This window comes from Melozone crissalis, unplaced genomic scaffold (genome assembly GCF_028551555.1).
Source record: "Melozone crissalis strain CALT ecotype California unplaced genomic scaffold, PUWL_Pcris_2 ptg000046l_1, whole genome shotgun sequence".
Taxonomy (NCBI): Eukaryota; Metazoa; Chordata; class Aves; order Passeriformes; family Passerellidae; genus Melozone; species Melozone crissalis.
In genome coordinates, this window is record NW_026535824.1 from 5418243 (window position 1) to 5488897 (window position 70655).

The 70655-nt window shown below is 50.2% G+C and overlaps 2 protein-coding genes across 2 annotated transcripts; one reads left to right on the plus strand and one right to left on the minus strand.

Annotated features, from left to right (window-relative positions):
• Positions 1-5920: 5920 nt before the first annotated feature.
• On the minus strand, positions 5921-6235 carry LOC128943543 (olfactory receptor 14I1-like; the record flags this gene model as incomplete). The annotated part of the gene is made up of 1 exon (XM_054286456.1): positions 5921-6235. A coding segment is annotated over one exon (315 nt), but the record flags the coding sequence as incomplete, so codon positions are not given.
• Positions 6236-10217: 3982 nt separating this feature from the next.
• Positions 10218-47025, plus strand: LOC128943469 (serine/threonine-protein kinase pim-1-like; the record flags this gene model as incomplete). Its single annotated transcript, XM_054286405.1, has 6 exons — positions 10218-10235; positions 44833-44913; positions 45037-45087; positions 45419-45429; positions 45980-46332; positions 46943-47025. Coding segments are annotated over exons 1-6 (597 nt in total), but the record flags the coding sequence as incomplete, so codon positions are not given.
• Between the last annotated feature and the right edge of the window lie 23630 nt (positions 47026-70655).

The following is a 70655-nucleotide window of genomic DNA, read 5'->3' on the forward strand; positions in this document are numbered from 1 at the left end:
TAAGATGTTGACTAATGTGTTATTTACTTCAACTTCAGAAAACTGGGCAACTAGCTGAAGCTCAAAGCATGAAAATAGTCAGTTGAGAGGCACTTGAATGACCAGAGAGCATCTACAGGAGGAAATATGGAATGAATGGGAAGTACATAGATCCAGATGGTCTAGTGAAGACATGTCCTTAGACATGCCATTTAAACAGGAGGGCTGGAAACACCTGTGGAAAAGGGAGATTAAATAATAGACTGAATATTGGTGACACAAGAAGATGGGAAGATAAGTATTTGTTCTCCTTCTGCCATCAGTACACCTCCAGGAAATTCCTGTTCCTGGTGGGAAAACGTTGACATTTCTTAAAAGTACTCAAATTACCTAGCTGAAAAAGATTTGCTTGTATATTATGAAACAAACAGGTATTAACACTGGTGCCCCATTACAGGCAGACATCAGTTGTGTGCCCATGAACAGCCAGTGCCATGTGTGCCCTGAGATGCCCAGCTGGGATTGGATCTCTCCGAGAGCACCTGAGGGAGAGCAGAGCACCTTGCAAGCTGCAGGTCCCTGACAGCCCTGCAGGACTCCTGTCCCATCAACATCTGCTCTGCTCCAGTCTGAAACAGGGCCCAGCATGGTACCGGGATCATCAGAGAGCTGAGGTGAATGCTGGAATTCAATGCCCTCCCCATCCTGCAGCAGCCCTGCATTTCCCTGCTGCAGCCTTGGTCTCCAGCACAGTCATGGAGGCTCTTTGGGCTCTGTACTGTTGCTGCAGCCCAGAGAGCTGGCCATGACTAGGAACAGGCCCTGAGCCCCGCAGGAGGATAGAGCTGGGCCACAGCCAAACTCAGCCCAGGCCAAAGCTGGGCTCAGCAGCCAGGGCTGCCAAGGGCTGGGCACAGAGGCTGGTGCTGACAAATGTCCAGGGCCCCCTCCCTGCTCTGTCTATGCCACCAAGAGCACAGAGCAGCCTCCTCTCTGGGTCACTTGCCTGTTTGCAATGCCTTGCACAGGCGCTGGCCCTGCCCCACAAGGCCTGGCCTGAGTCCTGCCCCTGCACACTCAGCCAGGCTGAGAAGGACACTGATGGTTTCTCGGCCAGGCTCTCTGAGCCCAGCCCAGCTCCCTGCAAGCTCTGCCAGCTGCCCTGAGCTCTGGGCAGCACCAAGGGCCTCTCCCCAGCCCAGCCCAGCCGGCTCTGGCCCCACAGCTCTGCTCAGGCCAGGCTGCTCTGGGCACTGCCCCACGGCCTCAGCCCCTGGCAAGGGCACAGCAGCAGCTGCAGCTGCCACAGGATTCAGCCCCAGCCATGGGGGAAGGTGCTTGGCCAAGGCCAAAGGAGGCTCCCTGGCTGCCGTGCTCCCCTCGGCCTGAGGTGCTGAGAGCTCTGCAGCCCCTGCTGCCATCCCATCTACCCAGGGCAGCCCAAGAGCCGTGGCCTTGGGGCCCTCAAGAGCTGCTCCTGCTCCAGGCCCAGGGCCCATGCCAAAGTGGGGGCAGCCACAAAGCTGTGCCCACTTCTGTTCATTGTTGCTCTGATGGGGATGGATCCTCAGCCACTTGGAGGTTGCTGATGAATTTTATTACTCCAGAGGCCTCTTCTTTCTTGAGCTCTTCAGTTCAGGAATTTAGTGACAGGCTCATAAATATTTATGCAAAATCCTTGAAAAAGAAAAGCTCCTGGGAATAATTTGAGTTTTCAATTCTTCTGTGGTTAATTAGATAGATTTCAGAAGTGTATTCAAGGTGAATATACTATGTTGAAAAAAGTCAAGAGAGAGCTGTTTTTTTCCTGTTTAGTGTTCATTTTCTGAATATAAATTGGTATCAGCTATGTCCAGTTGGTATTGATCTCTAGCACCTTCTAATGCAGTCTGAATAGATATGAAAATCAAGATTCTTCATGGCTGACAATCAATAACACTTTGCCCTCACCCTCTCCCCACCATTTCCCTTTTCCAACCCCTGGCACTACTATGGATCAGGAACGGTGTGGCCAGGAGGACCAGGACAGTGATCTTCCCTCTGTTCTTGGCATTGGTTAGGCAGCGCAATGTTAGGTCACAGGCTGCCCAGGGAGATGGGTGAGTCACCAACCCTGGAAGTGTTTAAGGAAAGACTGGATGTGGCATTCAGTGCCATGGTCTGCGTGACAAGGTGGTGTTGCATCCCACATTGGACTTGATGCTCTCCAAGGTCTTTTCCAGCCTGGTTGATTCTCTGATGGTTGTGACATTGCAGGGCCATGGGGAAGCAAGGGGCCATTGTGACACTGCGGGGTCTGGCGGCACTAAGAGGACCATGGTGACACTGTATATGACATGGCAGCACAGAGCCAAGGGGCCATTGTGACACTGTAGGGCTGAATGGAAGTGAGGGGTCCATTGTGACACTGTGGGGCTGAATTGAAGCAAGGAGTCCATGGTGACAGTCTGCGTCCTGGTAGAACCACAGAGGCCACTGTGACCCTGCAGGGCCTTGTGGAACCAAGGGGCCTTTGTGCCACTGCAGAACCAAGGAGACCCTTGGGAGAGCCTGGGGGCAATGGAATCAAGGGGCCATTGCTCCATTTCATGGACTCTGGGAAATGAAGGAAAAATTGTGACCCTGTGGTGCCCCATGGAACCAAGAGACCCTGATGATACTGCAGGATCTTGTGTCAACAAGGTTCCATTGTGGCACTGCAGCACCAAGGAATTAACTGTGGCACTCTGAGGCCTCATGGAACCAAGAGGCCACTGTGATCCTGCAGGGCCTTGTGGAACCATGCAGAGCATTGTGACAGAGCAGGACCTGGTGTCATGATCGGTCGATGGTGACACTGCAGGGCCCCATGGAACAAAGGGGCCAGGGCTGCTCCTCAGGGACTCCTGGAATGAAGGAAACATGCTTGACACCGTGGTGGCCCTTGGGACCGAGACGCCATTGTGACACTGTGGAACCAAGGACAGCATTGCTGCACTGCCAGACCTCATGGAACCAAGGATCCATTGTGGAACTGCAGGGCCTTGGGGGATGATGACGCCATTATGACACTGCAGGGCCCAAGGATCCAAGGGACTTTTTGACATCAGGAGGTTCCATGGAACCAAAGAGATATTGTGACACTGGGAGGCCTCATGGAATCATGGAGACCATTGAGACACTGTGGGGCCCAGTGGAACCGTGATGACACCAAGATGTCTGGGAACGTTGATCTGCTGGAGAGTAGGAGGGCTCTGCACAGGGCCCTGGACAGGCTGGATCCAGGGCCCAAATCCAGCAAGGTCAGGTTTAACAAGTCCAAGTGCCAGGTCCTGCACTTTGGCCACAATAACCCCTGCAGCACTACAGGATGGGGACAGAGGGGCTGGAGAGCAGCCAGGCAGAAAGGGACCTGGGGGCACTGATGGACAGCAGGCTGGACATGAGCCAGCTGTGTGCCCAGGTGACAAAGAAAGCCAATGGCTCCTGGCCTGGATCAGGAATGGTGTGGCCAGCAGGAGCAGGGCAGGGATTCTTCCCCTGTGCTCAGCACTGCTGGGGCAGCACCTCGAGGGGTGTTTGCAATTCTGAGCCCCAAATTTAGGAAGGACATGGAGGGGCTGGAGCATGTCCAGAGAAGGGCAACAAAGCTGGGGGGGGGTCTGGAGCACAAGTCCTGTGAGGAGTTGCTGAGGGAGCTGAGGTTGTTTATCCTGCAGAAGAGGATGCCCAGGGCAGACAAGGCGGTGTCAGGGCACAGGTTGGACTTGATGATCTCCAAAAACTTTTCCACCCTTGCTGATTCTGTTATTCTCTGGAACCAGCCTTGGAGCAGTTGCAGGATGAGCCCTGGGCCTCCTCTTCAGAAGCTCCAGCAGCAGCCCAGGTCCCTCAGCTTCTCCTGCCAGGCCCAAAGCCCATCCTGTCAGTCCTGCAGAGCCTCTGCAGCTCCTCCTCACTGCCCAGAACAGGGAGCCCCAGAGCCAGACACAGCAGCCCAAATGTGTCCCCCTAGCCTGGGATGCCCCTGGCAAGGGAGCAGCACCAGGCACTGCAGGAGCCTGCAGACAATTCCTGCAGCACTTGTAGGATGATCCTGCTCACCCAAGGGACGTTCCCATGGGGCCAAGTCAGGAACTGCAATGGGGAGTGGGGCCAGAGAGAAAAGGGCAAACAGGGATGGGCTGTTTGCAGGGGAGGGAACAGGGGTGGGGAACAGGAAGAAATCTAAACCACGAAGAGTAAAGAAAGCAAAGGTGAAGCAAAGGAAATGCTCAGGGCAATTTGGGGGTGGCTGCCAGGCAGCCCTGGCTCTGAGCAACAGCGTCTGCAGTGGGACAGGAAACTCCCAGCTGATGGGAACAAACTTTCTGGCTGACTGCAGAGGCCAGGACAAAGCTGAGTGGTTTCCCTGGTGTCCCCCAGCCCTTGCTGGCCCCAGGGGCTGATGGCATTTGTGCTCCCTCAGGTTCATGTCCCCACACCAACAGCATGGGGGTGCTCCCCTGCTCTGTGCAATGCAAACAGGGGCTGCTGAGCCAGTGCTGCCGTGTCTGTGCCTGCAAGGATGGGGCACCTGTGTGAGCTGGGAGAGAGGCCAGAGCTGCAGAGTGGGGATTGCAGCTCCATGAGGACACTCTGGGACGCTGCCCTGGGCTGTGCAGCGCACTGGGGATGGATCAGCCCCTGCTCTGCTGCTCCTTCCCATCTGCCCCAGGGCCCTTGCAGAGCCCCAGCCATGCTGTTTGCCCCCAGCCTGCCCACGGCCAGCCTGGGGCTGCTCACGGGGCTTTTCTGTGCTGGGCATTGGCCTGGGCGTGTTCTTGAGAGAGCCTGGGCAAGGAGCCTGGAGCCCCCAGGGCCTGGCCTGAGGCGTCAGCGCTGCCCCAGCAGTGCCCATGGCCTGTCCCTGCTGCAGCCCCGTCACTGCCACCCCCAGGGCTGTGCCCAGCCCTGAGAGCACTCAGGCCCTACAGCAACACCAGGGCCACCAGGGCAGCAGGGCAGGGCCACGGCAGCAGCACTGGCAACACCAAGTGCTGCTGCTGCTGGGCACAGCTGCTGGGCCAGCACTGATGTGCCGCCAGCTCTGCACACAGACATTGCTGCTGCAGCTCCAGAGAAGGCAACAAAAGGGCAGAAAAGTTCTGCAGTTTTCTGCTGAAAACTTTGTTAGGAGAGATCATCATTTAATTTAAAGGCACCAACAGCACAGCCCCTCATTGCCACAGTCTGTGGCCACAGGGATGGTGGAGAGAAACAAAATGACCAATGGAACAAACAATGACATTTTTTTTTGGACAATGGGAAAAAAGTAAAACAAAGTAAAGGAACTCTAAAATGGAGCCAAGAAGAAGTATCAAAGATTACTTTTATTACAAGTGATTTGCAAACACTGGCCTGTAGTTTAATGTTCCTGAAACCATCGAGTCATCAGTCTCCATACTGCAGCCTTGAGCTCCTGGTTCCTCAGGCTGTAGATGAGGGGGTTCAGGGCTGGAGGCACCACCGAGTACAGAACTGACAGGGCCAGATCCAGCAATGGGGAAGAGATGGAGGGCGGCTTCAGGTAGGCAAATGTGCAAGTGCTGATAAATAGGGAGACGACAGCCAGGTGAGGGAGGCAGGTGGAAAAGGCTTTGTGCCGTCCCTGCTCAGAGGGGATCCTCAGCACAGCCCTGAAGACCTGCACATAGGAGAAAACAATGAACACAAAACAGCCAAGTGCTAAACAGGCACTGACAGCAATGAGTCCAACTTCCCTGAGGAGGGATTTGGAGGAGGAGAGCATGAGGATCTGTGGGATTTCACAGAAGAACTGGCCCAGGGCATTGCCATGGCACAGGGGCAGGGAAAATGTATTGGCTGTGTGCATGAGAGCACTGAGAAAGGCACTGGCCCAGGCAGCTGCTGCCATGTGGGCACAAGCTCTGCTGCCCAGGAGAGTCCCGTAGTGCAGAGGTTTGCAGATGGACACGTAGCGGTCGTAGCACATGATGGTCAGGAGGGAAAATTCTGCTCCAATGAAGAAGAGAAAGAAGAAAACCTGTGCAGCACATCCTGAGTAGGAGATGTCCCTGGTGTCCCAGAGGGAATTGTGCATGGCTTTGGGGACAGTGGTGCAGATGCAGCCCAGGTCGCTGAGGGCCAGGTTGAGCAGGAAGAAGAACACGGGCGTGTGCAGGTGGTGGCCGCAGGCTACGGCGCTGATGATGAGGCCGTTGCCCAGGAGGGCAGCCAGGGAGATGCCCAGCAAGAGGCAGAAGTGCAGGAGCTGCAGCTGCCGCGTGTCTGCCAATGCCAGCAGGAGGAAGTGCCTGATGGAGCTGCTGTTGGACATTTGCTGTTCCTTGACATTGGGATCTGTTCATGGAGAAAGGGACAGTGACGAGTCAGAGGAGATATCTGTAACCAAAATCAAAGCCATTTCCCATACAGCCTCCACTGTAACATACACAGACACTGTTTTGTGTTTAAGAGTTGTGAGGTTTTCTTTTTGAGCTCCCCCCACGTCTGTCCTGTTCTTCTTCAATATCAGATACACTCAGCATTTCTTCCGCCCTCTGGTAGAACAAAGTGAGTTCCCTGCAGCCAGATGGTGAGTGCAGACTGGGGGCAGATGATCTGTCACTTCATTCTGTTTTGAGTTTCTCTGGGCTTTTAATTTCTTAAATGGAGAATGCTCACACTCCCAAGTTTCTCTTACCAAACCCCAGGTACTGCTGAGAGCAGATGGATCCACCACAGCCCAGCTCCACATTTGTAGCCAAGGACTCACATTGCTCATTCCACCAACCCAGCAGCACTTTCAGTGTCAGAACACCTCTGCCTTTCCCCATCAATCCTATAACTCAACGTTGTTCTAGGACAGGTTTGCATCCTGGATTGAAGCTCCCAGCTTGGACTGAAATCTCAGGGACACTTCCAAGTGTCCTTATGATGGCACTGGATTGAGGAAGATGCAGCTCCTTCCCTGGCTGCACTGACAGCATTGCTCAGAGCCGGGCACTGGGGACAGCATCACCCTGAGCCAGCGGTGCCCCCTGCCAGAGCCCCCAGGGCCGGGCAGATGCTCCCAGCCCTGTGCTCTGCAGAGGGAACTGAGCCCGGGGCTGCAGAGCTGCCCCACGGCTCTGCTGCAGTTCTGCCTGCACAGGTGGGGCTGCACGCCTTGGAGCCCCAGCCCTGAGGGCAGAGGCTGGGCTGGGGCACAGGAGGGAGGGGGCTTGTTCAGAGGGAGGGGCTGCACTGGAGGGGATCCTGTGGACATCTCTAAACTCTCCCTGCCACAGCATTGCTGGGGTTTGTTTTCTCTCATTGCCTGATCATCTCTCTGCTTCCTGGAGATTTCCCTGCTGCAGGTGTTTCCCTGTGCCTGATCTCTCCCTGCCAGCACTCACAGACCCCAAATCTCTGTGCACTCTCCCTGGCCTGACAGAACCCTGCCTGTTGGCAGGGCACTGGCTTGGGGCAGGTTCTGTTTGCAGCTGGGAGAAAGGACAGCTCAGACTGAGCATGAAAGTTAAGAGCAAAAAGGTGATGCTGGTGCTGTCCTTGGGCACAGCTGAAAGCATATTAGGGATTTCCTGTTAACGTATTGAAAGCACATTAGGAAATTCCTGTGAACCTATTGATCACAAAAAGTAACAATTCAGATGTCTCAGGCACTTGTCAAAATTCATATTAAATACGTCACAATCAACCTGTAATATTCATCCCCACTACCTTTCATTCTGCAATAGTAGGAAACTGACTACATAGTCTTAGAAATTTTCCTCATTTTTATCAAAATCCTTGACTTGGAAATATTTTATGACTAATCAGAAGCCCTCAGCATGTCAGATTTTCATGAGCATTTCACCTCCCCAGCACCAGAAATATCCAGAGTTGCACTCACCGAGTCTGTATGTAATGGGATGCTCCAGCTTTAAGATATGGCTCCAGGAGCTGCAGCTGTATTGTCCTGCAGCCAGAGGTTCCTGTGCCAAGTGCTGCCAGTGATTCTGCGCCAGGCACTTCTCAGCACCTTCCCAGCCGTGACTGATTGAAGCTCTCTGTGCCTCTGTGCTGTGCCTGGGCTGGCTGCAGGCAGTGCCCCAGCCCTGCTGGGCTGGCAGAAGAGCTGCTCATCAGGAGAAATGTGCTTTTGAAGCTCTTCTTGGTTACCAGGAGCTGCCTGTGTGCCAGGAGCCCAGCCCAGCTCAGCAGCACAGACACAGCACAAGGACTGTAATGAGCCTCTGGGGCTTTGTGCTCAGGCCCTGAACATCAGTCCCTGAGAGGGAGCAGAAGAAACCTCTCCAGAACTCCAAGTCAGAATCCAACTCCAAAGTTTCTGTAACTTTTAATGGGTCCCACTGAGGCATACAACTGAAGAAGTGTCCCCAGGCCCCAGGCAGAGCAGAGAACTGGAGGCAGTGATGACAGGTGGGGACCAAGAGAAGCCAAGTCTTGGTGCCTGGGGCACAGCAGGGTCTGTGCCACCCAGGGCTGTGAGGAGACACCTTGTCCTGAGGCCCTGGGGCCTCCTGGCACAGCCTCAGCCAGGCTGGGCACTGTCAGCCCCTTGTCCTGCCCTCAGCATCCCCCCCTAGCCCACATCCCAGTGGCCTCAAGGATCTGCTGGAAAGAGTCCCTGGGGAGCCTTGCTCAGCAATGGCCCTGGGGGGGTCTTTAATGCTCGCAGAGTTTTTCAAAGGACTTTGGGTTTGGCTTTTGCCTTGGAGTCTCTGAGAGCTTTGTGCAATCATAGCCTCCAATTATCTGCTGTAATGAGTCCCTGGAGAGGCTTTGTCAGTAACACTAAGTGGGCTCACTAATGCTTCAAGTTACTTCAGTTATTTTAAGGTACTTGGTGTTTCCCTTTTGATGCAGACTCTGTGAGAAGTTTGTGCAATCATGGCCCCAATTATCTGCTTTAACGAGTCCCTGGAGAGGTTTGTACTGACACTCAGTGGTGCCTATTAATACTTTGAAGTACTCAAGGTTTTTAAAGTACTTTGGATTTTCCTTTCCACACTGAATCTCTTAGAAGTTTTTGTGCCATCCTGGCCTCCAGTTCTGTCCTCCAAGGAGTCCATGAGGAGCCTGTGTAGGGGATGGACCTCAGTGGGACCCATCCATGCTTTGAGACACTTTGGGGTTTTCTTCTAACTTTGACTCCTGGAAAGGTTTGTGTAATCTCCTCTCAGGCCCTGAGATTCCAGGGCTCGCTCCAAATGCACCGTGTGGCTGATTAGGATCAAACAAGTCCTGGCAAACCATGGCTCTGCCTTGATTTCCCTCTGCTCTAATGCAGTTCATCAGAAATATTTCTGTAGTGGTTTTCATTCACCAATTTGAGATTTCTTGGAGAATGCAGCAATTATTGTAGTGGGTTCAGTATTGGGTAATTACCAGTGCAGTCAGTAGAATACACTTACTCATTTCCTCTTGTGTGATAAGGTTAGGAGAACAGCAAAGCTGGCTCAAAACTTTAAGAGGGCATGAGGAAAAGTTCATTAATAGCAACTAAAAGAAAAAGTAATAAGAACAAAACTTTCAGAACACTTCTCCTCTCCCTGCAACCTTTTCTTTCTTACTGACAATATAAAGAGACAAACCTAGAATTTTCAGTCAGTTTACCCCAACTAGAATAGTCTTTCTTGAGTTCACTTAGGGAGAGGAGTCTCTCTGTCATGCTATGGAGACTTCTCCAGAAGAAGCACTTCTCTTGTGACTCTCAATTTCCATGAATAGCAACTGCCCAAAAAAATCTGCAATTGTGACATCCCTCCCAGTTTTTCAAAGCTCTTTTACCGATGTGTTTATGGGCCATGTCAACTTATGGGGTACTAGTTTAAAGATGAGCTGTTTAAGAGCAAAGGTTTTCCTCATCTATTTCTGAAATCATCTTCATCTCTGAGAACAGAGATCTTTTTCTTCTCCCTGTGAAGGCACAGGATCTCATCACTCTTCCCTTTTTCAATGTTCTAACTTCTCATGGGATCACAGCTACTTCAATATTTGCTTACTTTAGCATGGAGGCCTTTGCTGAACAAGTCATGTCCCCATAATTTTCAATGCGATACAGGGAAAAAGAGAGTCTGATGTATCAGTTACATCCTTCTCCATAGCTTTACAAGAGGATTTCAGCCCCAAGATCAGAACATCTCCTCATCCCTCCCATCTGGGACTCGACTTCTTCTTCATGACCTTGGTGTCTTCCTGTTGCTCCTGTATGTGCCTGCACTTTGTTCTTTTCTCTCACTCGAGGGAGAATGGAAGCACTGAAAGAGGTAATATCTCACCCGGGCCCTGCAGATGGTTCCGTGACCCCGGCCGGGCTCGGTGCTTGCAGCCAGACCTGCTCCCTGTTCCCTCGGTACCATGGGGCCCTGCAGTGTCCCAATGGTCCCTTGCTTCCATGAGGACCTGAGGTGTCATAATGCCCCTTTGGTGACACAAGGCCCTGAAGGGTCGCAATGGTCTCCATGGTTCCATCAGGCCCCACAGAGTCATGATGGTCTCTGTGCTCCATGAAGCCCCGCTGGGTTACCATGGCCCCTTGGTTCCATGGGCTCCAGTGGTGCCACAATGATCCCATTGGTTCCATGAGGTCCCCACAGTGTCCCAGGGATCTTCATGGGAAGGAAAGAACCCAGCCCCGGTGTTGCAGGGGCAATCACCAGAGGCCAAGGCCAGCCAGATTTGATGGTACTGACAGATTTTACCTGGGAGCAACCCTTGGATATACATAATTTTTTAGGTGGAATCCCAATTTCAGACATGGACACCTGGAGGAGAAGGACAGTTCTTTTACATAGGAAGGAAAACACGGAACACCGGTATTTGAGGGGCAGATGAAAGCTGGCCATCAGAGGCCTAAGTCAGCCAGACCTCTCTGTTCTAGTTTCTTTTGTATGAAAGTAACCTTTGGATACAGGGAATTTGGGAGGTGGAATCCCAATTTTGACCATTTCTTTGTAGATAAGAATGACAGTTCTTTTTCATAGGAAGGAAAGCACGGAGCCCAAGTGTTTCAAAGGCAGATGAGGAGACAGGTGGCTTCTGTCCTGGCTCCCAAGCCAGCCAGACCTGATTGTCATGGCAGCTTTTGTCATGGAGGAGTCCTTGGATATATGAAATTTCAGAGGAGAAATCTCAATTTTGACCTTGAACTCCTTGACAAGAAGGATGGTTCTTTTCCATAGGAAGGAAAGCATCAAGCCACAGTGTTTCAAGGCAGGTGAGGGACAGCTTCCAAGCGGCAAGGGCATCTAGACCTGTCTGGCTTTCATTTGGGAGCAATCCTTGGATGTACGGAGTTTTGGAGGCAGAATTCCAGGTTTGGCTATGGGCACCGGGTCAGGATGGATGGTTTTTACCAGTAGGAAAGAAAAATGCCAAGTCTAATTGTTTTGGAAGAAGATGAGAGGTGGCCACCCTTAGGTCAACACAGCCAGACCTCTCTGTCCTGCCACCTTTTATCTAGGGACTCTCCTTGGACATAGGGCATTTTGAAGGTGGAATCTCATATTTGGCTGTGGGTACCTGAACAGGAAGACAAGTCCTTTTCGTTAGGAAGGAAATCACAGAGCCCCAGTGTTTCAGAGGCAGATGAGGGCCAGCCCTCAGGAAGCCAAGGTCCGCCAGACTTGTCAGTCCTGGCAGCTTTGTCTGGGAGCTATCCTTGGATATAGGGAATTCTGGAGGCAGATGCCCAATTTTGGCCATAAGCGACTGGTCAAGATGGATGTTTTTTCCCATAAGAAAGAAAAGCACATGGTCCCAGTGTTTCAAAGGCAGATGAGAGGTGGCCCCTGGGTGGCCAAGGCAGCCAGATCTGTCTGTCCTGGCAGATTTCATCTGGGAACAATCTGTGCATATAAGGAAAATTGGAGAAGGAATCCCAGTTTTGGCCATGGGCCCCTGGAGGAAAAGGACAGTTCTCTCCCATAAGATGGAAAGCCCAGAGCCCCAGTGCTTCAGGGGCAGATGAAAAGCAGCCCTCAACATGCCAAGGTGAGCTGGACCTGTCAGGTGGTCCCCAGGAGGCCCAGCTAGCCAGACCTGTTCCATGTTCCCTTGGTTTAATGGGACCCCACAGTGTCAAAATGGTCTCCTTGGGTCCATGAGGCCCCGGAGTGTCACAATGTTCCCCTTGCTTCTGCAGTGCCACAATGGCTCCGTGCTTCCATGAGGCCTTGCAATGTCAAAATGGCTTCATGGTTCCACAAAGCCCTGATGTGTCACCATGGCCCCTTGGCTCCATGCGCCCTCACTGTGTCACAGTGGCTTCTCTGTGACACTCCCGGCTGCACAAGGTCACCATGGACCCTTGGTTCCTTGGGACCCCCGAGTTTCACAATGGTCTCCTTGATTCCATGAGGCAGCACAGTGTCACAATGGCCCCTTGGTTCCAGTGGGTCCCAAAGTGTCATAATGGTCTCCATGGTTCCATGAGGCCCCACAATGTCACAATGGACTTTTGGTTCCATGAGCTTTTGTACTGCCAACAACAGTCTCCTTGGTTCCACAGTGTCACAATGGACCTTTGGTTCCATGAGGCTCAGTAGCGTAACATGGATGCCTTGATTCTATAAGGTTGTGCAGTGTCACAGTGATCTCCTTGATTCTGCAGCCCTGCTGTGGCTGCTGTGTAACAATGGACCTGTGGTACCGTGAGGGTCCATAGTTTCACCATGGTCCCTTTGGTTCCACAAGGCCTTGCTGTGCCACAATGGACCCTAGGTTCCCCGCACTGTCTGGGCAGCCACAGACCCTCACAGACCCTTATGTCTCCTAAGTGTCCCTCACAGCCCCTCATGGCCCCCATGGCCCCTCACAGCCTCAGGCCTGGGGCTCCTCCCAAAGGAGAAGGGGGCGGGCCCTGCTTGTTCTCCTTTTATTTCTGTCCCTTCCCAGCAATGAGTAAAGACGGCCTGAAATGGAGCCTTTCCCCAGCGTTTCCTTCGGGGTTCATTGTGAGCTGAAGCTCTATGCTGGCGCTGGCACGAGCAGCCAGCCAGGCCTTTGCTGTCCCCCCGTGTCCATTCCCTGTCCCTGAGTCCCGTCTGGCTCTGGCAGCAGCAGCAGCCGCAGCGCAGGGGGCGCCGGCCCGGCCCAGCCGGGGCTCCCGGCCAGGGGCAGCAGCAGCGCCGGCCCCTTCCCGCCTGCTCCTGCCTCGGCTCCCAAGGGCTTTTTCCAGCTCAATTCTGGAGCAGAGCAGCCAGCACCCACACACAGCCCTGACTTCTCAGGGCCCGCCTGTGCTGCCCTGAGCTGGCCCTCAGAGGAAGAAAGGATTGGGTTCCAGAGCTGTTTACAGCACTGTTTTACTCACCCTGAGCTGATAGTAGGAGGCTGCTGGTGCCTCTGCCTTGGGAATTGCAGATCATGGCTGCTCTTGGCCCTCTTCTGCTTGCCACCTGAATTTTATCTATAAAAATGCAAGTGCCTCTTTCAGTTGGTTATACCCACGGTGCTTTCATGACAGTGAAGTCAGTATTTTTGTCTTGGACATAAAGATCAGCAGATACTGGAATGCCCTCCAGCCTCTGAGCACTAAGGCGAGGGGAATTAAAGCCACACAGACCATGTTTGCAGTGCTCAAACACAGCCCTGTTGCTGAAGCTCTTGGAATAGAATATACTGACAGAGGCCACCACAGAAATTGCCTCCATAGTGGGGAATTAAATTAAAAAATCCGCCAGGAGAAACAGAAACCAGAACTTCTCAACTCGCTTCATTGCCCCTTCCCAGCAGCAGGAAACGCAGATGCCCAGAGGTGTTTTGCACTGCTGCTGCCCCCAGTTTGAGCCCAGGCTCTGCCCAGGCCCAGCGGGAACCTGAGCCCAGCCCAGGCAGCTCAGCACACGCGGGGCCAGGCCCAGAGCCCCGGGCACGGCCGCCCATTGCGGGGCAGCGGCGCAGACGAAATGTCCTGTGGCCCAAACCTCCTGCTCCTGCCACACAGCGCCAGCCTTCTCCCCCTCCTCCTCCTCTCCCAGCATGGCACAAATTCCAGCTTGGAGGAGGCTTCCCCAGAGAGGGCTCCAGCTCCTGTTCCAGCCTGAGTGTCCCTGCAGAGGAACAGGGCGTCTTTCAGGCACTTTCACAAGCTCACGCTTCTCCCTTCATGGCAAATCTGGGATGCAAATGGCCTTGCTAAGAAAGTCAAAAGCCAAAATGGATTAGTAGTTATTAGAAAAAAATCACCCATCTTCCAGGCAAGGTTCACCAAGTATTCTCTGCATTTCTCCTTTTCAGATTCTTTTAGTCAGTTACTCTGGGAGGTCCAGCTTGGTCTGGTGCTTATCATGAATTGATTTTGCTCTTGATTTATGCACCAAGGCACCAGATGTGGAATCGTCCCCACTGAACTCAGAAACAAACTCCCTCTGTCAGACCATTTTCACATTCCAGATCATTATCAAGATGTCCACTGACAGGTTGGAATGATTATCACACAACTCTCCACTTGTGGCTGCAGGTTCTGGAAATTCTTTCTCTGCATTCAGCCAGGCTTGTATTACCTAATAATTCCTGGTACCACCTCCTGTTTCCTTAGCCTGGAACAGTAACAATATAAAACCTTACCCACGGCACAACTGCCCGATCTACCAGGAAAAGAAAGGACAAGTTTTCAAGTCCTCAAAACTTTTGTCCTGCTTTGCTGCAAGAGTCCTGCTGCATGCACAGTGTGGAAAGCCAAGAGAAGCTGCAGGTGGTGGCACATCTTGTGACAGGAGTTCGACCTCATTCTCCAGGAAATGTTTTTGAAAAGAGCAGACAGGATTACAGAGAAGATTCCTGGAAAACTGAACCAGCTTTCCAGAACTGAAATGAAAATGGTAAGGAATCATCTGAAATATTTTCCTCAATTTATTTTTATGCTCCCCTTTTCCATCTTACACTATTTCTCCATGCTATTAATTCACAATGCATCCCACTTCTAAGATCGATGACTTAGCGAGTTTTAGGCACTCCAAAATACCATGAGCTGCACACAGTTTTCCTTCCCCTGTTTTTGCTGGAAAGCAGCAGTGGAGCCATCAGTGCAGTGCTTGGGTCAGGCACGAATCCTGCAGGCAGGGAATGTGCCCCGGCAGTGTGTGACCCTCAGCAGGGACAATGCTCAGCAATGCTGAAGGCAGGGAATGTGCCCCGGCAGTGTGTGACCCTCAGCAGGGACAATGCTCAGCAATGCTGCAGGCAGGGAATGTGCCCCGGCAGTGTGTGACCCTCAGCAGGGACAATGCTCAGCAATGCTGCAGGCAGGGAATGTGCCCCGGCAGTGTGTGACCCTCAGCAGGGACAATGCTCAGCAATGCTGCAGGCAGGGAATGTGCCCTGGCAGTGTGTGACCCTCAGCAGGGACAATGCTCAGCAATGCTGGAGGCAGGGAATGTGCCCCGGCAGTGTGTGACCCTCAGCAGGGACAATGCTCAGCAATGCTGCAGGCAGGGAATGTGCCCCGGCAGTGTGTGACCCTCAGCAGGGACAATGCTCAGCCGCGTTGCTGTGCTCGGTCTCCATGGAACCATGCCAGGAGCAGCTGCTGAGCTCAGAAGCCACCGCAGCCCCCGCCCTGCCCAGAGCCCCTTGGCAGGGTGGGCTCCTGCCCTGGCTCTGTGTGCCAGGAGCCGGCAGCGCTGGGTGCAGGGAGCCCAGGGAGGGCACAGAAACGCTGGGTGAGAAATGCTGGGGCACAGCGAGATGGGCGAGTGCAGCCGGCCAGGGCAGAGGAGCAGCACACACAGGGGGCACAGCCTGCAGGACAGATGGCCAGGGGGAGAAAACAACAAACTGCTCAGGAGGGTGGAGAACAAACTTTTAGTTGCAAACTTCAGAGAATGAGGTACTTGGGAAATCTGAAGCAACATGGAATTACAGTAAATCACTTCATAAAGCACTGACTTAGCAAACTCTAACCTGTCCAATTGCAAGTTAACCAGATTTTGAGAAGAGTAAGTCAGGAGAAGAGAGAGAGGGAGACAGAGATCCACAGTCAGTCTTGGATCTCACCTGCTGTGAGCTCCAGGGTCGTGGGACGTGTCAGTGTCACACCCGTGTCACAGCCTGACCTGCTCTGGTCCCTCTCTCAGGTGGGGTTTTTGGGGTGCCAGGGGCTTGGCAGCTACTTTGGGGCTGCACCAGAGGCTGCAGTGGCTGGGGTGGGACAGTGACCACCCCACCCATGCAGAACTCTCCCTGCCCCAAGCACACACTGGAGATGTCTGGGGCCGTTCATCATTTCTCTGCTCTCCAGCACCGAGGCAACGGACTCTGGCTACAGCTCTGAGCTCGTGCCCAAGGCAACCACCTCTGGCAATGGGGCTCCATGGAGCTGCTCTCAGGAAACCCCCAGGAGCTGGGGAGTGCCCAAAAAACACCTCAGAAATGTGAGATCCCTCAAAATCTCTTCAGGAATGTGGATTATTAAAAAAACTCATTCAGTAATGGGCTCCCCCTCCCTTCATCATCCCCAAACTTTGGCTGTCTCATTCCAGACCCCAGCCCACCTCCCCAATCACAACCTCAACACATCCCACCACTCCTGGACATCAACGCCCCCTTCCCAAGCCATATTTCCCCCATTTTCCACCTCCCAAACCACATCCCACCCATCCTGCCCCACCTAATGCCCATGTCAAGCCTCCTGATTTGAAGCCCACTTTGCTCAATCCCCTTCCAACCCCATTCCACACCAAAGAGCTGTGGAATCCAGGAATTTTGGAGTGGGATTGAGTAGTTTTCAGTGGCATTGAGGTGACAGATTGAACCCTCTGGTCTCTTTCAGTGCCAAGAAAGGGAAACAAGTACACCAAATACCCCCAAAACCCCCAAATTCTCCCAGTTATCTCCCTGAATACCAGATTCCCCTGGAACACAAGTAAAAAGTGAAGCTTTAGATTTCTTTGATTAATTTATTGATTTTTACCCCAATTTTCTCTGTTTTAAAGGGATGAAGATGAATAAAAAAAAAAAATTAGGTCCAAAATAAAAGAATAACCAGCCCAGTGTCTTCCCAACATGGATCACAGGGAAAGTGGATGGCCAGGGCTCTGACCAACATGGGTCCTCCCATGGGGGATGAAGCTGGAGCAATGCATGAAGCTTCTTCTGCAGTTGGGGCACTCACAGGACTGCCCTTACCGGTGACTCTTTTGGTGTCAGGTAAAGAACGAGCACTGTGAGAAGCTCTTCCCACACTGGGGACACTCGCAGGACCTCTCCCCGGTGTGGATGTGCCGGTGCCTGATGAGGGTAAAGTTGTTCTTGAAGTCCTTCCCGCAGTCAGGACAGCAGAAGGGCCTCTCCTCTGTGTGAATGCGCTGGTGCAGGAGGAAATCGGAGCTGGTGTGAAACCTCTTCTGACACTGTGGACACTCATAGGGCCTCTCCCCAGTGTGGATGCGTTGGTGGGTGACGAGGGCGGAGCTGCAGCTGAAGCCCTTCCCACATTCCCCACACTTGTAGGGCCATTCCCCGGCGTGGATCATCTGGTGGCTGATCAGGTCGGAGCTCCGTCTGAAGCTCTTCCCAGGCTCCAAGCTGTTGCAGAATGGCTCTCAAGTTCAAACTTCCTTTAGGTCCCTGTTCGGGCAGCCATTTGTTGCAGAATGAGACCTTTGTCGGGGATGAGCCTTTTGTCGGTGAGGGGAGACTCGGGCACTCAATATGAGTGATAAGCAAGTTCCGTTTATTGAAGAGAGCATTAGACACTTATACAGCAAGTAATAAGCTTATGAATATTCTGTAAGCCAAGCGATCTATTGGTTAAACTATACCATCAACTCTTCCTCATACCTTTGGGCCTACATTCCCTATTTCCCACGTCTCTCTGTCCACTTGTTATCATACCCAGCTAGGCCCAAGGACACGCTATCTTGCAGTGGCAAAACTCAAACTAGCTGTGTTTGGTACTTTCCCAGCCCCTGGTCGGCTAACAAGCGAATGTCTGCCTGGCCTCTGTCATGTAGCCATTTCTCCACACTTACCAGTGAGCATTTTCAGTTCTGCCACCCATGTTTAGAGCAAGTTTTCTGTGACTCACTGCACCAGGTCGGTCCAAAGAAGAGCATTAGGAAGCATCCAGCTGTATCATTTCTCTTCTTCCTTCTGTGTACATGCTGCTTTTTTGAGCACTCTGGCTTTCTGAGCTCCCTCACATGTCTTGATCCTTTTCTGGATAACCAGAGGGATATCAGGATTAAATCCTGTCTCAGCTCTGAGGTCTGGCTTTTGAAGAGCCCCAGTCATCCTCTCCTACTCATCTCATCCTGGTCTTGGTGGAAATATTATGCCTTCATGGGATTGGGGCATTCTGGCACTGCTGTTCAGTGGAAGATTTTGAGACTTTGAAAGGTTTCCTGATGTGGCAATGACAATCCTCAATCCTAATGCTTGATGGGGGTTGCAGTTGCCTCAGCTGTGAAACCTCCTGAAAAACATTGTTTGCTCTTTTCTCCTTGACTTTTCCTTGACTGTTTTCATCAACAGATTCGGAGGTTTGGGGATATCTTTTCAAAGGGAACTTCAATTAATCTCCTGTCTGGCATTTCAAAGGGGAACAGTGGTTTGGTTTTTTTTAACCAGCATCTGCTTACCATCCAATTAGCTAACTGCCTTTAATTAACCATAATACATTCCAGGAGAGCAAAATAACAAGGGAACAAAATCAAATGGTGACAACTCTGTGACTGAACCTGGACTTCCCCTTTCCCAGGTGCAGGATTCTGGGTAACCCTTTGCTGGCCACTTTGAGCTCTGCCATGCAGTGCCTTGGGTTTCTGGGGAGGGAAAAGCATCCAGTCCCTCACCTCCAGGTTCACATCTGCAAATCCTGAGGCCAGTGGATATTTCTGTCCATGGGATTTGCACACTGGATGCTCCATAGGATTCTGGTTGTAAGCTTTCCTCAAAAACATGGTGAGATGAGGTGTGCAGGACTCATTTTCTCAGAAGGGCAGGAGAAACCTCTGAAGGCCTCTCCTAAAGGGCCTCCTTACCCAGCAGTCTGACACAGATTTGCTTCTGAAGAGCTTTGTAATTTGTCCTTATTATGTTCTATGTGTGATTTAATGAAAGCCTTTTTCTCTACTGTAATTGAGCTCTTAATCTCATCTGAAAAGCAAAGCACAATCCCTTCAGAGATGGTGTTTGAGTAACAGCCTGTTTGTGTTTCCTCTGCTGTGGTGCTGCTCATGGAGCTGCTCACTCCTGATTTAAGAACAGAAAATAAACAGATTTCTCTGAGTCAAAAATACATCAGTGATGGCACATAGAGTAGGTTTGAATAAAAACCTCTTTTTTCTATTGGGCAAGAGATCTTCCAAGCAAGATCTTTCCTGGTTCTGCAAAGAATATGAAGGAGTGAGTTTTCCTTAGTGAGCCCCTGAGGCTTCATGCAGGTGATGCTCAGAAAATGGCACATGGGCATGGCAGCTGTCAGCAAAACAATTGGCTCTGGGCAGGTAAAAGTTGGCAGGAGGGAAGAGTGGAAAGTCAAAACAACAGGATGCTGAAAAACTTGTAAGAGGAATAACGACTTCAGTGAAAATCCCTCATCTTAAAGTTTCAAAACACATTTTTACAAAAATCCACAAAGGTGTTCTGATTTTGATCAGTCTGATCTTCCTAAATAGCATTTTACAATCAGAATTAGGAGTTGAGAGACACTAAAGGAGGCTCAGCAGAGGATTTTTCATTGTGACCTTCGTATATCTTTTTTACTGTGCTGTAGTTTGGAAGGAGGCCCCAAGCTCCAGCTGCAGCCTGGGGAGATCCTGTTGACCTAAACACTCCCCAAAGCTGCTGTGGGGCTGACCCAGTACCAGAATCTGTATGGAACTGGGTAAAATACTTCCCACTAGAAAACACTTGCAGCTTGATGGTGATCCACCATTCCCAGTTCAGACCACAGGCAGTGCCAGTAGTGACCAGTTTGCTGCCTGCTCTGTGCAGAGCTGGTGGCTGTGAGTGGCAGAGCTGTGGGGTGAACAGGCTGGTGGCTTTTTGGGGCACACAGAGCCTTCCATATCTACTGCTTTGTCCCCACTAAAGGGTGGATTTTCTTAGAGAAATACCTGGAAAGTGGGAAGGATGAAGAGCAAATCATTCCCTGCCAGTGGATGCTGTGCTTGTTGCGAACACGAGTTACATCTGGTAGGAGTCCTTGCTGTCAACCCTCAGGGATTCCAGGCTGAGATCAGCTCAGTTCTGTCATTTGCCAGGGGAATGAGGATCAGACTCTGCACCACACCTCCAGAGCTGGGGACGAGTGGGTTGAATCACATCCAGAGCCAGGATGAGGAATGGGCTGTGTTTTGTCTTGCCATGCACAGCAGATATCCTAATTTAAAGCTGTGCTGTCTTCCCAGATTCTGCTTCTTCCTCTGAGAAGACCCATCCATTTTGATCCTGTTCCTTTCCACCCATCCCTCTAAAGATCTCCATTACTGGAGTAATTGGCACTATTGGATCAACCTTTGATGTGATGAGCAGTGGATTTTTGTAGTCAACATGCCAATTTAAAGTGCCACCAATAAAAGATCGATTACTTCTTTCCTGGAGAAGAAATTAAGGTAAAATCTTTCAGTGTAATGGGCTGAGTGTACAAAGCTAAAGAGGTAGAAGATTTAAATGAGACTGTCTCCTGAGAGGATGTGTTTTTAATGTAAAATAACAAAACCAACCCAAAGAGTGAGAGAGCATCACTTGAGCTGCACCTCTGTCAGTAAGGGATGGATCCCTCCTGCTCTTTCTCCTGCCTGGGGCACCTGTGTGGGGCTGGTTGTCCCTGTCATTTACCTTTTGATTGCACAACCATTTCTTAGAAAACAGTTGGCTCTTCAGACTCTCCTGGGCATTCAAGTGAGTCCAGGAGATGTGGGGGTGAGCTGGTAAGTGGGTTTGGATGGTCCTGGCTGTTAGGTGTTGCTATGTTTCCTGATGCTGGTCTCCAAAGCAATCCCTGGCACACTGCTTTTGTGGAAGGCAGAACAGCTCTGTGCTTGAAATTACCTGTTCTGGGGAAATGCAATGAATTTTCTGCTAGGAACTGCATGTAAGCAGGGATGGAGCCTGAATTAGGGATCTGCCCTTGTGGGGATCCCTTACACTGACACAAAGCTCTCTGTGCCTCTCCAGAGGGCTGTCACCCTACAGAAACATGTCACTTCAGGGCAGGGAGGGGGATTTGACATCACAAAACATCGAGGGAAAAACATCGAGGCAAATTCTACTTTTCTGGTCAGGAAAACCAGGGTGTGTGCCTGCTGTGTTCCACGAGCAGCAAATCAATTGCTGAGGGATTTCTGCTGGGAGATTTGTGCTTTATGAAATTCCTGCCAGTGGCAGAGGGCTGGGGAGCTGGAAACGATAGCGCTGTCTTCCTCCCCTCTGCTGCTTTAATTGTCTGTAATGATTTAATAAGCAGCACTATTCTTCCCTGCAGCAAACACAGGTGGCATTTTATTACCTTTATTAGGGCCCCTGTTTGGAATATCTTTGCTGTATTTCCTTCTTTGCAGGCTTGGTCCAAAACTTGGAGAGGTCAGTGTAAGAACTGGACTTTGTGCTGTCAATATTCTGAGTGTTGAGCCAGCACCAAATCCATGCAATTTTATGGGAAAGAAATAATAAGGACAAATGACATGATTTAAACAAGGAAATGCTCTTGGCTTTGGCTTTTTATGTGCACACCAGGAGAGAAAGAGCAAAGCAGGTACATGCTCCCAGTACTTGCAGAAGAATAAATGGAAACAACTTCCCATTTAGGCTGAGAATCAGGAGAAAATTTATACTCATCAGAAGAGGAGCAGCTGCCTAGTGACAGCAGACAGGTGGAGAAGGGAAACCCCAAATTAAAGGCTTTTAATGTGGAGTTTTTTGGATGTTGGGGTCTTTAGAAGCAGATTTTGTGAGTCCCATGGGCAATGGAGGTGACTTCCCAGGGGAGCATCCCTGTCCCATGCCTGGGATCTGCTGCCCTGGTCCCACAGAGTGATTTGGGTTGTACCTGATGGCTCAGCAGAGCTTAGGGAAATGCCTCAATGTTGGTTGGATTTGAATGGCATTTGGGTCAAATCGAGTTTGTCCTCTGAGGGATGGAGTCTTGACCTCTCACAGGTTTCGCTTGAGTATTTCTTTAATCTGTCCCCCAAAACCCCCCAGCAGATCCCCTTCTCCTGCCACTCTGTGTCTCCCACAGCTGTGATCCTTGCATTGAACCACTCAAAGCAATAATTTCTTCCCAAAGAGTAGATGTAATTCCATTTTTTGGGTGAAAAAAAATAAGTAGTAGTGGACCAAAGGAGCTTCAAGCTGATCTTTATTTGCTGCCAATGACTGAATTAAATGCACAGGGTTCCTATCAGCTCTGCCAGACAAAACATTGTATTTGGGGTATTGGGGGTTTTGTCAGAAATCTCTGTAGCATGAATAGTTCATGGACTTATCTCTGCTGGCTTCAGCCATTCCTGCTGTCCATCATATCTTGCTATTATAAGGCAGCTCTTTTCATTATGTTGTCTTTTAATTCAGATATCTGAGCCTTTTTCTACTTCTAGTCCCACTTTTCAGTAGGACAAACATTTTCACATTATCGGTGAGTGTATTCAGTGGTGGCCACACAAGTGAAGGCAAGGAGCTGGCAGGTGATAATTTATGAAACTTTATATAATGGGAAAAAACTCAGCATTCAATTTCCATCTCCTTAGAAATCTCTATTTCTTTTCTTATCTATTGTGCTCTTTGTGGCTGGTCTGAGTTTAGTGCTTGGAAATGCAATTATATGGATTCCATTTCTTTTGAGAGAGAATAATCTTGTACACAAAGCCAAATAAATTTAACTTTTCAATATTAGAGCAGTTTGACATCCAGGTTGGGGACCTGGCAGTGGTTAGTCTCAGAACACAGAGTTTGTCTGATTTAGGTGAAATTTCATTCATTGGAGACAAAGTAAAATTGCCTCTTATTTGCTCAGCACTAAAAATCCATCTGAAGCTGATTGCCAAGTGATGGGAATAACTCCTGCAATGGCACCATGAAATGAGAGACGGAGAGAGGAATATTAAAAAATGGCATTTCCAACCATGTGCAGGCCCTGATGTCCTGCTGTTGGCTTGGTGCTGTCAAAGGGGCTGATTTTCATGGTTTTAGAGGCACTAACCTGGGCAGTGAAATGCACCTCAGGCAGCAATTGCTTCTCTGGTGTCTGCAAGTGCCTTTATCTCCCTTCATGCTCCTCAGAACTGAAATCCTGCACAGACCGAGTGAATCTGAGGCTTTGGGAAGGCCCAGTGGTAACAGATTTTGGTGAGATTTGAGTCAGGAGATGGAAGCAGCAGCTGAAGGGGCTGTAATCTTCATCCTTGGGCTCTCCTGCAGGCTGATGCGGTGTGAAGGAGGCAGGGATTCCATAAAGCAGCTTCTGTAGCTCCTGGGGGAAAAAAACCCAAGTTTTTTAATTTGTTAGAGTTTCAGGCTGTGCTGCACCTCAGGGCCAGACTCTGCCCCTCTCTGCTCCAGGTGGTGCTTCCCAGCTGTCCTCTGTGGTTTTTATTTGCAAACCACCTCCCTGCTTTCACTTTGCTTTAAAAAATTCAGCACCACGTTTGTGGCTGAACAGGTCCCAGAGCCGGGGAGAATGGTTTGAGATGCAATTTGCATCACAGAGTTGTTACAGCAGGGAAATTGTCCCATCCCTCCTGTGCCTGGAGCTGCTAATCTTGTTCTGAACATTGAAAACCTCTTCAGCTTCTCTCATTATACTTAAATTTGATTACTGCTTTGATTTCACACCTCTTTCATGCAGGCTTTTCCTCTCTCCTTGGCTGGAATTCTCTGAAAAGATAAATTTTATCAAGCCTTGGGAAAGTTCCTGTCATCTATCTCTGCTCCTAATGCTGCTTTTAATTATCTTGGGAACCTGAGCATGAGGGAAACTGGGAGGAGTTTAGTGAGAAGAAAAGGAAGGCACAGAGGCCAAAGTGTAAATGCAGAGTCTGGGTCACCAGAGTCTGCAGTATTGAGGGGGTCTGGGCCGTGCAAACTGATGTTTTTCTCTGTGAATGCCTGATTCCTTCTATATCTCCTCCTGAAATTCCTGTGCACCAGGGCTGGTGCTGGAACTGCAGCCACATGAACTCCCCATGGAGCTGTGTGGGACACAGAGGGAATCATTTATTTGCTGTTTTTGATGAAAAGTTGTGACATGAACCTCAGTGTCAGGGAGGTGACATGTTAATGCTGCTGCTGTCAGACAGTGCCCACACACTGTGTCTGGAGACAGCTGAGGAGAAGATGAAGAAAAACCAGGATTAAATCCCATGTGCCACTGAACTCTATCAGAGATAAACTGCTTGGAGTGAAGTCTGTGAAGTGACTGGGGAGAGCTGGATGAAAGGGACAGCTCTGAGAAGTGTGTGGTACGTCAGTGATGTCCTAACACTCATCTTTGCACAGAGATGAAAAAGTATCAGTTTGCATGGCCTAAATGTCTGGGTGTGGAAACTGTGTGTTGCACCAGCTGTGCTGAGCTCATCTGGCTCTGAAATATCATCTCTTCACCTTAGCCAGGAACAGCAGCAGAGTTCTGAACAGATTAATAAAAATCAGTCATAACCCAGAGGCAAACCTTGGCAATACACATCTGTGGCAGGTGAGGAGACCAAAAGCTTTCATTATTGTTCAATAAAAAAATCCTCTCTCTTGGCATTAAAATGCTTTAGTTTCAGCTCTGCCCCAGACTATCAATGTCAAGTGTTTCTCTGGCTGTTGGGGGTAGGTTCTCCCCCATAGCTCTCTGCAGGTTGGTGCTAATTAAAGATGTTCTGTCAGGTTCAGATGTTTTGGTGCCTGACCAGGGAGTGCAGAACAGGGATTACAAGTGCTGACATTTACTGTACTAGAAAGTCCAAGGGATAAATTTGTGCCAATTAACACCTTTAACTAGGAGGATCAATTCCTGTTGTGCTTGTACCAGAGTGTGGGCACAGATGGGGTTTCCAAGGGAAATCTTGGTCCATGTAGGGCTGGGGCTCCCTCCAGGCTGGTTCAGCCCCTCAGGGTGCTCAGGAACAGGGGTTCCCCACAGCCCAGGGCACCCTCCTTAGCCCTGGGGCTCTCAAGGGCAGAGCCATGGCTGAGGCTCTGCAGGAGCAGGCAGGCTCAGCCCTGCTCCAACATGGGATCCCATGGGACAGGGCACGCTGGGATTTGCCCCTGCAGCTACCAGTGTGTCCAGAGAAACTGCAGGGAGGGGGTGACCTCTGTCAGTGGGACCCCTCTGTGCACAGGTGCCCCCACTCCTGGGGTGGCTGTGCCAGCTCCCCCGGGGACCTCCAGCCCTGAGAACCTGGAGCAAGTGGAAACCACAACTTTGCAAATGCTGCCTGTGCCCAATGCAAATGGTAAGAGAACGGAGTTGTGAAAAAAAAAAAATTGTTTATTACAGAAGAACATCAACAACAATACAGAACACTTTAACAATGTAAGAATATTTGTAACAACAACAATCCGTAGAACGTATATACATAAGAACCTATCTAGCTAAAATATATGAAATGCATTTGTAGAAGATAAAAAAATTCTAAAAGTCTTAAGTCCCAAATCCTATTCCTAAAGACAAAAACCTGTAGAACATATGTACAAAAGGGTGGCATCTCTGTCCGGAAGGTTCATCAGTGCTGGAAGAAAAGCAGGTGCCATGGTCACTGCAGTCAGGCACAGACGGCTCTTCCATGTGTCCCCAGGTAGGCACATGTGGGCAAAGCAGGACTCTGCTACCAGAGCTGAGCCTGGCTGGCTGTGGGATGGAGCTTGAGTGGCCCAAAGTGAGCGCAGGACAGGCAGTGTGTGGCCACCAGACTCCAGTTCGCGAGGTGCCATGTCTCTGCACAGGGACCAGCCTAGCTCCAGTCTGGCAGCAGGGGACCCACTCTGCCTGTGGGGATCACGTGCCTGTCCTGCTGCTGGCATTGGTCTTCATCCCAAAATCATATCCTCTTCCTCATCTTTTATATCAATGTCCATGTCCTCAATGCATTCTTCCATTTCCACTTCCATGTCCTCCTCTTCCTCATAAACATCCACCTCCATCTCTTAATCCACATCCACCTCCATCTCTTCATCCATATCTGTATCCACCTCCATCTCTTCTCCAGTCTCTTCCTCCATTTCCACATCCTCTACTGTAGGACTCGGGACATCCACCTCCATCTCCTCCACTCTGTCCATGACAGCCTGTAGAGGTGGCAAAACCTCAGAGTGGGGTCCCTGTCCCACACCATCCCCACAGAGCTGCAGCCCACTCGGGCAGCTGGAGGTGTCCACCTCCATGGAATGGCACCATACCTCCCTCAGCTGACAAATTAGACAAAGGATAAACGTGAGCATCTTGAAGTGAGGGGTGACAAAATCCAGGCCCTAGGGAGCTCTCAGGACTGATGGGAGTAGCAGAGGGCAGGTGGCAAGAAGGGCGGCAAGAACAATCACGAGGGTGAGCAGGCGCAGACCGAACGGTGGGCTGACACAAGGGCCAGTGGTTGATTTGTCCTCTGTGCTGGGTGGTGGCAGTTCCAGTTGGAACGTGGGAAGTGAGATCACACAGATTCCAAGATTCCAGGGTCAACAGAAGTGGTCACTGGGGATCCCTGAATGGCTGGGCTTGAAACGGACCCTGAAGATCATCTTGTTCCAAGCTGAGCAATCTTCCCCCAGACCTTGGGGGAGCCCTGTTCCCAAGGATGGGGCATGCACAGCCTCTGTGCCCAACCTGGGCAGTGCCTCAGCACCCTCAGTGTAAAACAGCAGCTTCCTTAGATCCGCCTTCAATCAGCCTCCTGCAGTTGAAAGCCATCCCCCTTGCCCTGTCACCACAGGCCCTGTTGAACTCTCTGTCCCCTTCTTTCCTGTGGGACCCTCCCAGTCCTGCACAGCCACAGTGGGGCCTCCCAGTGTCTCCTCTTTTCAGGCTGAGCATCCCCAGTCCCACTTGGACAGCAGTCAGTCAGATCAGGGGATGTCAAGGCTGAAGGGTAGCAAATAGCATCAGGAACTGAGAGATGGAAGTTTTAGACCCAGATTTGCCTCTAAATGTACAAAATTAATAACAGCGGAGGGAAAGATGGTGGGATACTTGTTCTAACTGGTGAATTTTATTTTTTTCTTTTCTGTCATGCTGACGATTTTTCTGTTTGAAAGGAAGCTTGGCACAATGTCCACTGTCTTCTCCATTTGTGAAACACCAAGCAGAGTCTGGGCAGGCTGATGATGCAGAGCAAAACCTGCAAATATACTGGTGATCCTGAGTCTAGGGATGCAGCTAAACCCAGCCAAAAGTAATTTCTTTTGGCTCCAGAAAGTCAAGCCTGGTTTACATTTTCTTGAGTTTGGCTATGCCAACTTAACCAGTCATTTATAAAAAAGCAAATAAAAAGCTCAAACCAAAACAGACAAAAACCCAAATAAACAAACCCACACAAACCAATCAAAAAAATAAAAAACCCCAAATAAAACCAAAGGGAATGAGGAGTTAGTGTTAGTTTTGAGGATATCACAGCAGGCAAATGGCTGCTTCCCACAGGATCACCATAAAAAGCCACATAAAACAGCTGCTCCAAAATATACCCAACAGGAGAAAAATAAAAAGTGATGCATGGCAACTTTGGGGGCAGCTCCACATTAAGGTGAAGGATGAGCAGTGGTTCAGACCCAGCATTCCCCACCCTCCAGGCTGCTGTTTGCTCCTGATAAAAGACCCTTTCAGGACTGTGGCCCCTCTCAGTGCAGTGTAAATCATCCCCACAGCTCTCAGCTGAGCCACTGGCATTTCCAGAGTGACATCCAGGCTCCATCCTGAGCATCTGTGGAAGGTCCTGAGCATCTTCATGCCTAGAACCACAAAACAGCTCAGGCTCTCCCTGGACTGGGTTTTCAGGGGAGGTTTCCATATGCCTGTGGGATCGGTTCATCCCTCAACATATCTGACTTTATGTACAATGATGCATTTTAGTTCCTTCCTTGCTCCTGTGTGCCAGTGAGGAAGCATCCATGTGAATGGAGGATGTTTTGCACAGGAACATTTATTCCTGGATTGCCATTTTGCTTCACTGTCACTCAGCTGAACATGGTCCTTTTCTAAGAGGGACTTAGAAGAAATGTGTAGGAATTTTGGCTCTGAGAGGAGCAGAAAGCACATTTTCTACACCCCATTCTCAGCAGATGCAGTTTCCTTGGCAGAACAGTGATTGCCATTCATCTTCCTGGGAAGATTGTTGGAGACATTCAGAGATCACAGGTTCAGCTGGCCTTTGGCTTTGTGTCCCTTATTTCACATGGCCAGTTTCAAGGGCCATTGAAAGAGGCTCATGTTTGCCTTGCTACCCAGAAGTGCTGTAGTTATTTCCAGGAGAAAACAAAAAATTGATTGTCCTCTGGTGTGGTAGAAATCCCACCACAATTGTGACTCTGTGAGCAAAGACAGCCTGTGCTTTTTGGGGCTGTAACAGCTGAGAGTGTGGCACAGCAGTTTTTATATTATTTTTAGAGTGCTGAAAACATTGTTCCCGAAACAATCTTTCTCTCCTGTCTTCTATCATAAACTGTGGAACAGAGAAAATGGAAAGGAGCAGAGGTTTGTTTAAATTGGCTGGGGTTTTTAAAATCTTAAAATAGTGTCAGCTTGATGCATGATCCTTTAGATATTGGATTAGTAGCACCTATTTCATCCCACCAGAGCGGTGGGATTGAAGACTTCCAACAACAGAAACACTAGATGTGCAAGAGCTCAGTTTTCCACCCCTCACACAAGTGTCTTGCTGTACTATTTTAAGCAGCTCAGCCAGATATATTAAAATATTGCTCCAAACAACAACAGAATGAAAATGTTCCACCAAATGGGGAAAAATAAGAAAAGTGGGCGGCAGCCCTTTCTGAAGAGCTTGTGTTGATTTTGCAAAGTTGGATGCAAACAAGGTTTGCTGTATTTCTTTCCTAGAAAAATGTAGATATTTAATAGAAATCTGTGTCTGAGGCTGCTGAGTTGGGTATGATTTTACATCTGGGAGGAGCAGAACAGGTTCCAGAGAAGCTGTGCTTGTGTCCCCCTTGGAAGTGTTCAAGGCCAGGTTGGATGGGGCTTGGAGCAACCTGGTCTAGGGGAAGTGTCCTGAGTATGGTGAGTCCATGGAAAGAAACTTTTGGTTTTCCTCAGGTGATGCGCTTGCAAGGGGAGCTCACAAATACCCCATAGTTTGAAATGCTCTGAGCAGAACCCAGCTGTGCTTTCTCACAGGTGATGAGGGATTCTCACTTGTATTTTATGGGGGATTTTCAGAGGGCAGTGCAAGACTATCTGAGTGTGTTTGACAGGCAGAGAGGGCCAGTGTGGCAGCAGCTTAGTGCAATGGAGCTTTTCCTTCTGTGATCCTGTATAACCTGAGGCACTCTGGGGCTCTTGGACCCGGCAGCTGGACAAGTTAATCATTGTAACAAGTGATAAATTAACCTGCTCCACTCTCCTTAGCATGGCTGTGATGAGCACTAAGTAAACCAGTGAGCCCTTGCCAAGGTGGGAGCTTGTTCTTAGCCAGGGAGGAGGGAGAAAATATTGCTCGGAGTAAATAAAGCAACTTTGCTTCCCCAGGAAGAGGAAAAGAAGTAATTAAATATGTGAATGCTGCATGGAATAATTTGCACAAGGATACATCTTGTCTGCTATGCAGGAATGTTCCCAATCAACTATGCTTCTCCTGACCTTTATTTTTCTGTATTTCTAAAAAATCATATAAGAGACTCTTGATTTAAAAAAACCAAAGCACCTTGTGTGGAAACATTTTTTCCTTTCTTCAGAGTGCCTCTTTCTTTTGGTCCCTCCAGAGCTCTCACTTCATTTCTGCTGTTCCTTGGAGCACAGGCTTACCTCTTTCCTGATCCCCTGGGCTTGTTTTGCCTCTGGGTGTCATGAACACTATTAATTGTGGGGTTTTTCTCTCCATCTTAAATCTGTCTCTTCAAGTGGTTTACCTTTGTTTACCTGTTCGAGTGATGGATTTTTCTCACCTTTTATTACTTAGTGCTTTTTCTTCATTCTCTAAACCCAACTTCTCCCTTGCCCTGTGGCTGTTAGATGCCATTACAGGAGCATTCATTCTTTCTCTGCTGCTTGTCTGAGCTTTCACAGGGAGCTGAGAGCTCTTTGGGGTTAAACTTGACTCACTTCAGTGCCTTCCTTGATGCTGCCTGTGTACTTGGACACTTTAAGGGAATAAAGTCTCAGTGTGGAGATTACAGCTGTGAAATAATGGCTCTTTTGAAGAAGACAAGAATGCTGTTGTCAATCTTTTCAAGGATAAACTGAGCACCTTCTTTTTGGGGAGAACCAGGCTCAGCTCAGCACAGAGGTGGCTGATGCAGGTACCCAGGTTTGGAGGGAAGGGTGCAGCTCCTGGGGGTGTGTTTGTGGGGGGCTGTAAGGTTTGTGTGGGGTCCTTGGAGCAGTGGGAAAACCCCACTGGGAGATGCACCTCAGGAAATGGGTGCACAAAGGGCCTGAAGTGTGACCAGCTTTGGTGAAGCTTTCCATAGGAAAAAATATTTTTACTGGGATTTTGGACAATTTGAAGCTCGTTTTCATATCCTTTGCCTGATGAACATTCCCCCTCTGCAAGAGCATGGGGAATCCTGGGCTCACACAATTAAAAGCCCTGATAATTATATTTTTTTCTATTTTTTCAATGTTGTCATCCCAGCAGGAGTAAGAGAAAGAGAATTTGTGTGACCTGCCTGTCTTTGACTTCATGACAGGAACAATGCCGTGGGGAAGCTGGTCAGAGGATCATCACTGCTCGGTCCTTAATTTTCCTGCAAAACTGAGGATGATTTAAGAACCAAGGCACAGCCAAGATCTTTCCTCCTCCTGTGCTCATCAAGCAATCAGTGCCTCATCACACCTCAGCTTCAAACACCTGGTTTGCATCTGGCTGACCTTGACTGCCCTCCCTGGATGGGAAGATGAAGAGGTGGAAGTGTGAAAGATTGGGATTTTATGGGTGAGTTGTGAAATAGTGTCTGGTGCAGGCTGGTTCTGTGGAAACATCGTGTGCTGCGCCATGGAGGATGAGAGTAAATGGATTAAACAGGAGATAAAAAGGGCAAGGCACCTGGTTAGCTGCTGTTGAAGAAAATGGTGGGAAAAAAAATACATGTAAGAAATATGTCAGAGATGGTCATTAACTGCACTGCAGGGTCAGAGCTCCTTCAGTAATTGGCCATGTAGTGAATACTAGAAATTATTTTAAAAGTTCCTGAGTGACTGAGGGCTTTAAGTGAATGGTTGGGGGAAAAAAAGGAATACTTCTTCTGGCAGAACTTTTATTATAATTTAAGCATCATCCTCTTTTTGAGATAACAGCTGCTTTGAATAAACTGAAATATCTTCTCCATTAGCTCTGGCAGGAACTGGATAAAGCTCTCATTCAGGTAAACTTTAACATATGTCTGTAGAATAATAAATTTAATGAGAGTCATAAAACGTATTGTATGAGTAAGGATTGTGCTTAGGGCAAGAAGAAAGAGTAATTAGGAGTGGGCAAAACATGTATTATAGTGGGGAAATTATAATTTATGGTGGTTTAGGGGGAATATTTAACTAAGCTGAGGTAAAAGTCTACCTTTGTTGCAGGCTAAGCTTTATAACAGAATTCTACTAGAGCAAATTTAGTCTACAGACAGACCTTTGGATACAAGTTTACCTCTGGTTTGAGAAAGCTCAGGGCTTGAGCAGCATTTTATGTCTTTGCTCTTGACCCTTGGGCTATAAATGCTCCTGTAAAATTAATGCAAAAGTTATAGCTTCGACAAATTTCTAAGAGTTCCAATGGAGAAAGGTCCACCTGGACTTTGGGGACAGTTTCTCAGAGCAGAACATTTCAGGTGCCATTAAACTGCATTCAAACGCCCTTTTATTGGGGCATAAATTTCAAATCCTGGTCTATCAGCCTGACACATTCTTTGAGAAGAGACAAACTTTACAAGCCACTTTAAAAATAATTTCACTGCCAGGTTTGCAGCTCTGAGAACATTAATAAACTGCAATGGCTTTTCACCCTGCAGTAGCCACTAAGTAATTATGATTGTCTGTAGGCAGACTAATGAAACCAGCTGTTAAGAACCTAATGAGAATTTTTACCAGCCCTCTGCTCCACAGACACATCCCTTTTCTGTCCCTGATTGTCCTGCACCCAGTGCTTCTCAGAGAAGTTTAGTGTTGCTTGATAGTCAGGTAAAAACTGCTTTATTTTGTAGGAGTGGTGATGCTTCAACTGGGCTGCTGCCATGCTGGGGTCACATCACAAAGTCCAGTTTCTGCAGGAGCTGGGGAGCATGGAGAGCTCTGATAGCACAGCATGGCAAAGCTGGAGTGGAGGATTCTGGTTTAGTGTGCCCCTGGTTTAGTGGCAGACAGCATTAGTGATTGACAAATCTTTAGTTCAAAGATAAGGTGTTGCTGTTTTGGCTCTAATCTTAGGTTGCTTTCAACACAGTTTTCCCTGGCACTTAAGATACTTTTCTCTTGCTTTCAGTACTCTGTCATTCCAGATGAATTTTAAAGGTCCCTTCCAACCCAAACCATTCCATAATTCTTTGGATACATGATGAATAGCAACATATATTTTACTCTTATTATGGATGATATTACATCATGTCTGGCCTTTTGGGGCTCTTTCTTCTCCAGGTCCTTGTGACTACACTCACTCTTATATGCTTTTAATTTTTTCTGTTGCTTACCTGTTGCAGAATGAGGCCTTTGTCGGGGATGAGCCATTTGTCGGTGAGGGGAGACTCGGGCACTCAATATGAGTGATAAGCAAGTTCCGTTTATTGAAGAGAGCATCAGACACTTATACAGCAAGTAATAAGCTTATGAATATTCTGTAAGCCAAGTGATCTATTGGTTAAACTATACCATCAACTCTTCCTCATTCCTTTGGGCCTACATTCCCTATTTCCCACGTCTCTCTGTCTACTTGTTATCATACCCAGCTAGGCCCAAGGACACGCTATCTTGCAGGTGCAAAAACTCAAACTAGCTGTGTTCGGTACTTTCCCAGCTCCTGATCGGCTAACAAGCAAATGTCTACGTGACCTCTGTCATGTAGCCATTTCTCCACAGGAGCCTGCCTTTATGCAGGCACAGGGAGAGTGAGTGTTGAACCAAATTGACTTTCAACACAATGGGCCAACCCCCAAAGAGTCCAGTTTGTTCTGCTGCTTCCTTCACAAACACTCGTTGCCTGCCAGTTTGCATTATTCCCATTTCTGCTCAAGATTAAGGAATTTGGGATTTTAGACTGCTGCTTAGTCTGGCAGCACCCATAACCTGTATTGGGCTATTGAAAACAAAGAGTTGGCATCACTGAATCTCTGGTCTGTTTCCATTTGTAAGTTAGGAAATGTTTCCCTAAGCCTTGGTAGCTGTGATCCTGGTTCTAACTTGTGTTTTCAACAGGGAATTTCCTGGTTTATGTTCTAAAGATTGATGGGGTTTCTCTATGTCTTTGTAGGGGATGGAAAACCAGAAGGCTGAAGGCCCATCTGTCAAGGAGCCGGTGAAGGAGAGGAACGATGGCTCAAAGGAGCCCCAGGCCACATTGTCTGCTAGCAAACGGTACTGAGCACTTTTCTTAGATGTGACAAAGCACATGACAAGCTTTACATGCCTCTTCCTCAGGAAAAACTTTCTGGCAGAGATGACCAATGCCACAGATTGTTTCCTTTCCCTACAAATGCTCTAGGATAAAAAATGTCTTCTTGTGCATTGTGCTGAACACAACTTCTCTGGAGGGGTTTCCACAAAAATGGAGAGACAAAAAGACACCCATTGGTTGCAGCTCAGACGATCCAGTGCAGTGGCAAGGGCAGTGCTGTGGAGGCTGGGAGAGGGCCAAGTTTCTGCTGCCTGACTTGGGACAAGTAAATTCAACCAGGGCTTTTCTTTCATTGTTACAGCGCCCTGTGTGGGGTCACTGCTGGTGAGAGAGACGATGAATCTTGTTTCTTGATCAGAAGGCTGGATTTATTGATATATGATATAAAATACATTATGACTATACTAAATAGAATAAAGAGAGAAGTTTGCAGATGCTGCTAAGCTAAGAATAGAAAAGAAAGAATCTAAAACAAAGTTGTGCCCAGGGACTCGGTCCCCTGGCTTGCTCTTGTGATTGGCCCTCAATTATAAACATACAAACATGAGCCAATCAAGGTGTCCCTGTTACATTCCACAGCAGCTGATAACAATTGTTTACATTCATCTTCTGGGGCCTCTGGCCTCCCAGAAAATGCAGAAATCTGAAAGAAAGGATTTCTGTGAAAAAATGTCTGCGACATTTCATCTGAGTGGAGTCTTTTTCAGATGGGTGTTTTGAAGAGAAATCTCAGTCTGGAAGCAAGATGCCATTCCACAAAGATGCAGTTCTCATCCATGTGCTTTGGCCTGGTTGAATCACTTTTTTCTTACCCTCAAACAGTACCAAGAGTAGTAAGTAGCAAGGAAATTCCTGAACAACTTCAGTCAACAGGTGTCTCAATGTGGACTTTTTGCCTTGATATTCCTGTCCTTCATGTAATTTGCTTGATGGACAGCATGTTTGGTTTATTGCCCCCTGTGCTGCAATCAGCATTTAAGACAGGAATTGCTCCTTGCTGTCTCTTCATGGCAGTTGCAGAGCTGCTTGTACCTGTTCCCCTCTGATAGCAGAGGGGATTTATTTAGCTCTGTCCTGCTCAGCAGTGGCAGGAAAGTGACCACATGCCTCAGTAGCACAGCTGGCATCTTCCTGTGCTCATGGAAGAGACAGGTTGATCCAGGAGAATTGTTCCCAGGGGGGTTGTTAAGCTGTGCATCTGGTCTCTAGGGAAGCAAATGAAATGGGAGTGTAGTTCTGGGATGTCTGGCTTTTGTTTTTATCTCTGTTACTGATTTTCTGAATCCTTCAAATATGGCCCTGTTCATCTCTTCAGATGCATCTGAGCTACTTTTCCAGATTGTCATGCCTGGTTGTAGAGACACTTCTCCAGAGTGATGAGTTTCCTTATTCTAAGACACACACGTCCCTTATGAGGAGGCATTTAAACTTGGCAGTAGTGTCTCTCTTTCTCCACAAAGCAATGTGACCTGTGTGCCCTGGCAGCCATCTGAAGATAGATCAGATGCATCTCATCCTTGGTTTTCCTGAGTGAGCAGTGGTGAGAATGTCACTTGCAGATTGTCTCCTGTAATGATTGTCATGAGGTCCACGTTGTTCTTCAGAGCCTCATGACTTTCCAGCTTGAAATGACATAATTAGGAAAGCTGCTCAAGATGTTTTGCTCACATTTAAGTGAAGATATTGTCTGTGGCTGCAGCTCTCTCCATAGAGAGCAGCAGGCACAACTTTCCCAGGCATTGTCCTGAGGAAGGCTGTGAGAAGATCAGAGAAAAAAATTAGAAACAATTCTTATCTTCACTTCTGCACCTGTTGTTGTGAACACGTGGAATGTGTTATGGAGATTTATTTACCAAAGAGTAATTTCTTCATTGGCCACTGGTGATGGTGTTTTGGATTCAATTGACCAGTCTGGTCTGTCTGTATCAGACTGTCTGTAAGGGCAATGAGTTTCAGGATAGGATAGGATAGGATAGGATAGGATAGGATAGGATAATACGGTGATTGATCAGGCCTTCTGGAATCATGGAGTCAATGCTAATTATTTCCACTATAGGGATGCCATGCTATGATAATTATCACCACCAGGTCCTCATTTGGTTTTATTTTCCAGGGTGAAATCTCCCTCTGATGGACACCTCCTACCCCATGCAAAAGCCCAGGTCACGTCACCTCCAGCTGTGGAAGAAACGGAGCTGCTCCAGAAGCTTTACCATCTCCTGGAAGCCAAGGGGTTTCAGACAAGGATGGAAGGAGTGGAACTCCTCCTAGACCTGTGCAAAACCAGCCCCCAGCTCATCTCCACTAACATTGCCCAAGTATGTAGGGTATCTTCACTGCTCCTTTCCTTTAGCTCCTTTCCTAAGCCTTTAGCATCAAAGTTAATTCAGTGTGTCTTGGCACTCTGTCCTGGCTGTTTGGGACACGCTGGTCCCTCTTACCCAGACAAATGTAATTCAGGTCCGGGCTTCAGGACAAGTTATTTCAGTCCAGCTGTATTTGTCTGGCAGGTGCCTATTGATGCTGTTCATCAGATGATGGCAGAATTTTCCGCTGGTGTAACTGCTGCTCTCTCCTACTCCCAGCTGGGTGAAGTGAAGGGAATCCAGCCCCTGAAAGCATGGCAATTGTTCCCTAGACCAAAAACGGGTTTGCATAGGGAAGAGAAGTATCAGGCTGGGTTGGTTTAAACCCAGTTGTTTTTTTAAAAGAATACTTCTATATACTCCATCTTGTCACAGCTCTGGCTACTCGTTTCCATCCTTGTTCCTATTCCTCTTGGTAAAGACAGTGCTCACCCTTCTTGGGGGTCTTTTTCTCTCTTTGGAAAAGGAGGAAAACAGCTAAGGACTCATCTCTGCCTTCTCCTCCCAGTAGCTGCTTTTTCCCTTTTTCCAGGAAAAGGTGCCTGATAATGAGGCTGTCAAGGGACTGAACCTGCTCTAATGAGAGCTGTACAGCACATGACATTTCAGAAGTCTACTTGTTACTTAGAGAAATGGTCCGGATCCTGGAAGAGTTGATCATAGCCCTGCACTGCTCCAGACACTGGCTCTGAGACAAACAAAAGAAAACTTAGATCTCCTCCAGCCATAGTTTTGGCAAAATCATAATTGCCCTCAGTACTTGAGGAAACTGTATAGAAAACCGGGCATTGTAAATATCTGCTTCCATTCAAAGCAAAGGTACTCTTTAGCATTAATAAATTGAATTAATTTAATGATTTATAGATGGAGAGAAATACCATAGGAACTATTCTGTCCCCAGCCAAACCTCCTAAAGACAGAAGAAAATCTTTCAACCAGCATGAGGTTGTGCCACCATTCCAGTGAGTTGCCCCCAGGAAAACAGTGAAATTGTGCAAGTGAGTGCTGACCTGACAGAAAGGATCACTTTCATCTTTGACATTGCTGACTGCTACAGCCACTCTTCAAACAAGGACATTTGAATGCAGCTTTCACGTTGCTGGTTCTCTTCACAGATTTTTGATTATTTTGTCCTGAGAATATCTGACAGCCACAAGAAAGTGAAGCAGAGGGCGCTGGATGTGCTGGCTGAAATCACAGGAGCCCTGAAAGATGCCTTGAACCTGGTGATCATTGGTTTGGTGGAAGGAATAACAAAGAACCTGAACTCAAAGGATGCCAGGGTTCGTGGGGCAGCTGTGAAAGCACTGGAAGAATCCATTGCTCATTTGGGTAAGGCTGAGCCCTGGCAGGGACTCTCCTCAGCTTCGTCTCTGTCTCTCCTGCACAAGAGAGCGCTGAGTGCCTTGACAGCTGCTCTTGTCTGTGGAACACTGCAGCTGACACCCACCAGAGGCTGTGCAGGTGCAGTCCTTATGCACCATCCCCAACAGGCTGGAATGGAATCGGCATTTCCCAACAGTCCCAGGAGCCCTTGGCTCTGTGCTGCTTGTCTGAAGAGCAAGTCCTGGGCTACAGCTCTGCTACAGTTCAGAGGCAAAGGGGGTTTGGAGTTTGCTTGGGCCCCGTCTGACTTCCCAAATGAACAGCTTTGCTGTTGGCATGAAGGGACACTGACCCATCAGAGCTTCTGCAGAGCAGCCACCTGGGAGGCTCTACATTAGAGGCATTAGCTGCCTATTTTCCACTTTTCTTCTTTTCTTCTATTTTCAAAGGGGAACTTGTGATTCACCAAGTTCATTTCTTTAGAACAAAGAGGTATACACCCAGCTGTCAAGGATGCCTTCTTCCACATGTTGTTTTGCATGGGGCAAGGTGGCCACAGCAATTAACTGCATAGGCAAGGGCTGGTCCAAATTCCTTTGCCACACACATTTATGTCAGCTCTGAAAATTCCGTACTGGTGGAATATGCCTGAACAAAGGAGTGTTGAAGAGGCAGGTCTTCAAGAGGAGTTTCCACTTTCTCCTCCCCAGCTGCCCTGTGAGCTCAGGAACTGCCTGACTCAGTGCCTTTCTGTGACCCAAGTATGGGGCTCTTCCTTTTTGCTCTGGGGTGCAAAACCTTTCCACTGCTTCCATGTGACTGAACTCTTGAGGTCCCTGATGTGAAATGTTTTAACACAGCTCCTGCTACAGCAGACAAGTTTGGATTTACAAATGTGAAAGGAGAGCTTATCTTTTGGAATTTAAAACCCTGCCAAGTATGCTGGAAGGAAAGAAGAAAAGGATTCAAACATCTGCAGAAATGTGCTTGATTTTATAAAATGGGGTTGGCCCTGCCCTTTCTCCTATGACCTGAGCAAAGTGAGCAGAAACGTGTGTTTCACTTGTAGATAAAGTGTCACTGCTGAAAGAGTCCAGCCACCAATGGAATCAGCTGAGTGGCCAAGCCCTGCTGGATGTCACCGAGCGTATCACAGGTATGGCCTCCCCTTCTGAGCCAAGAGCTCTTCCCAGGGAGCATTTACAGGGAATGCCTGTGAGCAGACAGCAGAGCAGCTCCTCCAAACCAGGAGGTGCTGAGCGTGTCCCTGCTGCCCCATAGCCAAGGCAGGTGGGTTGGGCAGGTTTTCCCTGGCTGCTGCAGAGCTGGGCAGCATCTGAGATGGGGGCAGCGCTCGGCCTGGGGCTGGGCTCTCACTGGGGCATCTCAGAACCACCTCCAGCAAAGGGAGGGCTAAAAATGCCCCAGCTGGCTCCTCTCTGGGGAGCTCAGGGACATCTGTGATCTTTGAGGGGAAATGGTGGCCAATGCTGTTTCAGGGCATCAGTTTGTTTTGTCCTCACAGAACTCTTGTTTTTCTCTTGGAAAGTTTTGAGGCTGAACTGTGCAGAGCCTGGGGGTCACAGCTTAGGCCAGAACTCAACAGAGGTATCAGAGGCACGGGTTTAGTGCAAGGCACCTCTGGGGCACAGGGACAGAAGCAGAGTGCTGAGGCTCCCTGCCTGTGCTGTCAGAGGGGCCTTGGACTGAGCCTTTCAGGGTGTGCAAACAGTGTCTGCCTGTGTCAGCGCTGTCCAAAATGCTACAAATGCAGCTGATAATTGATTCCTCAGAGGAGCTTGCTGTGTCAGCAATAGCCAAGGAATGGGAAAAGGATAATCTCAATATATAGCAGAGAGGATGACTGATAGCCTTGCTTTAACTGGGGCTAAATCCACTGCTAATTATGCCAACATCTTTGAATGCAAGGTTTAATACACTTTGTGTCTTCATTAGGAATCTGAAAAGGGCATGTTCAGCGATTGGCAATGTCAAAGGCCCTTTAAAGAGCATTTGAATAAAGTAGATCTCCAGCAATAGGGCATTTAGTTTAGCACTTCTTTTGATCTCTTTTTCAAATAAAGGAATTACCCATAAATTAGGACTACTTTAGAAAAAGCAGATGTTCTCTCTGAGATTTAGCAGGACCGGACAGCTGTTCCTCACATTCAGTAGTCACTGATGTCTTTAATTGCATTTAAATTCAAATGAATTCCCATCTTAAAATGGGTACCATAACCCTTTCCTGCTTAGCAGAATTGGTTTGGGGTACTTGCAGGAGCTCTTTCAATGTTGATGACTGCTGGTGGATTAACAGCATAGAGAAAATGAAGTCTCTTCCGCCACAGAATATTAAATTGCTGCTAAATAACATTTTGTCTGATCAGAAAATAAGAATGGTCTCCAGAGCATTTCAGGTTTTCATCTCTTAGCCAAATCTGACTGTTGCAAGGAGCCTGTTGCTAGTAAACATTTGTCCGTGTTTGATACAGTTCAGTTCAGAAAATGGGCAGAGAGATTTCAGGGGAAATCTCTGAAAGTGAGAAAACACTCGTGTTTTGGTTAAATTTCAGTCCCCTGTGTAGCATTTTTCTTTCTCTATGCCCCTATTTCAGTGGACATATAAGAAAAAATGCCATTAACATTGGGAGAGGAAGTGGCATTAAAATGTGGAGATGCCCAAATGCCAAGGCAATGGGATCTGGGTAATTCTCTAGAGATGCCCTGAGGTTTGAAACAGCTCTTTGTTGGAAGCCCCAAAAGCATTCTGCCAAAGACACCAGCTGGTCACTGATGTTTCTCATCCAGCTGTCAGGCAGCAGCCATCTCTGGTGGGCTGGAGTTTTGAGGTCTGTTTTAACCCTGCCCTTTGCTGTGTGCCAAGGGAAGAGCCAGATTAGGCATCTGGCACTTGACATCAAAGTTACAAAAATGGAATCATCCCTTTTATTAGAAATCTCTCCATTTCCTCTCTATGGTACATTTCCAAATCTTCAGAGTGGGTTTAGACAACTTCTTAATGGAAATCAAAGGCAATTGGACATTTCATTCATTGTTCATACAGAGATTGTGACATAATTTAGGAAAGGTAGGAAGTCTGCCACAGGGACAAGGCTCTGGTTGGAGCAATTAGTGCTGAGGGGTTGGTGGTTCTGTTTCCAGGATGCTCAGCTGCTTTGCCCGTTTCTGGACCAAGGGGCTCTGGGTGCTATTTTGCTGCTCTTGGCCAGAGAGGCTGGCAAGAAGCAGAAGCAGCAGAGGCAGATCCCTGTTTGCAGTGAGGCTGGTGGGTAAGGAGCTGTGTTTCTGTTGCGGCAGTGCTTGTGCAGGGGGTTCATGCCAGGAGCCCTGAAGTCGCCCAGCGCGATGCCCTGCCCGTGCTCTGGTCCTGCCTGGAGAACAAGGCGCTGCCTGTGCGGAGCGCCAACGTCCGCACCGTGGCCACCAAGCTCGCCTCTGCCCTCTGCAAGGTGATGGGCACCCAGCTGAAGAAATGTGCTGCCAGCAAGCCTCCACATGTGCGGGAAAACCTCTCCAGAATGTTGGGCTGGTGAAGGCCAGACGTTCTCCAGAAGGCTGAGGAAGCGCTGAGTTGGATGCCTCTGGGTTTGCCTTTTGAGCTGTGCCAAAAAGGACAAAATCCTAAGGAAGGGTGTGGATCTGCCCCTGCTCTCTCCATTGCCCTTCCTAGTCATGGCATGGGGGGCCTGAAGCAGCTCCAGATGGAGGACAAGATGAAGGCAATCATGGCTCAGCCTCACACAGAGGTGAGGGGGGAGCTGGGCCAATCCCTGCTGGCAGGAAGGGTCTTGTGGCAGCCCAGAGAGGCTGTGCACATTGCCAGGGAACAGCTGTGCCCTGCATGTGCCCCTGCACTGAGCTGTGCTGTGCCAGTGCCCCTGGAGCTGTAGGGCTGCTGAGCTGTGGGGCAGGCAGAGGAGCAGGAGGGTGCGTGTGCAGCTGAGCCATTCCTGGAGAGCACAGGGCTCTGGGCTCCCTGCTGTCCCAGGGCAGCCCAGAGGCCAGGCTGTGCCTGTGCCAGCTCTGGGCAAGTGGCTCAGGGTTTGCCCCGGCATCCTCAGTGTCTGCCAGCAGGAGCATGTTTCCCTGTGCAGCTGTATAGACATTTCCAGGAAATTTGTCCCATGAAATATGGAGCTTCAGCTGCTTTAGGTTTGCATGGTGGCCTCCGTTAAACTTTGTGTCTCCATTTTGCAGATCTGACTGGTTACAGTCTTACCGAGAAGTTTTCTCTGGACACTTCCGATGTTCCCTCACCCACAAAGTCCTCACCTCCCGTCCAGAAGAGCTCTCTTTCCTCCAAGCTCAGGAAGAAGCTGCTGCCTGTGTGAAGAGTGTTTGAATAATAGAATTGATGCGTTAGGCTGAATAGTTACAGCTGTACATATGTTCTGATCTTTAGATGTAGATTGAATTACTGTGTTTTGATTGTATCTTTAAAATTTGATGACATACTTTTAATTGTATATATTTTATTTTGATGATGAAAAAAAAGTAAAAAATAAATAACATTTAAATAAACCAAGAGGAGAATGTGAGACCAGGACCTGCTAGCCTAGAGATTATGGGAGTGCAGCTCACTCAGTGTGCCAGTGTCTCACCACATCCTTTCCGCATTGGGCCTCTCCTCTTCCTCTTTGGCCATGGTTTCTTTGTGTCATTTGTGCTGCTGTTTTCAACTTGTCAATGGAACAGGGCCATACATTGACCTGTTTGGGGGACAATGGATCCAAAAGATCCTGTCTAGTCAAAGGTTTTCTACCTAGGTGTGTTCTGTGCTCACCAAAGGCCTGAGCAAAGAAACAAAGAGAAGTGTGCCCAAATCCCAAAGCTTTGCTCCTTTGCAATCTCCCACAGATCTGGCTCACAGGTGTCTTCAATCACAATTTCATAGGTAAGAAGAGGTCATGTATTTCACTGGGAAAAGATGCACCGCTTTGGCAAAGTCACCTATATGTATATTTACCCAGGACAGCAGTGCAGCTGTGTTGTTTGCCCCTTGTTTGCAGAAGGATGAGTGCACTGGGAGGTCAATAACAAGTGACAAGGGTTCCTCCAATCTGCACTGCAGCCTGGGTGCCATTCAGCCCAGAGCTAGGGGATCATTTGTTCCCATGGACCAGTGCTTGCCAGTGGAATGAATTCCTGCACAGCTGGAAGAAGCAATTCTGGATTCAGCTCCAGCTCTTGGTGGGCTGCATGATCATTGACAGTGCTGCCCTTCCAGAAATTATTCTGCAATTTCCTTTCATAGTCATTTGAAACTTTGAAACTTCACATTTTAATTTGCTTTGCTTTAGGGTAAAACACTTATGGGCCTAGTGCAAGCTGTAACCTTCTGACAGCAAAGTCCTCATGGTTGCCAGCTTCTGATGTTACACAATGTCACCTGGCTGCCTGTGTTTGCTTAGCTCTGGGTCTAGTCCCGGCCTAGTAAAGCCCAGGCAGGGTGGCACGTTGCAGGGAAAACTGGTCCATGAGCTTATGGTGTTGCCATCAGCAGCAGAGTGAATGTGCCCTTTGGGGATTCCTCTGAAGACAAAATTAGGGACCTGCTCCATGCCACAATATTCTCTTAGATCTTTCTAAAATATCCTAGAAAAGGCAGTGAAACTTCACATCTCCTTGCGCAGCCACTGTTTGAATAGGGGCATTTTTGTCCCTCCTCAAAGTCATTGCTCTTAAGCACCAGAAGCATGAACAGCCACCAACAGGAATGATGCATGGTCCTGCTGCTGCTGCTGCAGAGCACTGGGTAGTGCAGACCTGGGTATTACCAACATGAGCACTTAATCAGCATTTCACGCTCCTTCAAGCTGTCCAGATCTCAGGGCTTTTTTGTTTCAAAGCAGCCACTGCACCATCTCTAGGGAAGAACAGGAAATGGGAAACAGTGACTGCCAGCCTTGCAGGGGTGTGGGGGAAAACCTGAAGTGTCTGCATCAACAGATGAATGGGAAGAGTGTAATTGCCAAAGCAAACGCTTCATTAGGATAGCAGGACCAGTTCTTTACTGCATGCTTGCATTGAGATCATTTGGGATCTCCTTTTTGTGTCTCATGCAGAAAAGGAGCTCTTAATAATACCACACTACTTAAACCAGATTGGCATGTAGCTCTGTAGTGGTTCACAATGAAGCAGACTGCCTGCTGTGCCACTGCCAGGCCTGGTTTAGACCTGCTCTGGACTGAAAACCCAGACAAACACCATCAGCACACACCTGTGGCGCACCGAGCTCTGGGACGCTGCATTCCAGCACCAGAGGGACTCAGGAGAGACCAAGTGAATCAACTACAACCCACAAAAAGGACTTTCTGAATTTGCCATCTCTTCAGCACTGTCAGAGGTTTTATTTAATATTATTCATTTTACATGCTTGTGAATACTTTACTTGTTTAATAAACTGTTTTTTTTTTTTTACTTTTCTCGAGGGAAGTCTTTTCCTGAACTAGTAGGGGTAGGGGCTGCTTGAACTTGCTTTCTAGATGGACCCCTTTTGGAGATTTCCTCCCAAAATTTCCCTAAACCAGCACAAACTGTCACAATGAAAACTGCACCAGTGGCACAATTTTTCCTGGTGGCAAATCTTGTGACAGAAGCTTGACCTTATTCTCCATGAGAGATTTTTGGGAAGAGCAGACAGGAGAATATTTCTGGAAAACTGAAACAGCTTTCCAGAAGTGAAATGAAAATGAAAGAAACAATCCAAGATGTTTTCCTCTATTTATTTCTATGCTCCCCTTTTCCATGTTGCATCCCAGTAATTCCAGATGCACCTCACCTCTAAGATCAGTGACTTAGGGATTTTTAGGTGCTCTAAAATACCATAAGCCACACACACTCATTCTCATTCTCATTCTCATTCTCATTCTCACTCTCACTCTCACTCTTCTCTCTCCCTTTCCCGCTGTCGGGCACCCTTCTCTCGGTGTCCGTTTCCCAGCGTCCCTCTCCTCTCCCCGCCTCCCTCTCCCCTGCCGGGCTGGGCCATGCCCCCGGCCCGCCCCCGGCCCCGGGCGGGGCTGCCCCGTGCCCGGCCCCGGCCGTCCCGCCGCGGTCTCGCCTCCGCCTGGCTCTGGCCGTACTGGCGGTGGCGCTGCTGGGCGGGAATCAGTGCCTGGGGCCGGGGCGGCATCGCCGCCCTTCGGCTCCGCCTGGCCCGAGCCCGGCCCCGGCCCCGGACCCGACGCAGGCTCCACTCCCGACTGCGGCCCCAGCTCCTCCCGGGGCCCGCAGAGGACACACGCGGCGCGGCCGCTCCCGCCGCCTCCGCTGCGGCTTCCCCGGCCCGAGCTCTGCCGCTCGGCAGCGCGGCCTCCAGCCCCAAGCCGCCGGGGCCCGGGGCGGGTGGGGATGCCGGGCCCGGGGCGGGTGAGGGGCGCTCGGGGGCCGTTGCTGGCCCCGGGCCGAGCGCTGACAGCCGCGTCCCGCCCGCAGGTGAGGCGCAGGAGGCCCTGCAGGAGCGGCACCGGCTGGGATCGCTGCTGGGGCGCGGCGGCTTCGGCAGCGTCTTCGCGGCCACGCGGCTCTCGGACGGTTCCCCGGTGAGCGGCGGGGCCGGCGGCGGGCGCGGGAGGAGGGGGCGGAGGAGGAGGGAGGAGGAGGAGAAGGTCGGGGCGCGGCGGGACGGGCGGCGAGCTCAGCCCGCTGCTCTCCGTCGCTCGCAGGTGGCCATCAAACGCGTGCCGCGGGATCGCATCCGGCACTGGGGCGAGCTGGTGAGTGAGAGGTGTTATGAACAAAAATTCAGTTGATTTTTTTCTGTGAGAAAAAGGTTACCACTACTGCTGGGCTGCTGCCTGTGTTATGGTAATTACGGGTTGTTGTGGTTAATAGTTGTCTTTGTATCGGTAAAAGCCCTGGCTGGGGGGAGTTAATAGCTCTTCTCTCAGCAGTAAAGGGTGCAGTACCTCCCGAACAGTGAGGAGAAAAGACTTTGGAGGGGAGGGGTATGCAAAATAATTCTAAGGACCAGCATGCTGTGTGGGACCCCTACTCCAAACGTGCAGGAAGAACCCCAAAAACAACGAGCCACCTAAGAGTTGAGAGACTGGAGTGATGTCTGGACGTGGGGAGCCAAGTGCTGAGCCTGCAGAGATGTGGAACACCTTCGGAGTCCCTCTCGCCCTGACCATGGGAGTCGTCCCCGGCACGGAGACTGAGCGGACGGGGCCGGGAAAAGTAACAACGAAGGGATCATCACGCCCTAAACGCTCCCACGAGGACCTTATCCCCAGCTCTACTCCTAGTGGACAAAGCAGCGCATATCCTCCTCTTGTGGGTCGCCCTGGGAGAGAGAACGGGAGACTGCAGCCCCACCGAGCTGCCCAATCCTGAGCTGATCACTTTTAATGAAGGTATTAAGAAGGAGAAGAAGTCTCCTGGCCTTGTTTATTTCAAGAGGGGCCAGCAGCAACAGCCGGGCCGTGCCGGGCGGCGAGGAGCCGGGGCCCGGCAGGGTGGGAGCCGCCGGGAGCCCTGCGGGGAGAGCGGGCGTGGGCTGAGCGGGGCGTGCAGAGCATCCCGGGCTGGCTGAGGGCTCCCAGAGCCCCGGCACGGCCTCGGCCCCACTGACGGCACCGCGCTCCTCCCGCAGCCCGACGGCACCAGCGCCCCGCTGGAGATCGTGCTGCTGGCCAAGGTGTCCCGTGGCTGTGGCGGTGTCATTCAGCTCCTGGAGTGGCTTGAGCTCCCCGACAGCTTCCTGCTGGTGCTGGAGCGTCCGGAGTGGTGCCAGGAGCTCCCGGGTTTCCTGGCGGAGCGGGGGTTCCTGCCCGAGGAGGAGGCGCGGGGGCTGTTCCGCCAGGTGCTGGAGGCCGTGCGGCACTGCACCAGCTGCGGGGTCCTGCACCGGGACATCAAGCCCGAGAATGTCCTGCTCGACCTGGCCAGTGGGCAGCTGAAACTGATTGACTTTGGCTGTGGCGCCTTCCTCCAAGACACAGCCTACACCCAGTTTGCAGGTGAGCCCTCGCAGGGGGTGTTCCTGGGCATCTCGTGGCCCAGCCTGGGTGCAGCACTGAGGCTTCCCCCTATTGCAGCCGGGATGGGATTGGTGCTGGAGCCGAGTTGTTCCGGGTGGGGTGTGAGGGCGGCCAGCTCCCAGCCCTGCTGACAGCCTTCAGCACCCACTGTGGCCTGGGCTGGGGCTGGAGCTGGGGCAGCCAGCCCGACACAAACCCCCATGGGGGTAGCAGAGATGGGAGTCTGACCCCATGCCCCGGATGGTTTGGTGTGCAGGCGAGGAAGGGCTGGACTGCTCCGCTCTCCTTGTTTGCCTTGGCTTATTAACATTTTTGGGGGCCATGCAGGTGGGGAGGAGAGTGGGTTTTCTGCACTACTGGGTGGGTTTTTCCTCTGTGTGTCATGGTTGGGCCTTCCTAGGGTCTCTTCTGCCCTCTTCCAGGACCAGTGGCTTCTTTTCCAGCCCCGAGTTTGTGCACAAGTCCCAGGTGCTGGCGAGAGGGCAGCGCTCACCCCATGTGCCTCTGGGGCAGCCCCCACATGCCCAGGGATGCTGGGGCCAGGCTCTGGGAGCAGCAGCATCCCCGTGCTTATCTCTGTGTTCCACAGGAACCCTGTCCTATAGCCCACCAGAATGGATCCAGCACCAACGCTACCACGGCGAGGCAGCCACGATCTGGTCCCTGGGCCTCCTGCTGTGCCACCTGGTCATGGGGAAGCACCCAGTGATTTTAGTGCACTGCAGGCTTGTGAGCGTTTCTCTTAGGACTTTATTTTCACTCCAAGGGATTCCTAGTTGGGTGAGCAGCACTCAGCTGGGAGGAAATGAACTCAGGTTAACAAACCTGTTCCCCTGCACACAGACTATCAGAATAACCTGAAAGTGCTCTACAGTCAGAAAATGGCACCTGGATCCAGCAGGAAGAAGAGCAGATATATTCCCTCAAAGCCAGACTGGGTCTTGGATGCACCAGAGATGTTCAATGACTACTGTAAGTAGGCTGCAGGGTTGAGTGCTGGGCATCCAGAACATTCTGCATTGGATTGCTGTTCCTAGGACAGTGTGACTGGGCTGTCTGTATTATTTTGTGTACCCAGGCTAGCACAGACCACTTCTGGAGTGTCCCTGTGTGGCCTTACAGGCACAGTGGTCTAGGGCACTGTGTTGGTGCCTTGGAGCAGGGTACCTGGCCCCAGCAGCTGGGCACAGTGACACTCAGAAGGCTGCCCCTCACCTGTATGTGTGTGTGTGCACATGTGCACCCGCACCTGCTGCATCAGCACAGGTGAAGGGCAGGGCTCTCTAGCCAAGCATGGCATGACCTGCATTGCTCTTTCAAATTGTAGATCTGAATCTCGTAGACTGGAGCTCCCAGAACTTCCTGGCAGTGGCTCTGGATGACTCTGTTTATCTGTGGAATCACGCTACTAGGGAGATTATCCCCGTGCTGCAGATGGAGCATCCAGATGTTTACATTTCCTCTGCGTCATTGATTAAAGATGGAGACTACCTTGCTGTTGGCACAAGTAGTGCTGAGGTTCAGGTGAATGCAGGACTAAAACTAGAGGTGTTTTCTAGGGATTGACAGAACTGTGGGGCCTGGGGACAAAACCTTGGCTGGCAGGGGAAGGATGCCATGCACCTGACTTGTCTTCCCTGGTGTGGGGTGGAACTGCCCAGTGTGCAAGGCAGGGTTTGGTTTGGGGGTTTTCTGATAAGCAGCATTACCTTCTGTGCTATAGTCATGAGATGCACATTTTCTCTGTTCCCTTACTGAGAAAGCTGAATGCCAGAGCCTGTGCAGTGAGGTTCCTAGGGCATAGAAAGAGGATTGGGTTTCTTCTGAAGAACTTTTTGCTTTGCCTCTCCAGCTATTGTTGCATTTATGTTGTTGTATATCATATTTCTAGGGTCTCATACCTTCTGGGTGGTTTTCTCACAGCAGCTCTTCACAGCACTGGCGCTGTTGCTTCTCAGTCAGGACTCCTCTCCAGCTCTTCCTGAATGCCCCACCCCCTTTTATCCCAGCTACCTCCACGGGCTACAGCTGCTACCCAATCAAGGACATTGCAGCTGCAGCCCAGTTACAATAACTAGAATCAGGGCAGGGTCACTTATACAATACAGAGATCTTTTACTGCAATACATATATTTACTAAGGCCCCTATAAGCTATGGGACATTGAGCAGCAGAAACGTCTCCGAACCATGACCAGCCATTGTGGCTGTGTGGGAACCCTCAGCTGGAACAGCTACATCCTCTCCAGGTAAAGCAGTGGGTCAAGGGCAGTTTCCAGTTGTTGCAAACTCCTATCCCTCAATCTACGTGTGGCATGGGTTAGGGATGGCAGAGAGAAATTTGTCTTGGCTTGGGATTCTTACTCAGCCTTATCTGTTGGGGCTGTGAGGAGAAGGCCTCTTTCCTGTGTTGCAATTTGTGCTGAAGCTGTAAAGAGCTTGTGTGGGTGTTTCACTCGCACCAACAGACCTGTGTTGCTGGTAACACTGGTTGAAACCCAGTGGTAGCTATAGCAGTCTTGCAACAACAAAAATGGATTTGGGTGAAAATGTGCAGCCTGACCCTGCAAGCCTTCTCTTCTCTCTGCAGTGATGCACAGACTGGGCACATCCATCACCACGATGTCCAAGTGGCTGAGCATCACGTGGCCACTCTTGCTGGCCACACACACAAGGTGTGCGGACTCAAATGGTCTCTGGATGGCCACTACCTGGCCAGTGGTGGCATTGACAGTCTGGCGAACGTCTGGCCATGCACCCAATGTGGGGATGGAGACTTTGCTCCTGTGCAGACCTTCACTCAGCACCAGGGTGCTGTCAAGGTGAGCACAGAGCTGCCACGGGCAGGTATGTGTGTGCAAGGCAGGCATGCAGCACTGGCTGGGTGCAGGTTGCCTCTTGTATGTTTTAAAATGAACTCTCCTCTCTCAGGCGTGGCGTGGTGCCCATGGCAGATGAATGTTCTAGCCACTGGAGGTGGCACTAATGACAGACATATCTGCATCTGGAACGTGTGTTCTGGCGCCTGCCTCAGTGCTGTTGATACCCGTTCCCAGGTGAGAGATGAACATCAGCTTGGAGACAAACACCTTCTGGCAGCACACCTACACAGAGCTGCTGGCTCCTCAGGCCCAGAGGCACAGGGAAGGAGGGGGACCATGCTTACCTCCGAGTGGTGAGCATCAGCACAAGGACCTTGTCTCACCTGTGTTACTGCCTCTTTGCAGGTGACTATCCTATGGTCCACAACCTACAAGGAGCTCATTTCAGGCCATGGCTTTGCACAGAATCAGTTGATTATATGGAAGTATCCAAGAATGAACAAGGTTGCAGAGCTGCCAGGTAGGTGGACAGGGCCTGGGTGGGGGGGTGTTAGAGGTTGAAGACAGCTGCACTCCTTGGTTTGAGCCTGCAGCATCACTGATACAGGACAGTATCCGGGGCCATGCTGCTAGGAGTAAAGCATACCCAGGGGGCTGTGGAAGAGATACCATTGATCCAAGCGTATGCTTGGGGTCTGAAATCATGCTGCCACAGCCACTGGGGAGACAGCTATGCAAGCTGGCAGGGCTCATGGGAGCATACAGGAGTAAATGTGCATGTGCTGATCAGCTCAGCCCTGATTGCACATTCCTTCTCCTCCTCAGCTCATACTGATAGAATCTTGAACCTGACCATGAGCCCTGATGGTACAGCAGTGGCCTCAGCAGCTGCTGATGAAACAGTGCAGGTCTGGAGCTGTTTTGAGATGGATCCCATAAAGAAGAAGGAGAAACAGAAGGCAAACAGTGCCAAAAGCAGTATTCCTCACCAGAGCATCCACTGAGAGCACGGGATTGTTGTGGGGAGGGGGATATTTTGTTTACATGCTGTACAGTATTTTAAATGTTAATGAACTGCTTAACTTGACTTTTTCTTAATGGAGTCTGATGGAAGAAAAAGCCATGGCTCTTAAACCCAAGTCCTTCTCCCTGAGGCTGGGGATCTGGGCAAGGAGTGGAGACCTAGGTCTTAAGGGCAAGTTTGCAGGCCCCTGAGCTTAGCATAGCCTAGCAGAAGGATGCTGTGCAAGGGCTGTACTTCTGTTTCTGTCCCAACTAAGATAGATATGTCACCTGCCCCATCTAGATGCTGACTACAAGCACAGCAGCTCCACCACAGGCTCAACTGAAAGCACAGCATGGCTGTGGCCTCAGTTTGTGTTGTCCTGGCATTTCTCACAAGCCCAGGGACACCTTCCTATGGCTCTGCAGGCAGATCTCAGTTTGTCTTGTTAGCTACAGGCAGCCATCACTGCCTGCCTATGGTGCTGGAGTAGAATAGCTGTTGGAAAAAAAAGGAGGGAGAGAAATATAGAGCAACAGCTGTAATCACCCCAAAGGCTGGAAAGGGGCTGGCTCTGGCATGAAGCCTGATGCAAAACAAAAGGTTAGCTTACACTGCCACGCCCAGCCTGGATGTCATGCAAGAGCCATGCAAAGCACCAGCAACCCTGTGCTCAGCCTTCAGTCACGTATTCTTCCAAAAACTCTGATCTCCCTTCCCCTCCTGCTGAAAGGAGGCCCTGGTGCCTCACCGAGGCTTCATGCAGGGGAGCAGGCACCAGGGCTCAGCTGACATTTATTGGAGCTTGACTCCCCTACACTTGGAAAAATGCCTTTTTTCCAGGCTGAACTGTGCTGGAGCAAGTTGCAGGAAATATATTGGAGCCCTCACCTGACCAACAACCAGCTCAGCCATGCTGCTTCGCACGATGGAGCCGCAGTGTCTGAGGTTGTGGGGCTGCACCAGACCCATCACGCCTGTCCTTCAGCTGCACCAGCATGGCCAGGGGCTGCTGGGGACGCTGCACAGCTGACAAGCACCTTGGCCTGTACAAAGCAGCTCCACCAAGCCTGTGCCTCCCATCGGTCCTCAGTGATTAGCTGAGGGTGGATTATTAACTGTTTTCACCTTTCCCTCAGCACAGTGCCACACTGTGCCGAGCACCAGCTCTGCCTCCTGAGCCTTACAGCAGCTGGAACCTTCCAAGGTTCCGACTTGTGCTCTGCCAAGGCCAGTGAGTGTGTAACCACACCCACCAGAGCACCCCCCCCCCACACACACATAAAGCTGATATGGGGGGCACAGTCTCAAAAAACAGCCACTGAGCCAGCACCTTCCCAGCAGTGCTGCTGGTGCATCCCCATTTGGCCACTTGGGAAAGATCAGGAGGTCCAAGGATGTGTCTCCCTCAGACACAAATCCTCAGGCCACAGCTGTCTCTAAAGGGGAGGCAGGCAGGAACCCAGATGCAAGGCTGGGCTCTCACACAGAGCTGTGCTGTTGTAGGAGCCCTGTCCCACACCCCTGCACTTGGTGCTGGGAGTTAGCACAGACTTGCTTTGTGGGACCACAGCTGATTAGGCCTTCCCTGGTCCCTGACCTGGAAGGAAAGCTTTTTGGCATATAAAGTTCCTGTCATTTTTTCAGTCCCATGTAAGAGCAGCTCAGCTTTCTCACAGACTCTTTCTTTCTCCTTAGCACATGCCCCACACCCCGATGCTGTGCATTACACAGCCCTTAGAGGACCTCTGAGCGTTACCAGAGGGTAATGATACTGCAGGGTCTTTGACCCCATGCTGGTCTCTTACAGTCCTGGAGTGAGGAGGAGCAGAGGAAGGAAGTGGGCACTGATCCAGCAGGCCCAGTAAACACAGCCCTGTAAGGTGTGAATTCAGTTCACAGCATGACAGCGTATTAATTACCCAGTGCCATGGCCAGCCCAAAGAAGAGCACAGCTAACAGTGTTATGAATAAGAAGCTTGACTAGGCCAATATTCAAGCAGCAATCAATTTATTATTTAATATGGTAAAGTATGAGCAATGCAGCGCTGGGTACGGTGGGGGAAGTTTTCCCTCCAACTGCACACCAATAATTGAGGGTTACGGGTATTTATAGGGGTACCCATCAGTTTTTTTCAACAGTTTCTATTTCCAGTTTTTACTCATCAGCAATTTTTATTCCAAATTATTAGATCACAAATCTATACATTATTGTGATTTTAATTTCTCAGGATGTATCTCAAAGGAGTATCCCCAGATGGTGATGGTCCAGTTTCCGAAAGAAGAAAGACGACTCCCATCTGGTGGGGTCCTGCTCCCCAGATGTGTGTCCACCTTTTAATTGCAGAGACTCTAAATCTCATAACAGTGATGTCCAGCTTCCCTTTGGTCAAAACCATAAACCCTTGAGGTGATGTTCAACTTCCTTTCTCAAGCTGTTTTTCTCTGCTTCAATAAGGTGTGAGATAAACATATTTCCTTTACATATATTCCAAAGCTACAGTTTCAAGGATACAAGTAATATTCTAAAATTATACTTCAAAAGGTTATTATTGCAGAACTTTATGGATTAAATGCAAGGAAAACGCAACATCTTCAACACCTTAATTCCAATGCTCCTAAATCAACAAGGGTTAATTGCAAACAAAAGATAGGTTCAAAGGCCTTTTTCCATGCTTTGTTTTTCTTCAGTTATTATTAGAATTCACAGCTCTCCCATTGTCGGGGTCCACACATTTTGCATTCACAAATACACACATCGCCTGTTTGTGCCTGACACAAAACACAGCTTTGCATCTCACAGCCAAGAAAATGCAATCCTTGCTCTTCTGACACAGCTCTCTCTGTTCATGATGTGGGACAGTGAGTGCTGATGATGTGCAGGAGCTGATGCAAGGGACAGGGACGAGGATGCAGCAGGCACAGTGCCAAGCTGACAGAGGGATGATCTCTGGCAGTGGCGCTGAAAGAGAAGAGTTTCAATGAAGCACAGAAAATGGCTCTTTGTTTCACCTCTTCTTTCAGTGCTGCTAAGAATGTAGCCTGGAGCAAGCTGGGAACACCAGAGCATGGAGCCCTTTCCAGGCAGGGCTGCATCAGACACAAACCAGCAGGGGACTGAGGAGCCCCTGGGGTGGCAGTGAGCAACCTTGGGCTCTGCTCACTGCTGGTGGCATTTTCTATTGAACCATCTCCAAGGACTTCTGTTGTGCTCTGTATTTCTAATGGTTTCCCCCCTTGGTTTTTTTTGGTTGTCTCCTGCACCTTTTTTCCTCCAAATTTTCCTACCCTGTCAGCAGCAGCCCCTGTCCAGAACTGGCTCTAAAATATCAGCAAAGTAGCTGGCAACAACAATGGGTGGAATCCTGTGGCTCAGGAATTCATATGCCAGAGCCTGCCTGTGCCTCATGCTTTGTCAGGACCTCCTTCTCTGTGCAAAACAAGGGACCGGTGGAGTCTTTTTGCCACAGAGTTCCTGAGAAGCAAAGGTTGGGCTAGGTTTCTCAGGAGTGTATCCGTTAAGTTCATTGCCGGCAAACAGAAAGTAAGGCCAGGGTAGCAGAGCAGCTGGGAGCTGGTCACTCCCTGCAAAGGGCTGGTGTAGGATGTGGGAACACCACATTCCAGGACGGGCGAGCAGGGTCAATGTGCTCAAGGTGCTGCCAATGAGGTTTGGGTTCACTTAGAGAGTAGTCAGGAGTGGTGAGCACTGCAAGATCCAGCTGCAGTCCCCATCCACGTCCCTTTCAGTGATGGCTTTAGGGTGTCTGCAGCCTGGATCCAGAGCGCCCTGGGGGCTCCTGAGGCTGCCTTTGCACTCAGGGTGAGGATGCCCAGGAGCCCCTGAGGCAGGCAGTGGGGACCAGGGCTGGGGCTTGTGGCCTGGCAGGTGTGGCTCTGGGGGCTGTGACATGCCAGGGCATGGGTCACTGTCACTGCCCTCCGCAGCCCTGGCTAGCTCTGTGATGCTCCAGGGACAATGGCAAGAGGGGGGAATTGGCTAGGTTAGGGTTTTGCCTGAGCCAGAACCTCTAGGCCAAATGCCGAGCAGTAGAGACCCCTGGAGGACCGAGTGAAGGAAGCAGAGGAGGCTCTTCTGCGGTGTAAAGTGCAGCAAATTCATCAGGAGAGGCAGGGGGAAGGTTCTACAAGTCAGAATTCCCAAAGGGAACAGATGTTCAAAGAAGCCCCAGCACCCTTGTGCGCGGGTTTTTAAAATCTTTCAAAACAGGGGGTGGACACCATATAGTAACCAATAAGCGACTCTTGGGGTGTAGTTTTGAGGGCTACAACAAAGCAGAACAAGGGGAAGAGAGAGCGTTGGGATAGGGATTGGATCTTAGGGTGAGGGACAGGGAACTTTCTGGAACAAAGGGTAGGGTTTGGGCTGATGGATGGGGCAAAGGGGCCGGGTTGTCTTGACAGACAGGGAAAAATCTGGTGAGGAGGGAGGGAATTCCTTGAGGGACACTTGGGTAGGAAGGCATAACACAGGGGAGAAACTAACTGTAATAACTCGGGGAACACTTGAACATACCACTACATAACAGAACATTTGGCTCAATAAACTAACACACTGCAACACAGAAATTCAGGGTTTCGGCAGCTGAGAGGTGGCACTATTAGAACCCGCAGCAGCTGGTGAAAGCCATCTCTGTCCTTCAGGTTCTTGCTGTGTGGGAAGGTGCTGCGAGTTGTGGTGGCTGCACTCCCCCTTTGCTGGGAGGATGATCTGTACCAGGGCAGAGCAGAAAGCTGCCATGGTGAGCAGAACATGCTCAGAGCATTACAGTTCAGAGAATGGCACTGCCCTTGAAGGGCAAAAAGCTTGAAAGCATAGAATTCTGTGCAGAACCGTTGCACAAATTTTCTCTTCTAGAACATGCCCATTTTTGTATACTGTAGATAAATACTCCAGGTTTTATAGAATACATGGGGTTTTTTCTTAAGGTTTTTGGGAGAACTCTCAAGTTTATTTCTGTTTGTATTTTACATCCAGCATGCATACAGGTTTTTTTTTATTATTATTATTTTTCTTTAGTAAATACTTAGGGAAAAATACCTAAGCATTTTTTAATCCTTTGGGATATTGTGACTAATATTCTTAGAAAGAAAACCTTGTTGAACAAGTGTGAAATCACAGAGAGAGGGAAAACAATATAAAAGTCTTTTAGAACAGGGCGTGTAATAAGGACTGCAGAACTGAGTAATTCCTCCAAGGGCAGAATTAGCAAGATATATTACCAAGAGTAACCGCCAAGATACTTCCTTAAGCCAAAGGAAATGTGACCTGCAGCCATACAAAGTACAGCCAAAGCAAATGAAAACCTTTGGAAAAGAGGGAATTTTTCCAGTGACATCAGTCTGTGATAAATAGGTATGATTTGTGCTGATAAATATTGAAACAGTAATCAATATTGATACAGCAATTAATATTTGAGAATAATAAAATAGTTTAAAGTTGTAGTGCCAAAGAAGAGAGGGAAAGGAGGGGCTCCACCCGCCCTTCCCAGCAGATGTTCTCAAGGACCACAGGAAAGAAGCTGAAGATACAGTTGCTAAAAATGACCAAGAACCTGGTTGGATCCCAGAAAATGCTAATTATAAGGGATTTATTGCCTTGATATGTAGATGCAGTGATACGTTAGTCTTGGCTTATATTGTACTGGCTTGGTGCGCATGTGTAACCCAAAGGTGAATTAAAGGACAACGAAGAAGACTACTGAGCCTTCATCAGTGACGACCCCCAAAGACTTGTGCGACCACCAAACCGAGTGGTGGCATATGCGTGGTAAAGGTGGTAATGAAGGCGGAGATAGAGATATGACGAACCAAAAATGGGAGGAGATGGCATTGACACATAGCATATAAGGGGTGATTTTCACTTGGCAAGCTTGTACGTGAAGTGGCAAGTGTCATTGAACCCTGCACTCTGTACCCCGCGATATCTCCTGCTTATGCGCTATTATTTGAACCAAATTATCCCTTATTTTAATCAAATTATATTGTATCCAATTTTATATTTTTTTTATTTTAACTATTCAAAAAAAATTGCGACTACTTTTAATATTGTTTGAGGTTTTTTATGATGGGATAATTGGGCAAACATAACAGCTTCACAGTTACAGCTGTACATATGTTCTGATCTTTAGATCAGATCTTTAGAACTACATCTTTAGATGTAGTTTTAAATTAATGTGTTTTGATTCTGTCTTTAAGTTTTGATGACATATTTTTAATTCTATTTTTTTTTTGATGATGAAAAAAAGTAAATAAATAAACAAAATTGAAAAAACCAAAAGGAGAATGTGAGACCAGGACCTGCTAGTCTAGAGATTATGGGAGTGCAGCTCACTCGATGTGCCAGCGTCTCACCACATCCTTTCTGCATTGGGCCTCTCCTCCTCCTCTTTGGCCATGTTTTCTTTGTGTCATTTGTGCTGCTCTTTGTTACTTGGCATTACAACAGAGTCACCTGTTGACCTGTTTGAGGGACAATGGATCCAAAAGATCCTGTCTAGTCAAAGGTTTTCTACCTAGGTATGTTCTCTGCTCACCAAAGGCCTGAGCAAAGAAACCAAGAGAAATGTGCCCAAATCCCAAAGCTTTGCTCCTTTGCAATCTCCCACAGATCTGGCTCGCAGGTGTCTTCAATCACAATTCCATAGGTAAGAAGAGGTCATGTATTTCACTGGGAAATGATGCACTGCTTTGGCAGTCACCTGTATGTATATTACTGGGGGCAGCAGTGCAGCTGTGTTGTTTGCCCCTTGTTTGCAGAAGGATGAGTGCACTGGGCGGCCAATAACAAGTGGCAAGGGTTCCTCCAATCTGTACTGCAGCCTGGGTGCCATTCAGCCCAGAGCTAGGGGATCATTTGTTCCCATGGACCAGTGCTTGCCAGTGGAATGAATTCCTGCACAGCTGGAAGAAGCAATTGTGGATTCAGCTCCAGCTCTTGGTGGGCTGCATGATCATTGACAAGGCTGCATTTCCAGAAATTATTCTGCAGTTTCCTTTCATAGTCATTTGAAGCTTTGAAACTTCACATTTTAATTTGCTTTGCTTTAGGGTAAAACACTTCTGGGCCCAGTGCAAGCTGTAACCTTCTGACAGCAAAGTCCTCATGGTTGCCAGCTTTTGTTGTCACACAATGTCACCTGGCTGCATGTGCTTGCTTAGCTCTGGGTCTAGTCCCGGCCTAGTAAAGCCCAGGCAGGGTGGCACGTTGCAGGGAAAACTGGTCCATGAGCTTATGGGGTTGCCATCAGCAGCAGAGTGAATGTGCCCTTTGGGGATTCCTCTGGGGACAAATTTAGTGACCTACTCCATGCCACAATATTACCTTAGATCTTTCTGCAATATTCTAGAAAAGGCTGTGAAACATCACATCTCCTTGCACAGCCACTGTTTGAAGAGGGGCATTTTTGTCCCTCCTCAAAGTCATTGCTCTTGCACACCAGAAGCATGAACATCCACCAACAGGAATGATGCATGGTCCTGCTGCTGCTGCTGCAGAGCACTGGGCAGTGCAGACCTGGGTATTACCAATATGAGCATTTAATTAGCATTTCATGCTCCTTCAAGCTTTCCAGATCTCAGGGCTTTTTGTTTCAAAGCAGCCTCTGCACCATCTCCAGGGAAGAACAGGAAATGGGAATCATCGACTGCCAGCCTTGCAGGGGTGTGGGGGAAAACCTGAAGTGTCTGCATCAAAAGATGAATGGGAAGAGTGTAATTGCCAAAGGAAACGCTTTGTTAGGACAGCAGGAGCAGTTGTTTACTGCATGCTTGCATGAAGATAATTTGGGATCTCCTTTTTGTGTCTCATGCAGAAAAGGAGCTCTTAATAATACCATGCTACTTAAACCAGACTGGGATGTAGCTCTGTAGTGGTTCACAATGAAGCAGACTGCCTGCTTTGTCACTGCCAGCCCTGCTGAGCCTGCGAGGGACTGTAGTGTATCCCATGCCTGTTTTGCCTCCAAGCAAAGCTTGGTTTTCCTTATTAGTGTGAAGTAAATACAAGAGTAATAAAATGGACAATTAAACTGGCCACTTTGGAGGATATGCTCATGCTTTCGCATGTCAGTCCTGTACCTCATGCTCCCCAGGCTTGTTATTCATCAAGAAATATTTTAACAAAAAACCTCAGCTCTCATGTTACACCTGAATAAAACTGCATCAAATCATCAAGAATTCTGCTGTCAGGAACAAGACAAGAGCCTTCCAACACTCACTTGCAGCTGTCCTGGATTTCTGCAGCCCTTTGTGAAAAGCTGCTGCAGACAGTGTTTGGAGTTGGTTTGGGCCTTTATGAAAGATCTGTGGAGCAGTGTGCAGGGCTCTCCTGGCAGGAAACTGTTTGTCCAAGCCCAGGGACACGGTGCCGGCAGGAGCGGAGCGGCCCCGCTCCCAGCCCGAGAGTCTGTGAGCTGAGCCACGCCGGGGAGAAAAGGCAGCGAGGGGCGCCAGCCCAGCTGCTTCACTGCCGTGCCCGCCCCATGGAGCTCTGCCATGGGAGAAAGCCGACGCCGGACGAGCCCCCGAGCTTCTATCAGCTGCTGGAACTGCTCCGTAACAGCTCTTGTTCTTCCCAAGAGAGACCCCGGCACCTTCTTGTAACTAACGCGTGTCATGGGGGGATTCTGTTTGTTAATAAACTGTTGGGGTTTTTCACTTTCATCTATTAGTAATAATTTCCTATTGCTGGAAAGGGATTGTTGGAACACTTTAGAGGAAACAATTTATTGCACAATATCCTGTTTGAAGTTGTCTCAAACTGTGAGAGACAGATGGCTTCACACAGGAGCATCCCCAAGGCTGCTGAGGGGAAGGCACAGAGGAAGACAAACCCAGTATTTCTGAGGGAACTCCTTGACAGCAACCCATCCCGAGTTGTCAAACAGCAGACCTGATGTTTCGAGACATGGGCCACAGGGGAAACCTTTCAGTGTGTTTGGTCCAGGCTGGGTTATGCTCAGGGCAAAGGTGTGTCAGTGTGTTGGATAATCCTCTTTTCTTGACCTAGAGATGGGGCAACTGAGAGGTGTTTTAAAAACTTTTCTTCCATTTTCAGTCTCATGAGAAGGGTGAGACAATACAGATGTTATAATTCATGCCATCACAGTTAAGAAGCCAACTATTTCCTAATTACAGTATTTCTTGGTCTATCAGCTTTTTGCCATGCCATGTTGTAGATGCCTTAAAGCCAATTATTTAAAACTACCTCTTGTGTGTCCCACTACAATGCATCTTTCATAGCTCTGTTTTTCCAAAGTCTTATTTGCAAGGCCATCTTTTGAAACTTGTTTCCAGCTCCATTTCTCTCTCAACAATATCTGTCCTATTCCATGGCATTTTTAAGTTAGTGTTTCCTGTCTCAAGGGTTATATACAGATGCATACTGTGTGGGCCTTCTATTAGGCCCTAAAAGCTTTCTACAAATCCATTTCCTACATCAGTGCACTTGGCTCCTTCTCTCCTCATTGTGCCTGGCAAGCACAGGAGCCCAGAGCTCCTGGAGAACCCATCACAGCACTCAGTGGGAGCAAACTTGTGTCCAGTCCTCACCTGGAGCTGTGGTGCCCAGCATTCCACCACACTGGAATGAGGAACTGTTCCTGCTCTTTCAGAAGGAGCTAAGGAGCTTTGGCCTTCAGATCAATTGTCTGCAGGCTCCTGCAGTGCCTGGTGCTGCTCCCTTGCCAGAGGCACCCCAGGCCAGGGGGCCACATCTGGGCTGCTGTGTCTGCCTCTGGGGCTCCCTGTTCTGGGCAGTGGAGGAGGAGCTGCAGAGGCTCTGCAGGACTGACAGGATGGGCTTTGGGGCTGGCAGGAGAAGCTGAGGGACCTGGGCTGCTGAAGCTTCTGAAGAGGAGGCCCAGGGCTCATCCTGCAACTGCTCCAAGGGTGGTTTCAGAGAATCCCAGAATCAGCAAGGGTGGAACAGGCCATGGAGATCATCAAGTCCAACCTGTGCCCTGACACCACCTTGTCTCCCCTGAGCCTCCTCTTCTCCAGGATAAACAACCTCAGCTCCCTCAGCCTCTCCTCAAAGCTCTTGTGCTCCAGACCCATCCCCGGCCTTGTTGCCCTTCTCTGGACACGCTCCAGCCCCTCCATGTCCTTCCTAAATTGTGGGCCCCAGAATTGCAAACAGCACTCAAGGTGCTGCCCAAGCAGTGCTGAGCACAGGGGAAGAATCCCTGCCCTGCTCCTGCTGGCCACACCATTCCTGATCCAGGCCAGGAGCCTTTGACCTTCTTGGCCACCCGGGCACACTGCTGGCTCATGTCCAGCCTGCTGTCCATCAGTCCCTGCAGGTCCCTTTCTGCCTGGCTGCTGTCCAGCCCCTCTGGCACCTTGCTGAGGGAGGGAGGCAGGGAGGGAACGGGTCCAGATCCAATCCTTCCTGAAATGTGGTGTTTGCTGGCACTGCCAGTTCCCAATTCTTTATATTTCCCTATTCTGGTACAGCCCAAGTGCAGCAATTTGCTGGCAAAGAAAGTCAAAACCAAGCAAATACCTGGTACCTACAGCAACCCGATCTCGGGTTTGCTGACACCGCCACTACCCAGATCGGGAATGTTTCAGATGCCTGCACAGCCTAATTCCTGCAGTTTGCTGGCACAGAAAATTAGCATCTGGAAATTTCTCAGTGCCAGCAAAACTAAATGCAGCAATTTTCTGGCAAAGAAAGCCAGAACTCAGCAGCTTCCCAGCACTGCCACCAGCACCGCCCAGACCTGGTGTTTGCTGCCACTGCCAGTGCTCAGATCTGGATATTTCCCTGTTCTGGCAGAGCCAAGTCCAGCAATTTTCTGGTAATGAAAGCCACAATCTGGCAACTTCTTGATACTGTCATTCGCAATGCCAAGATCTGGTGTTTGTTGGCACCATCACTGCCCAGATGCGGGAATTTCCTGCTGCCTGCACAGCCGAAGTTTAGTACTGTCTGCAAAGAAAGCCAAAACCTTGCAAATACCTGGTACCTACAGCAACCCAATCTTGTATTTGCTGACTGCGCAAGTGCGCAGATCCAGAATTTTTCAGGTTCCTGCATAGCATAATTCCAGCAATTTTCTGGCACTGAAAGTTCACATTTGGAAATTTCGTGGTGCTGGCACATTCGCCACCCAGACCTGGTGTGCGCTGGCACTGCCAGTGCCAACATCTGGCAATTTCCAGCTTCTGGCAGCACCCAAGTCCAGAATTTGCTGGCAAAGAAAGCTAAAACCTGCCAATTTCCCATCGCCAGCACTGCCCAATCTGGAGTTTCCTGGCAGCAGGATCCCAAGAAAGAAGGAAGGAAAGAAGGAAAGAAAAGAGGAAGGAGTCCAGATCCAGTCCTTCCTGGAGCACGGAGCCTGAAATGGCTCCAGGTCACGTGGCCTGCCAAGGAGCCAGTGCTGCCAGTGTGACCTGGGCTTTGCTCTTCACGCAGGTTTGCAGTGCGCACCCTGAAGTCCCTGCTCTGCCTTCTCCGCTGCGAGGATGTGGTGCTGGCAATGGAGCGCAGGTGTGCCTGGGACACGCTGCTCTCTCTTGACACTCACCACTTTGCCGTGGCTCTGCTTGCCAGGTGAGACCCCCTTCTCCCCACTGCCTCTGACATTGCTGCTCTGTGCCCAGGTGCCCCACAAAGTCTTTGTGGTGGCCATGGGCCACAGAGCCTTGTCACTAAAGGAACGGCCAAGCAGACTGGAAAAGGCTGGCAGAGGAGGGTGCCCATGGGCAACCGACTCCCAGATGGCCCACGTCCCCTTGCTGGAAGGGTGCTGGGAAAAGATGAGAACTGGATGAGTCACGCCTGGGAGAGGTTTGCCTCACTAGCTCAGGGTCTTGTTTCCTTTTTCCCCTCTTCAGAGAAATTTGCCGCTTAGCCATCCACTTTTGTTCCGCGGTTGCATTCTACCTGCTTGCCATGCTCGGTGAAGAGATGCCATACTGGGATTTCCCTGCCCTGGCATTCCTTGTGGAGGTGAGCCTCAAGGCCAGCGCTGCCTAGCTGAGCGGCCACCCAGCCTTCTGGCCTCTGGCAGCCACAGCTGCCAGGACAGTGCCCGTGCCCTGTGCTGCTGCCTGGGCCCAGCCCTGTGCAGTTCCGGGCTCCTGCCGGCCGGCTCCCCTGTCACTGCCCTGTGCCTTTCAGGTCCTCGAGTGCCTGGACTTGAGCGAATGCAGTGACAGTGTTCTGGAGATCCTGGCACAGAACCTGCGGAGCGAGCACATGGCCAGGCGTTACTTGGCACTCCGAGGCCTCGTAGTGCTGGGCAAGAATCCCTTGATGGTGAGAAGGGGGCAGTGGCTGAAGCCGTGCAGGCAGCGTGGGGCTGGGCAACGCAGTCGCTTGGCCTTGCCTGGGCTTCGGCCGCTGGGGCAGCTGCTCCCAGCTCTCCTGCCTCCCGCTTCAGCTGCCCCAGTGCTTCGGGACAGACCTTTGGCCTCTGGGCCCTGCGGCAGCAGGGCGGCCTTTCACAAAGTGGTGTTCCACACAGGCCGAAAAACTGCGGAGCCTGACTGGAAGTCTTGTGGAGCTCCTGGAGGAAAATGACAGCGACATGATCAGGATGAGCATTCTTTTACTGAGATATTTGCTCCTGGATAATGGTGCCCCAATAGCCACCCCCATCGCCCTGCAGCTGGCTGAGGCGCTCTCCTGCCACTCTTTGACAGCGTAAGGCTCTGTGCCCACAGCCACAGCCACTGGCTGCTGTGCGGACCCTTGGTGCCCTGTGCAGATGCACGCCTGTGCCCTGGGGGGCCTGAACCAGCTGATGCTCAGGTCTTTTGCCCTTTCCTTTCATCCAGGATGATATCCAGGTGCAGCTGATCTCCATGGCTGTCTTTCAAGAGATGCTGGACTTAACAGAAGAGGGAAGAAAGGCCCTCAAGTCCCACGTGCGCCAGAGACTGCTCCCTCTCTACTTCCACTGCCATGATGAGAATCAGATTGTTGCTGAGGTGAGCACTTGTGGCCACCTGCTGTCCCCCAGGCAGGGGCTTGGGCTGCCTCCTGCCCTGGCACCTTGCGGGCTGCAGTCTCCTGCAGGCTTGGCACTGGGATGCTCCTGTGCCCTGGACTGTGGGGCCATCTCTGCGTCTCTGCTGCTCTCCAGGCCTCCTGGGAAACGCTGCATTCCTCAGCCAGATTCCTGAAGAGGAGGGACATCGAACAAATGCTATACCTGGATCAGAGCTTTGGCGAGTGCCTGGTAAGAGCAGCCGAGAACCCCAAGTCTCAGCATGGCCAAGGTCCCTGGGGGCGGTGCTCAGTGTGCGGGGCTGGCAGCTGTGCCCACTGCTGCAGCCCGAGGCCGCGCGGGCTCTGCTCCAGGCTCCCGTGGGCCCGAGTCGGGTGCCCACGGAGCCCCAGCCCGGCGGGGCTGCGGGCCGGCACCGCAGCTCCCCGGGCAGCAGCCGGCCCTCCGCCCCCTCCCCTCGGGAGCCCTTGGCCAGCGGCTGCTGGCCGCGCCTCAGGGCTGTGCGGGCAGGGGAGGCCGGCGCTGGGCGCAGGCAGCGCCCTGTCCAGGAGCTGAGCCCGCGCCAACCCTTCCCTCCTGCCGCTCTCTGCAGCTGGCAGAGGACAGGAGCCGAGCGGCCGAGCACCTGCGCCGGGTCCTGCCCTACCTGCAGAGCCCACAGGAGCCCCTGTGAGAGGCGGCCGTCAGGTTCATGGGTGAGTCGCGAGCCCGGGCTGCCCCTTCCCTCCCCGGCCCACCGCAGCTTGGCCCCGGCCCCGCCTGCTGCCCCGGCAGTGCCAGCCTGACCCGGCGCCGTGGAGCCCCGCCTGGCCTGGGCGTTGCTGCTGCCGCCCTCTGGCAGCCGTGCCCTGGGGCGGCAGCGTGCGGCAAGGGCCCGGGCTGAGCCCTACCCGGCCAGCAGCCCGTGTGGCCACAGCGCCGGCAGCGCCGCTGACAGGGAGCAGTGCCGCTGGGGCTGTGACAGGCTCTGTGTTCACAGGCATGGCCGGGCGGCACCTGAGGGGGCAGCAGCAAGAGCTGCAGCTGATCTGCACTGGTGAGTGAGTGAGGGCAGCGGGCTGACCACGGGGGCTGGACTGGGCAGCTGCAAGCCCTGCTCCGGCTGCGGAGGGATCTGCACCCGTGGGCAGAGCACACAGAGATTTCAGGGCCACGTGTGCCATTCGTGGCCAGCAGCTTCGGGCTGGTCCCGTTGGTCCCTGCTCCCTCCTGGCCATGGCAAGAGCCGACCGGGATGGCCCTGGCAGGGGGATCTCCTCGGCTCTCTGCACATGCGGGATCTGACCTTGCCTCTGTTCCTCTCTCTTGCAGCCCTTGAAGAAATGGCCTATGACAGCAGTCCTGCAATCAGAGATGCTGCAGTTGAATCTTGTTTAGTTCTCCGGGCCGTACAGAGAGCTTCCTACTCCCCATGGCGTAAGCTGCGAGATCAATTCCGCAGTGCATGGAGGAAACAGCCTCGTCTGTGCGGCACTGCTTTGCTGTTCTGCTGGAGCTCCGCAGAGAGATGATCTGCAAGACTGTCTGCTGGAGCCATTTGAGCCAGCAGGGATTTTCTTTTTGTTCTTTGAGATTTTTCTGTTTGTATTTTCTTTTTTGTTGAGTATAGAATATCTTAGAGTAGAATAGAATAGAATATCTTACAATACACAGAGTCCCAGGATCTTTCTTTTCCTGCACAGGGTCAGTAGGGCATAGAAGAAGAGGGGGAAAAGGGTGCTTGTGCTCAGCCAGCTGCCCAGGTGTGCAGTGTTTCAGGGAAAATAGCCAGAAGCCCCTTCGGCCTTTGGTGGTTCTGCTGAAGCCTTTGTGCCGGCCACAGAGCAGCTGGGCAGGGGCCGGAGCTGCAGGGATCCCTGCCAGATCGGTGCCTGGAGATGGCCTCAAGCCCTGTGCCGGGCAGGAAGGGCCATCCGTGTCCTCCTGGCCGCGTGCTGCTGGCTGCATTGCTGAGGGCTCCCAGGTGCCTCTGGATGGGGCTGCTCTGGAGCTGCTGTGGGACTGCGACGCTGCTGCCCGCAAGCTTGGCCAGGCTGGGGGAGACCCTGAGGGGCTGAGGCACTGCTAAGCCCTGAGCAATTGGCTGTCAGAAGCCATAAGCAGCCCCCGGGCAGCCGCCTTGATCCTGACAGCTGCCTGCTCTGGCGCTTCCAGGTCGGTGGCCTGTTGGAGGGACCCCCTGGAATCAGGCGTGGAACCCTGCTCCTGGCCTTTCAGGGCTGTGAGGCCAGCTGTTGTGGGGCTGGGTGTGTGCCCTCCCTGTGCTCCAGACTGGAGGCCCCTGCCCCTGAGCCTTAGGCATTGAGCTCCACTGCCTGATATCCAAGTCTTGTTCCTGTTGCTGTGGGGGAGGCTGAGCTCAGTCGCTTTAGGCCCCATTGAGCCAGAAGAGCAGCAGCTTTGAGCCCAAAGGGGCCACAGAAAGGCCCTCTTGGACCATGGACATTCCTGTCCTTCCCAGGCCAGGGACACATGAGAATGCAGCGGGCACCTTCAGGGTGCCACACTGGCTTTGCACTGGGCTACCTCCCTGTGCTGCGCACGGCTGGCTCTTTGCTTTGCTGCTCTCGGCCTTGTGTTGTCGTACTCCTTTGGCTGCCTGCAGCCCTATCAGGAGGCTGAAAGGCCCCGTCTCCAACATCTCAAGGGGGAAATGGAGCTCTCCCAGCCCTCAGCCCACGCTGTAAGCAGAGCAGAGCCTTTTCCCCAGCCCCAATGGCTTTCTGCCTGCTTCTGGCCCCTGGCCACCATGACCCTCTGCACTCGCTCTGAGTCACCTACAGCATGGCTGGTGCCTCTTGATTTGCTGACCCTGGCATGTGAGGCTCACTGAGGGAAAGGTGGCTGTCCCAATGCTGAGGGCACGCGTGGCTCACTCAGCAGACTTGAGGCTTCCCCAGCAGTTTGCAGGTGCCTTATGTGTCATGTTACAGTGCTTGTGCTCCTGCCTCTTCCTGTCCCTCTTCTCACCCTCACCCAACCTGCACCCTCTGACCTACCTTCAAAAAACCCTGTTGCATCAGACACGGTGTCAAGAGCCCTCCTTCCGCTGCCGGTCGAGCGCACAATACAACCTCCGGCCTGAGAGCAGGGTGGCCTGGGAGATCTGGTCTCTCAGACCATGAGGAAACGGCTCTCGACAGCACCTGCCCATGGACCTTCCCCGCACCAAATAAAATCATCTCCAAGCTTAGCTAGTAAGCCAGTAAGGTATAAACCATTAATTGCCTGGAAATCTGGCACTAGTCTCTAAGTTCCATTAGGTTTCTTTATTGCTGATGTAGCAGTATTAAATTTTGGCTGCCATTCTTCCAATAGTCCTGATGTCAGGGATTTAATTGATTGTTGGCTCTATTCCTTTCCTAGCTTCTAATCTTCAAGGGTATTGCTTTCTGACTACTGCCTTAACTCTTGTCTGTAGCTCCATTTTCATACGGTCTGCTCGTTTGGATTTTCCTGGGCTATCAGTGTCCCATTATCTTGGGTATACCTGATTCAATACTTCCTCTAACTAGTTCTTCTTGTTTGTTGGTCTGGTGTCAAATGTCAGTCCTACTGCTAAAACCACTCATTTCTGTTCAGGTACCTTCCATTGAAGTTTTCTTTTTCTAAACGGAACTGTTGCTTCTAAATTTTCAAGAAAATCCCTGCATAGGACAGATTTGGGTGAGTTTGGTAAATAAAGAAACTGATGGATTCCCATTTTCTTCTTGATTTTACATTGAAGTGGTTTCAGGAAGAATGCATTTTCTGGCTGGCCAGTGGCTCCTAGTGCTTGAAGATAGTTTTCACTTTTGGGTATCAGTGCTTGATTCAAGAGTGAAAATGTGTCTCCAAAATTAGTTAAAAATTCAACTTCTTTATTATTCGTTAGCTGTATTTTAACCGGTAACCTGCTAGGGTAAGAACTGCCAGTCTCGGTCATTTCTTGTCATCTAGAGTGGCTGCAAGAGTTTAGTGTACTTTGTCTGCTAACTCTGGGCACTGGCCTTATTTCCAGTGTCCTGATTTCTTACAAGATGCACATTGATTTGGGCCCAGCTTGGTCTGTGGCAGCTTTGAACCTCCTCTGCCTCTGCTCTTTTCGTCCCTGCCTCTGCTTCATCCACGCCCACGTCCGGCCTCTCCCTGGTGCCGATCCAGAGCTGCCACCATGGCTGCAGGGAGCTCTTTTTTATTTTCTCTCTCTTGATTATCATCCACTTTCTATGCTTTTCTCATTCATGCCTTTAAGTCTCTCTTGACAGGCTCTTTCAGCTTCTGAAATTTCTGCCTGACATCTGGGCTAGATTGCCCTGACATCAGGGAAACCCACTGCTGTTTCCCATATCCGACCAGGGATGCAGGGCTGTGCCTTTATGTGCAGCTGATCAGAGCCTGTCCACAAAGTCAGTGGGTGACTTGTGCTGTCCCTCTGTAACGTTATCTCTTACTGACCAAGTTATTGGTTTTGGAATGGCATTTTTTAATTCCAATGTGACTATGTCCTGGTATCTGGTTAACATTGCACAGCTGCCTGCATTGTTCACGTCCCACAAAGGGCTTGCAGTAGGACACAGCTGGTCCATTCTACCTTGCAAGGCTCCACTAGCAATTTGTCCCTGCACACGTGCTCTGGCCACCTTGATCACCAACTCTCTTGCTGGTTTGGTTAGCTCTGTCAATATGAAATCACTATCACCTCAGTCTGGCTCTTGACTCTTGACTATGAACTCCAATCTTTTTGCTGCTTTGCTAGCGTTTTTTCTATCCATTTCAACTTTTTGCCACCAACTCTTGAGGTCACTAGTAGAAAAGCAGATGTTCACCCACATGGCTTCTCCTGGGGGACTCAAGACTTGCCTTAAGGGGGTGACTAAAGGCCAAGCTTTCTTGGTTTTATTCCTTGGGTTGGTTGTCACTGGGGGTCCCTGAAATTGTCCCCTCACCTGGATTATTCATCTCATCCTCACGGCCATTTGGCTTTCATTCAGGGGCCGGAGTGGTTGCCTGAGGTGGAGTGTACCCATGCTGGCCTGGGCTAACTCAGCTCTAAGTCTTGGACACCTAGAACACAATCTTCCTGGTGAATTTCAGCCAATTTCAAACATCTCTGCCTTATGCTGAGTGCTAAATGACATCTCTTTCTTTTCTGCCTCTTATCTCTTTCCAAAGTTAGGACTAAAGGTCCCATGGGGCCAAATCAAAGCCACATTCTTTCTGACACTTGGCTTTATTCTTCAGGGTAAAAACCACGTCTGCATATATCACTGGATCTCATTTTTCTCCTTGTCTTAAAAATAACATCAACTGTAACAATGGATCATAACGTTCCATTAGGGGGTCACTTTTCACCACTTTCTAATTGATATTAAGCCTACCATTGGGTAAGAGTATTTCATCAGATTACCTTACATGAAAAATTACCCTCTGGGACTCCTCCCAAATCTTTCTCATCTGCTAAATTACATTCTAGTGGACTCTTTTTAATATCATCTTTACTTCTTCTGTTATTCATTCTTCATGCTATCTAAATTTCCAAACTTAGCCGGATGTATTAGTACTTCTTGTTTCCTTCTCTTTATCCCCTGTAGACTACACTTAACATACACAGGCTGTCTCTGACTCACCCAGCACGAATATTGTTTTTTATAGTCCTAACAAGCAGTGAAAACAAAAGGATTCCACATTCCACACAATCTACAAGGAATTGGGGTATGATCGGACATAAAACGAGTTTCTTAAAACACTGCCTAAAGTCATACTCAGGAGTATCATGTAAACCTAGAGGTCACAACCCTTGACCTTGGATGTAGTGTCTAAAAGCATGGGTGACTGCTCCAAGTTGTTCAAACACTTCTCAAACTCAGACGGGATTGATGCTGTGCCCATTTCCCTGGGGTGTTCCGGTTCGTGTTTATTTATCAGTTATGGTAGAATGGTTTCTTTTCATGTACCCCGTATTTTCCCCAAGTTGGTTTACCCCTAGGTTTTTCCCTCCCTCAAAGCTGTCCCTCATGCCATTCCCCGCTCTTTGTTCCAGCTCCTTCCCTGCCTCCCAAGATAATCCAGCTCTTTATTCCTGAACCTTCCCTGTCACTTTTGCCTTGGACCTAACCCTGACTGCACCACCCCTTTGGAATTCCCTATTGCTGGAAGCCCCTCTGGCCCATGTGACCTACCCTTTCCTCTCATCTGTCCTAATTAGTGCCAAGCAACTGATGGAATCCCCTCGCTCCTCCCCTGCAGATTCCTTTTTGCTCAATCCATTGTATCCGCCCCCCTGAGTTGTACCCCGATAAAATCTCATGCACAGAAGTGCTGGTGGCTCTATGCTGCTGAATCCTTCCCTTGGGATAAAGCTTTGCCTGTGGAACCTCACAATTGAGGAGCCTCCTCCTTCTTTTTGGCTACTCCGTGCTGAAGTTAGTAGATCCTGAACCACTGAGCAGTGGCTCAGCAGGGTCAGCCGCAGGCAGGACACAAGCCTTGGCCGTTCCCCACTCCTGGCGCAGCGCCGCAGTTTTCCCAAGAGCCAGCCCGGCCTCCGCTGTGCTACATCAATGGAGAACCCGTCCCAGTGCCTGACCGTGCTGCAGCGTGCTACCCAGGGCCCTTGCACACACTGCCTTCTGCCCTGGGGCCGCCCCCAGCCCAGCCAAAGTGGCCCAGGCTGGAAGGAATGCCTGGCCCCCCCAGGTGTCTAAGACAGCCCGCACAGGATCTTTGGGAAGGGCTCAGACCACCAGCAAACGCTGCCCGGCTCTGCGGGCACAGTCCTATCCCCATATCTTTCCCTGAGAGCATTTGAATTACTAAATGAGAATCATTTGAAGGGAGGACATTTACATTTTCCATTTCAGAGAAGGCTTCTGCCTTCCTTAGCAGGCACCTCTCTCTTCAAACCAAGACAATTGTTTATCATCTTGCAGATGCGCAGTTGCTGGGGAGCCCCGTTTTACACCGGGGACCCGGAGAACCATTCCCAGCAATTGGGAAAATCCTAGGTGGTCCATCCACCCACAGATGAAGTCTCCAAATGTGCCCGAAATTGGGTCCAGCTCTTAGAGGCCTAAAAGAGCAAGTCCAAGTGACTTGATGATATTTTTAGCCCAGAAAGCCCTTCAGCTGATGGCACACTTCACAATCAGCAGGGGACACAGCTAGGCCAAAGCCCAAGCCTCTGCTGGGAGCCTTTCTCCTCAAATACCCTTCAAACAAACCTCCATGCAAGTCACTTGGAAAGTTTCTTCAAATGATCCATTTCTGGCACATGACTACACAGGGTTAAGTGAAAGATTCTAAAGCAGCTGCTGTGGAGTCAAAGAGCTAGCATTAAGGGTCTTTGTCATCTCTTTGTAGCTAAATGCCACTTTGGGGGATTTGAGGGAGTTTGGAACGAGCTAGAGAGCAGACCTCCGAGTTTTTTAGATGATGCCATTGCTTTTTCTTCTCTTCTACATAGACAGGAAAGGTGAGTTTGGCTCACATCTGCACTGCATGGCTCACAAGGC